Raw genomic sequence first — 72,089 nt, 5'->3', positions numbered from 1 at the left:
ATTTCATATAAAGTGTTAGCGAGTTCTCCTCACAGCTCAGCCACACAAAACAATCAATTTCCAGCCCCAGAACTAAGGACACCATTGCAGCTTCAGGCCCAAAAAAGTGCAAACAACAGGGAATTGAGGGGAGCAATCTGGGAGGATGGGACTGCATCCCCTGGAGCTGGAATTGGACAATTAACCCCAATATGGGCATGGACCAAAGCTTATAAAATGTGAAAACTCAGAGTCCATTTTGGTTCATCATGAGTGTAGCGCAAGGTGCTGGGTGTTTGGGTACTGCCCAAGGTGCATCCTTTAAATACTTTTTAATAAACTTTATTCTTTAGCTCTGTCCAGCTTTGGTTCTAGGGCAGCCTCTCAAGCAGAACTATTTGTGGGGATATAATTGCATTATTTAATTAGTGAGATTGTGAGGATAGGAGAAATGAAAATTCCTGAGTTCGGTTCAGCTTCTAAAGCCATGTATTGTGGAATTGTCTTTTGCAGGAAAACCATCAAGCAAAGCCCAGGAGTGTGACTAGCTCAGTGTGATTCTGTTTTCCACATGACTTCTGCTCTGTTGGGCCCTCAGTTCCTGCCAGGCCCAGCTCTGTGATCAGTGTTCCAGAGGGCTGGAAAGGGGAGGCAGTGTCCAAATAGAACATGAGATTCCTGCCAGCTCTCTGCTGCTGCTGAGCTACACCACCTGCCAGGAAAGTGCCCTGGGTTCTTTTCCCTCACCCCAAACCCACTGAATGCTGTGTCAGCAAAAGCACATGGCTTCCTGTGTAGCCCTGTGCCTGAGCCAGGCTGTGGTTCCCAGAGAAATCATTATTTATTATTCTATATATTAATTAGTAATTATTATATTATATTATATTATATTATATTATATTATATTATATTATATTATATTATATTATATTATATTATATTATATTATATTACGTTGCATTTTTTTAATATGATAATTAATATGATATGATATGATAATATGATAGAGAATAATTGCATTGCATTATTCTCTATCATATTATATTATTCTCTATTATATTATTCTCTATTATATCATATTATTCTCTATTGTTCTATATTATATTATTCTATATTCTGTTTTATAATTTTTTTAAATTTTATTTTATTTATTTATTTATTCCCAGAGTAATAATTCTTCTGCCTATTCCTGTCTCAGTCCTCGGCTGACATTGGTGAGAGCCCATTTCTGCTGCCCATCTCTGCTGTTTGCTGCTGTCCCCTGGCACATCAGAACCAAGGTTAGGAGGTTTTTTATTATTGTTATTTTCTGCTATGAATGCAAGTTTTCCATTTATCAGGGAAGTGAACCTTGGCATAATTCCTTTTAAAATTAGTTTTAAACCTTAATCTCTTAGGGGTGGTTTTTAATACTAAGCAGAGGGCATTATAGCAGGACTTTTTTTGCTTTCTTACAAATAATTTGATTACTATTTACAGCAGTTGAGAACTTTTTTTTTTTTAATGAAGTGAATGACATTTATTAACTACCCCATGACCAGTTCAAAATAAATCGGCAAATCTGAACAAAATAAAAGTAATTAATCTACAGAGATGCTTATTTTCTGTGAATCATCTAATGCCACCTATCTCAGATTGGTGTTTCAGGAATCATTAGTGAGGATTTTTCACTTTGTGACATGGCACAGTGAGGGCAGATAAGTCCAATTAGTCCTTTTCCCAGTGGACAAGGTATTTTAATTAGTTTTTAAGATATAGAAAGAGGGTGTCTGGTAAAGTATCATGGGAAAGAACTCTTGAGTTTCCCCCTCTCCTGCCATACTGCACAAAACATATATAGTGAGCTTTCAGAAAACAATGGAGAAAACCATGTAAGAGCCTGATTAAATTTTATTCTGAATCATGAAAAAGGTCTCTATTTTTTCTAATAGAAAAAAATCTATATTAAAAGAAAAGCATAAACTTCATCTTTAAAAACAATTTCCTTTTTAGCAAAAGAATGTAGTTAGGAGATTTTTAAGGGTTTTTTTATGGATCCTTTTTATGATGCTTGACTTCATTTTGTATGAAAATTAATGTTTGTTGGATATTAATATTTATAGGGTGTAGCAGTGTTTACTGTTTAACTATTAAAAAATAACTTTAATAATTGTTTTTTGTTTACTGTAATTCCTTTTCTCTGAAGACAGGATAGTCTCCAAGAAGTTTGTGTTCTGAATGTAATGCCACAGTGCAAGGGGTTTGACTGAAATTTGGGTTCTTTTCAGTTTTATATACTCCATCTATTAGCTGCTTGTACTTGCTTTCACCTAATAATCTTCTATTTCCCCTCAGCTTGTGACAGTGGTTTAGAAAACCATTCAGGTAACAAGGATCAACGATTAAGTGATTTGGTTCAAAGAGATCTTTGAAGTGATTGCTTTGGCAAGGTCATTTTTAACCAAAAATTTCACTCTCTCCCATCCCTCATTATTTTGTCTTGTTTTGCTGTTGATCAGCAGTTGATGAAAAAAGTGTTAGATATATAATATATATTGATATAAAATATCAATATATATAAGTATGTAATTAGTATATATTACATAGAAATATAATTATAATATATTATGTTATGTTATATTATTCTGTTTTCCATGTTTGCAGATGCTCACAACTTTTGTTGGACTTAAATAAGCTTTATTGGTCTTCAACACAAGATTATATTGTATGACATGGTTTTATTATCTTTTTCTGTGCCTGTTTATATATTAGTTTGAGTATTAATCCATCAGGGCTAGCTAGGGGCTGTCAATAATCTGTCAGACTCTGAATTAATGCTTTGAGTTGCACTTGTGTTTTTATCTCCTGCAATGGGGATCTGAGCCCAAAAAATGTGGCAATAGCCAGCAGACAGAAAATCTGAGACAAGAGGAAGTAAAGGAGGCAAGAAAATCCAAAATTGAGAGGGATGTGATTAAACCCAGGTATAGAGACTTCTCACCTCAGATTTCTAAGTGTTAGTTCAGGAAGAGATTTTGAAAGACCACTGCCTCACTTTTAGGAACAAAATACTTTTTTTTTTCTCTCCATTAAAAAGGTGCCCAGCACAGCCCTGTAAGTATTGCTAAGTATCCATTTCTCCCATAGTCAATATGTAAAGTCCCAGATTACCTGAGGTCTGGATATGACTAAATTCTGAGACCCTTGTTGAAGCAAGAAGTTCTCCTGACATTTAGAAATTTGATTGCTTGGAAAGAAAAAAGAGGAGAACAACCAAAAATGCTCAGTTTTGTTCTTACAGATGGTTGCTTATTCACAAAAAAGAGTGAAAAATTATTTACCAGCGACTTATGCCAACAGCAATGTGTGGAGTAAAAGTCACCCCAGGAGCACAGACAGTGCTGAGCATTGCTCCAAGGAAGGGCTTTGGTTCTTCCCCCACTTCAGCTGCAGGTGAGCAGTGTCCTGGTGCATCCTTGCTCTCCTCCGCTTGGTGGGCATTGTGTGCCCATCAGTTATTCCAGGGTTTAGACACTTTGTCCTGTGCTTGGATACTGTGCACTCTCTGGTACTGTATTTGTGTGGACTCTTGTGGTAGGAAGGAATGATGAATCTGACTCTGTGTTTTCACAAGGCTAATTTATTATTTTATGATACCATATTATATTAAAGAATACTAAGCTACACTAAAGAATACAGAAAGGATGCAGGCAGAAGGCTAAAAAAAGATAATTGTGAAAACTCATGACTCTCTCCAGATTCTCAACACAGCCTGGCACTGATTGGCCAATGAATGAAAACAACTTACACCAGAAACCAATAAAACAATCACCCGTTGGATAAACAATCTCCAAACACATTCCAAATGAGCAAAACACAGGAGAAGCAAATGAGATAATATTTGTTTTCATTTTTCTTTAAGGCTTCTCAGCTTCCCAGGAGAAAAATCCTGAGCAAAAGGATTTTTCCCGAGAATATGAATGTGACACTCTGGCTGGCTGAAAGAGTTGTCTTTTTAACTTTCTTTTTCTCTTTTTTTTTCCTTTTTCTTTTCCTTTCCCCATCCTACAATACTTTTGCATTAACCCAAAAGTAGTATTTAGGAAATAAAATCAGAAAAGTAGTCTTAAAATCAATAGATTAAAGTCAGTTTCTACTGATACAGTACCAATGTTGTGTGGTGACAGACTAGTGATTTTTCACCTACGTGTTTCCTAGTTTGTTCGCAAAATCCAAAGCCATGAAATGTCTAGACTTTTCTTTGCAAATATATAAATACATTTTTTACAGGCAATTTATGCTGCTGTCTGAAGCTCTGCTGCTTGAACAGGCAGGCTGCTTTTGAGTGGGAAAGTGAAGCATGTAGACAACACTTACCACACTGTGAATGCTAATGAATGATACAGGGAAATTAAGGTTAAAGTGAGAAATGCGTGGAGACCTCGTAGCAACCCTCCAGTGTCTGAAGGGATTCTGCAGGGAGCACAGGGAGGGATGCTTTTACACAAGCTGTAGGGACAGGGGAAGCAGTGAGGGGTGAAAATTAAAAGGGGAAATTTAGGTTAGAGATATTGGGAAGAAATTCTTTACCTTAAGGAATTCTTTACTGTAAGAAATTCTGAGAGGGGTGAGCCATGGCAGCAGCTTTTCCCATCCCTGGAGGAGTTCAGGGCCATGCTGGACAAAGCCTTGAGCAGCCAGGTCTGTCAGGAGGTGTCTCTGTCCACCTCTGGGACTAAGTGGTGGCTGAAGAACCTTCCTCAGATCCTGCCTCCCTGATTCTGTGACTTAGGCCAGGAAGATTTTACAGGAACTCGTGGTAAAACCGGGTGAAATTTTACCTGCAAGTGAAACACTTCTGAACACTTAATGTGGTTCTGGAATGAGCCCTACTGAAAAGCTGCACTGAGTCAGGGTTGACATCTCAGAGTGAACACCCTGAATGGCCTTCACCAAGACCTGGTGGACAAGCCTGGCCTAACCTTCATGGGGCCATGAATGGCTGCTGAGATTGTCATCTCTCTGCTCATCAAGAGTGGCTGCTATGGAGCTCAAGTCTGGCCTAACCTTCATGAGGTTGTGAATGGCTGCTGAGATTGTCATCTCTCTGTTCATCAAGAGTGGCTGCTACGGGCTCAAGCCTGGCCTAACCATCCTGGTGTCACAAATGGCTGCTGAGATCATCACCTCTCTGCTCATCTGCTGCTATGGAGCTCAAGCCTGGCCTAACCACTGCTCATCAAGAATGGCTGCAATGGAGCTCAAGCCCAGCCTAACCATCCTGGTGTCACAAATTGCTGCTGAGATTGTCACCTTTCTGCTCATCTAGGAGTGGCTGTAATGGGAAGCGCTTAGGTGAGCAGTAGTTATACCAGATATGCAATTTCCAAGTGTAGAGATTTTGTCAACAGATAAAAGGTAATGATTTAGAAGGGCAAAAGTGGTATGGATAAGCACAGATGGTTTGGTAGTTTGTTGTTGTTAGACATCTGCACTGAAAATACAGGAAAACACTACAGGAATGTAATGTAGTTTTACGAATGTTTTGTAGTTTGTTGTTGTTAGACAAATGCTCTGAGAATATAGGAAAAAAACTGCCAGAATTTAAGAAATCACCCTCAGTCCTTGTGGTGACTTAAGAATTGTGGTGGATTTAACTTGGGTGTAGTTAATTACCTTTCTAGGAGCCTGGATGGTGCTGGAGCTCAGATTAGTGACCAAAGCAGTGTTGGTGGCACAGCAGGGTTTGTTTATTGCTGGGCAATAAGAGCCGGCAGCAATATCTCCAATTTTCACCCAGGGACTGTCTGGTTGTAAGCATGTGGTGAGGGATTTCCTTCATGTCACTCATGATGGGTTGAGTTTTTTACTCCTTTTTCACTTATTTAAGGGTCAACAGAGCCAAAAGTTTTTCTTTGTTTTGCTCTTCCAATTTCTTTCCCTCTTCTAGTTGAGGGAAGTGAGTGGATGTGGATCTAACTGCTGGCTTGAACTAACCATGAAGCTTGCCATTTTACTCTAATTTCCATCTTACCAAGAGCAGAAGTAAAAGTAGACCATTTAGAATAAGTTTTCTTGAGACTATTGAAAGTTAGGACAGAAATAATTTTTCTATACCTGTCCTTTGTATCAAAATCAGGTTTATTTCAAGGTAAAAAGGGAATAATTAATTCTTAAGAGACATTTACATTCTTTATAAAACTTTACTGAAGCTTTATGATTTGGGTCTATTTAACACAAATCAAATCTCTAGAAAAGTGAATGCTGGCAGCTCCAACCAGAAAAAAAAATCATGATGCAGTCACTATGTCATTCTACCATCGTATTTTGGCTTCAAGACATTTTCTATGGTTTGTTCATTTTCAGATCTTGAAATTCCTCCCACACCTCAGAAACATTTTTAGGTGATGCTGCATGCCCAGGCTTCATTTCCAGCTTAAGAGAAATGTGCAAGCAAATGCTGAAGTTTTGGCAACAGACATGGAGAGACTTACTATGGTAGAAACTTCAGTCTGATGTCAATTTCTTGGAAATGGGGTAAATTCAAGATGTTTAAATCACATCCTTTTTCTAGTGAGAGGGAAAGAGGCTATAATTGTTGCTGTAAAGCCTAGTAGTATGATTCAGGACTAGAAAATGCAGCTCCAGCTCTATGTGATAATCTTATCACCAGCTCAGTCAGCTCCATCAGAAGGAATGAGAAGGAAGTCTGGGAGTCTCACTTTGGACTTGTTTTTGTGAGAAGGCTAGGAAAGGGGGAAGAGGAAACTTGCTGCAAAGAAAAACAACCTAAGGTTGAGATTTCTGCAGTGGTTTTACAGAACTAAGTGAGCCTGGAAAAAGATTGCAGCCCACAAGGTACCTATTAGCTTTAAAGTACCCTTTTAAAATATTCTTTTATTAAATTTCCTATATTTACGAGCAGCGAAATCAGTAGAGCAATATCTGAAGCAATATAAGATTCGGAGGACTGCATCCTTCTCTTGGTTCATTCACTGCTGTGAGCTGCAGACTGATTCACACAGTCTCAGGATCTGACTCTGCCACTTCATTAAGGTCACTTGTTCCCCTGATACTCTGCACAGAAACAAAAGTAAAGGGGAAAAAATACTCTTCCCAAGTTCCTAGGGCATTATAAAACACCAACATGGACCACACAGCATCTGGGATAGTACTTTGACTCCTGTAGCTGCTTTGCTGCCCAGACCTATTATACCTGTACTGAAAGTTGGAGCTGTTACATCTGTACTGAAAACTGGAGGCAGAAATATGCTAGAAAACAGCCAGGGAAGAGAGAAGATGGAGCAATTGTTTCAGGATTCTTCTCAACGAGCAGAATCTTTCTTACATGGCAATCAGTTAAACCTTGGAGCCACACAGTAAAGTCAAGAGAAAAGATCAGAGAGTTGTGAGCTGTTTCCCCCCTTCTCTTCTTGCTGCAGAGCAGCAGAATATTGAGTCTTTAATGCCAGGTCTGGATCTGAAAGCTGCAAAGGTCTGAGTGTGGGGGGCAAGCATTTTGGTTTGGATAAATCCCACTTTCCCCTCTCTCATGTGTGAAGATAAGATTACAATGAAGATTCCCTGAAGTTAGAGGTCACTGTAGGCATCTCCCAAGAGGAACAGGAAAAGAAAATATCATTTTATACCATACTTAAGTTGCTATTAATTCCACTTAGTCAGAAGGTTCAACAGACAGCAGATGCATATTACCTGAGCAGAGGACTTTAACAATCAGAAAGTTCAGAGTTTAGCTGCTGGTTTAAGCTCAGTGCACTATATTATATTATTCTGAAGGTACTTCTCAAACGATAGGAATCTGAAACTTATAGAAATCTATTTCAAGGCAGCACAAATTTGAAGCAATTAAGCATTTAACAATGAAACCTGGGACACTGTTCTCCAGTAAACAGTGAATCATTTACAGTCAAATTGCAATGAAATTTGGTCATGTATTGGCCTAGTTGATATTACAAATCAATACAAGTATATAATTTTTTAATGAGAAATTTAGAAATTGAACAAAGTCCAAAGAAAAATAAGGAAATTGTCAAGTACAACAGAGGCTATTCAGAAAACTTTACTAGAATATGAACATTTCTCTTCTGCTTTTATTTGGCAGAAGGGAGAACTCTGCACTTCCTTCCTAAATGCTCTTGACATTCAGGTTTATTTTTAAATTTACTCTATAGATTCTTCCAAAGGAACTAATATCAGGATTGTTTCTTTCTCTGGAAGAAGTGTAGGATTATATGTCCTACCACAAAAGACCAATTTTGGTGCAATCCATTTTGGGGATATTGTTTTAGCGATGATCAAGTGGCTTGAACCCCTTGGGTTTCACCAACCCACCAGAAATCTGATATTTCTTCCTCCTCCACTCTTCAATATTCCTGCTGCCACTTCTCTTGAGCCTCAAAACATCCCTTCATGTACATTTCCTAGATTTCAGTATAACAAGATTTTTCACAGAGGTAAAAAATGGTCTTGTTCACTTCCTGAAATTGTGCAAAAAATAGCAATGTTGAACTGTTTTCGTAGGTGCTAAATTGATGAATTTGTAGACCTAGTGTGTAATGCAAGTGTACAAAATACAAAAGTATTCACCAAAATAAAAACTAATCACTATTACCTGGCCAGAGAGGCTACAGGGTGCTTTAACTTTCTACCACGAATATCAAATGAGTTGTCAAAAGTTCTCATGCCAGAGAAGTTGAAATAAACTTTTCAAGCAAGTGCCCAAGAGCACTTGTGCCCAAGAGCACAAACCCCGTGGGCTGCAGAGAGAAAAACAAGCAGAGTGGGAGTGCCTGGGCTAAAGCTGGAATGGGACAATGAACTGCAAGGTGCAAATGGAGCAGAACTGATCCCAGGGAGAGAGCCCGGGAGCGCTCCTGCATTTTGGGGCCATTTTGGTTCATTTGGGTGCAGCCCTGGCTGGGTCTCTTTGCTGAGACCTCCTCACCATGACCCAGGGAGACTCCTTGACCTTTCCCTGGAGTTCAGCTCAGATCTGAAGGAAAGCAGAGTTAAGTAAACCAAGCTGTGATTGCCCAGATCAGAGCCCACAGCCAGTAAAAGCACAATCAGATAATTCAGGAGTGCTGGTAGTGGGGGGTTTGCCACCACAACAGGGTAAGGGTGAAGGAGAGAGGCAAAAGTTGTGACTTCTAGTAAAAGAAAAATACTGTTGAGTTAAAAGTGCAGTGGCAACATAATGAGAAAATTATGTGCGTAGATTCTAGATACTTTAAAACAAATGCACAAAATTCAGTTCTAGAGGGCATATAATTAATTGATGCTTTAAAATTACCTTCACAGTTTGTATAGTACATTAGTCTTTCTTTTGATGTTTGGACATCATTATATACAAGACCATGAAAGTATTATATCAACTTTCATAGTAAAAGGCTCTCTGGAAATTTTGTGTTTACAAACTAAAGGTATTAAAAGTTAAAACAATGTTAGTTTCTATTACAAATTAACCCTAAATTTGCTGCAACTGATAATTTCACAGCAACATTTTCTGGTTGCTTTTAATTTTATCACTGTAGTTTTAGGGAGAAAACTACATCTGTTTTGTCCAAAAACCACTTTCTAGATTATAATTGGCTGTTTTGCTTTTCTTCAGTAGGGTTTTTGCTTTTGATCTTAGCTGGACTACGAATTAGTTGTCTTTGCATACAAAACTGCCTCCTTGTCACTCTCTACCAGAAATTGAAGAACATGCATATTTTTTGGAGCGCCTCCTCTAATCTCACATAAAATCATGGCAAGTCTTTGTGATTGAATGGGCTTCTCCACTGTCATGCACAGAAAAAAAAAGTCCATGAAGTGCCAAGACAGCCACTTGTCAGGCTGAATTGCTTTGTTTCACTCTTGACCCCATCCTTTTCTCCTGTTTAATTCCTTTGTTTCTTTTCAAAATTTTAAATAATTTATTTTTAAAAAGGGAAGGAGCTCTCTGTCTTGCTGTGTACACTACCTAGCAAAATGCTCTCTTCCTTTTCTAGCCTAGTACAGTGACAGGAAGAACAGGAAATCATTGGTTAATAAGATTTTAAAAAATCCATACTATTAGTCATTGAATTCTTTGTAGGTTTGGTTAATGAAATCCATGTCAAAGCAACCCCTAGTTTATTGTGTTAAAGGACAGTTTTGGTTTTTTTCCTTCATAAGACACTTGTACATTCATAGAAGCAGCTGTGTGGAAAACATATTCTTTAAAATGATTGAACGTGAGCTCTGCAGGAGAAGAAAATAAAATCAAGAAACACAAAATCACTTTTTCTACTGCTTAAGGTCTTTAGAAATATTGTGCACAGAGATTATTAAAGTGATGTGGATAGCAGGTAGAGCCTTGGGGTCATTCTAATAGATCAAGGACAGCTTTCACATTAGAGGGTTTAAAACATGAAGCTGGTTAATGTTTGCTTTCAGACACCAGGGATGCTAATGTGGGAGCTCAAGGAGGATGGATATTCTTCTCTTTGGTTACAATCTAATGGGTTTATTTGTTTCAATGCCCCAACAGGACAGCACACAGTCATGGTGTGGCCACTGGAACAGAACCCACATGTGGCTGTTAGTCTCAGAATAAGAATTATGATCCAATAATTTTAAATCCTAGGGGGTTTTCTAAAGATTTGATTTAGATTCAGTCATTAGATTACTCTTGTGGGTTGTAGTAATCCTCTAGCTCTGTTCAGTTTGGGGCTGGTACTCAACATGCTGTGGAGGTTCTTGAAGATGAGTTAAAGCTGCAGGAGAGTTCAGCATCAAATCATTTTGCTGCAGGATCAGGGTGTTCCCTTTGGAATTGTTTGGAACACAGTAAGAAATTTGTGCATGTTCTGCAGTCAGTCCTGCTCAAAAAGCTTCAGAGAGAGTAACAGTGTTCTGTGCTGCTGCTGGGCTGGCAGTTCATTGCTTTATTTCTATCATCATAGTAAGAAATGCTATTTATTCTCTTACTGAGAGCACCTCTAAGAAACCATCTGTCTTCTAGAGGTGGATAGATGCTGAGGATTTCAGGCAGTTCACAGTCCTGTGCATCTGCAGAGGGAGAGAACCCTGTCTCCACACAGGCAGGCAGAGAGCTGACCCACAGAGACTCCAACCTGAGCACCTGCTTTGTTTTGCCAAAATAAAAGGGGTGCAGAGGTGTGTGAGGACAGACCTTCAGACTTCCTTTCGCCTTGTCACTTTGTTTATGTGATAATGAAAAGCTTTGTGAAGTTGTTTGGGTTTTGGAAAGCTGTGAGCCAGAGAAATTATTTGTTCTCCAGTCCTGTTGCTCCAGTGTGTGGAGAGTTCATGTTTGCTCATTGAAGTCTTTGGAGAAGAACAACAGAATAGACTGGAGAGGCTAAAAAGAGTGGAAGAATGGGGCATACCAGAACTACATTCTTTCTGTTTTATAATGAGCAGCAAATGAATCTGCCTGTGTGCAGTGGTGATGTGTGTTTTGAGGGGAAAAAAAACCAAACACATGAAACCAGGCTTTTCTTCCCCATGGAAGAACACAAACCTGTGAAAAGTAAAGACTGGAAGCTGTTCAAGGAAGTTCATGTAGTCAAAATATCTCTAAATTTTATCTCTGAGATAAAATGAGAGGAGAGGAGAGGAGAGGAGAGGAGAGGAGAGGAGAGGAGAGGAGAGGAGAAGGAGAGGAGAGGAGAGAGAGAGGAGAGGAGAGGAGAGGAGAGGAGAGGAGAGGAGAGGAGAGGAGAGGAGAGGAGAGGAGAGGAGAGGAGAGGAGAGGAGAGGAGCTACATGGCAGTGAGAGGATCAGCCTCAGCAATTCAGTTGAGCAGGCACTGGGGGAATTTAGGTAGAACAGGCTGGTGTGTTAACACACAGCATCCAGAAGCTGGGCTCCTGTCATGAGATCTCAGCACAGCTGACACATGAAATGGTTAATACATTCAGTCAAATTTACTTGGGAAATTGTGGAAACTTGTCAAATTCTGGCTCCTCTTCACAAGTTAAATTGTAAATAAATACATGCTGAATGAGTTAAGATGCAGCACTAAAGTTATGATATTTTAATAGTAGGTTTTTTTAGTCAAAACTTATGGAGTCTTAAAAAATAAAACTCATAACTGAATTATGTTATGGCTAAAACATAATTGTATTTACTGATCCTTCGATTTTTTAAAACTCTGATAGAATCTTGTTTTTTAGAAACACACTGGAGAAAAGGGAAAGAACAAATTAGACTAAACAAAAGTTGAGAAAAGAGAATATATTTAACATTGTGTAGTGGTTAAAATAACAGGAAAAATAATAAGAATGTTCTGAATTGGAAACTAGCTTTGAGTCTCATTAAAACCTTAACTGCTTTAGGCTTTCCCTTCTCTCACCTGCCACCCACTGATGACCTATGAGTCACCAACTATTCCAGCTTCATCAGAAACCTTTATTAAATTATTTTAAACCTTAAAGCCCCATGTGATAAGAAAAAAACAACACACCATCTTTTATACTTATGAATTATAAGATTATATGTAAATAACAAAAATCTCATTTTCCATTTATGCATCTATATGTATATACAGAGTAACTACTACAATGTGCATAATTGCATCATTTTAAAGCTCATTGGTGCAGTAAATGATGAAAACTGATGAAATTTTTTGCCCATTGCGGTTCACTGTTCATAAATCAACCCTTTCAGAAAATAACTAGAGGACTTTGAGATTTACTCAGAGTATCAGCCTCTGGGCAGCAAACCATGCTCATCAGGAAATGTGATTCTTTTATTTTATGCTGGTTAGTACAACTCAAAAGGGATATTGATTTATATATTTTTTTTATTCAATATCAATGAATAATAGGGAAGGCTCTGTTTCATCATTGTTTTTCTCTGCTAACAAGAGCTTGGCTGCATTTACTGCCCAGATTTAAATTTCAGTCTCAGCAATCACATGTGCAGGTGGGTACCTGCTGTTGGTCTCAGGGAGGCACAGAAGATGAAGGATTGCAGAGCCACTGGAACTGCAGGTCTGTCCTTGCCTGGGTGCAGCTCTGACACCTGAGGGTGTCACACAGGAGCTGTGGCTCCCAAGCACTGCTCTGCCCAAAGGAGCTGCTGGGCTCCATTGTATTTGTGGGGTTCCCAGACAGAGGAAGGATCCATGTTCTCAGAAGGCTAATTTATTATTTTATGATATTCTATTATATTAAAGAATGCTATACTAAACTATACTAAAGAATACAGAAAGGATAGTTAAAAAATGCTAAAGAGATAATAATGAAAATTCCTGACTCTTTTCAGAGTCCTGAGACAGCTTGGCCATGATTGGCCAAAGAGTCAAAACAATTCTCATGAAACCAATGAAGCAATCAACTGTGGGTAAACAATCTCCAACACATTCCACATGTGAGCACAACACAGGAGAAGCAAATGAGAAAATTATTGTTTTCCTTTTTCTATGAGGCTTCTCAGGTTCCCAGGAGAAGATCCTGACCCAAGGGGTGTTTCAGAAAATGTGAATGCCACAGGCTCCTGCTGCCTGCCCTGAGGAGCAGCCTTTGGGATTTCCTACCCCCAGGAGAGGGTGTGCAGGGGTGGGTTCTGCAGTGGGAAGGGATCCCTGGCAATTCCAGCTCAGCTGAGGTAACTCCACACCCTCTCCACGTGCACTTTCCACATGTACTTCTCACTACAGGATTCTTCTGCAGGGTCATTGACATGCCTCCTCGTTTGTCAGTTCAGGTGTTATTTATTTTGCCTCCAGAGTACTGTTCAGCCAACCCTTGTTTGCTGCCTTCCTCTAGAGAACGGGCTAGCATGAGTGCAAATCAAAATTATTCCCCTAAATTCACAGGACAAAGAACAGGGCCAACAAAGGACCCGATGGGTCAAACCCAATATTTAAAATATCAGTAGCAAAGTGGCTGGTGCTCTGCAGTGTGCACAAACAGAGTGAGGTGAGGATGAGAAATCCATAGGGGTTCAGGCTTCAACCCCTGAAGTTAAACAAGTTTAACTTGAAGCATCTGAATAAACTTTCACGTGCTTTAAGTTGCTTTTAAGCACATGACTGAATAACTCTCATGTCTTAACCAGGACATGAATCCTGTCTGAACATCCTCATCAATAAGTAAGAGGATCTTTTAGATGTGGTCATTTTTTATTATGATTCTAGAACTTTGAAAAAATAGATCTATGTCACTGATAGAGCTCAAATGGTGCAAAGAGCATTGAGGAATCAGTGTCAGTACCAAAACAGAACCTTTTAGCTGTGTGAACTAGACACACTGATATACTGGTATAAGTCCTTCCTCTTGCTTGGTCTGAATTCTGTCATGGCATCCACTTTTAAATTTTTTTTATCTTTTTTTTTTTCCTTTCTTTTTTTTTCCTTCCTTTTTTTTTTTTTAATATATATATACACAATTAAGTGGAAACAAAAGTTATTTAGTTTTGCCTTTAAGATAAGCTTTACTTGTGCTAAATCTCTCCTCTGGTCAACTGCAAGGCTGATTTCAGTTTATTGATTAAGAGGGAATCAAGTCCACCAACTGTGACATTTTTTCTCTTTTGTTCTTCTTTTCGAATGAATATTTTCCTCTCTTCACAAAATTATGTACTTCCTTATTTCTTAGTTCTTTTTGTAACATCTTCCCTTTATACTTCCTGGTATTATTTCCTGTTAATGTATACAAACATTTTGCAATTTCTCTCTTTTTTTTTCCCCTCACCATTTGACTGGTCTTCTCCTTGCTTTGTGGAGAAATTTAAATGTATCTCCTCCAGATCTAGAAATCCTCAAAGATTTCATGTTCATTTCTGGGTTTGTTAGAGAGTCTCTGCTCCAAACCTATTTTGCATCATGTCTGCTTGTTATGCTAAAAGATAAAAATCTCAAAATGTGTCTGTCATCATAACATTCCCCAATCTTAGAGCTAGCTGGTTAGAAAAAAACTTGATTTAAAAAAAAAATAATAATCATAGAAGTGCCTGATCTTTAAAGGTGCAGACGTCTAAAAAAGAAGACACAGATTGCTGGTAGGTGAGAGGCTGGACCTGAGATGGCCATGGGCACTGGATCCTTTCACTGGATCAGGTTGCTCAGAACTCCATCCAGCCTGGTCTTGGACATTTCCAGGATCCACAGCTTCTCTGGGCAGCCTGTGCCAGTCCCTCAGCACCCTCACAGTAGGAATTCCTCCCTGAAATCCAAACCTGTTCAGTCTGCAGCCATTCTCCCCTATCCTGCCGCTCCTCCCCTTTATGAGAAGCCCCTCTCCACCTCTCTTGTAGGTTCTCTTCAGATCCTGCAGGGCCACAGGGAGGTCCCCTTCTCCTCTCCAGGCTGAACAACCCCAATTCTCAGAAATGTGCCCTGGGCTGCAGCCAGAGCAGGGTGAGCAGAGGATGAGGAGGGGATCCTGCCCCTCTGCTCTGCTCTGCTCTGGGGATCCCAGCTGGGGCTCTGCATCCAGCCCTGGGCTCCCAGCAATAAAAGGGCACAGAGCTGCTGGACTGAGTGCAGGGGAGGCCATGAGGGGCTCAGAGGGCTGGAGCACTGAGAACTGGGGTTGTTCAGCCTGGAGAGGAGAAGGGGACCTCCCTGTGGCCCTGCAGGACCCAAAGGGAACCTGCAAGAGAGGTGGAGAGGGGCTTCTTATAAAGGGGAGGAGTGGCAGGATAGGGGAGAATGGCTGCAAACTGAACAGGTTTGGATTGGACATCAGGGAGAATTTCTCACTGTGAGGGTGCTGAGGGACTGGCACAGGCTGCCCAGAGAAGCTGTGGCTGCCCCTGGATCCGTGGCAGTGCCCAAGACCAGGCTGGATGGAGTTCTGAGCAACCTGATCCAGTGAAAGGATCCAGTGCCCATGGCAGGGGCTTGGAACCAGATAGGTTTTAATGTCCTTTTCTGCTCCAACTATTCTATGAGTCTATACATAGCTATATCAGAAATCCATCTTTTAAGGAAATTATTAAATATCTGCTTGAACAGCCTGTGTGAAAACAAAAGAGATTTCACTGTGGATCTAGAATTAGAAATAATTAGAACACAGGGAATAATGGCTGCATCCTCCTGCTGAACCATGGACCTCTCTCTCCTTGAGGTAGATCACCAAAATACATTACATTTTAAAATTAATTATTTGCAAAGGTTACCAAAATAATTTGTGGGACATTTTATGCAGATCAAAGAACTTTTGGTACTTTTTTAAACTTGTAATAATGCAGATCATCTCAACTGTTGACCTTCAAAAGACCATATCTGACATCACTGGGCTCTACTGAAATGACTGCCTGCTCATTATGTTTGTGGCACACTGATTTTTTTAATCCTCACACCTCTAAGCAGATTACATTGTCGTCTAGTAGATGCTGCCCTTTCATTTTTATAAGCACCTTGTAAAACACTGAGTATTACTAGGGTAGAAACATCTTTTCCAGGTTTTCTGGCAGCCCAGTATAACTTCTTCTTATGAAACAATATAGGATATGAAGAAAGAAAAATTCCACAGGATTTCTGGAGTAAAAACTGCAGAGGAAGGAAAGGGTGCTGTTCCCATAAAACCATGGTGATGCATGAATTACTGCTCTGGTTTCAGATAGATTAGTTAGTTTTCTCCCCAGTAGCTGGTGCAGAGCTGTGTTTTGGGTTCATTACGGGAATAACTGATGGCACGTTGATTCCACACCGATGTTTGGTTGTTGCTCAGCAGGGCTCACCCTAAATCCAGCACTTTTCAGTGTCCCAAGCCCTGCCAGGGGCAGGTGCACAAGGGGCTGGGAGGGAGCAGGGCTGGGACAGGTGACCCAAGGTGGCCAAAGGGATTTCCATCCATGGAAGGTCACATCCAGTGTGGAAAGAGGGGAGTTGGTCAGGAGTCCCAGCTGCCTGCCTGGGGATGGGCTGGCATGGCTGCTGAGCAATGCTGTCCCTGTGCAGCCTTTGTTCCTCTTGGTTTTATTCTCCCTCTTGTGTCATTGTTTCCTTTTCCATTGCAATCATTGGTATTATTAAACTAAGCTTTGTTTCAGTTGTTAAACTGTCCTTATCTCAGCCCACAGGTTTTAGGTTTTTCCCCAGGTCTCCTCCCCATGCCAGTGTGGGGTGGGCAGGGGCCAGAGGTGAGGGTGGAGATCAAGAAACTGCATGGTTCTTAGTTGCCACCTGAAACCATGGCAATGATCACAAATGAGAATTGTATTTTCCTGCCTTTCTCTGCTCCTGGAGGTAAGTGACCTGCCACTCCTCTTTTTCACTGTGACCTTCTTTCTGTTTGTTCATTTGCTTGTGTTTAACAGAGTCTCTTTTTTGTCTCTGTGGCTGAAAAAGCTTATGGTCTTTAATTTTGTCTCTGCTATTCTTGTGGTCTTGTGCTCCCCAATATCAGAGTAATCCCTATGTTTCTTAGTTCAAAATCCAGCTCAGTTGCCTAAGAGTGACCCTTTGGCTTCTACTGTACTCTGTAACAAATTTAAATCTTATTCTGCAAAGCTCTTTCAGAGAGGCTGACCTTATTCCAATTAAAATAACTCAGGTCTTAATAAACAGAATTGGAGGTGGGAGGAAGTTCTGGATTAATTTTGGCATACTATAACGTGGTTTGTAAATAACACATTATCCATGTTGGAATTATCTCCACCACTACTTAGGTATAAAAATAACAAAGCAAATGGGTCTAGAGTGGTAAATCTGCCTTGTGCTGTCAAAGTAGCTGTACTTGTCTGTCTTCCAAGCAAAAAAAAAAAAAAACCACAAAAAAAAACCAAAAGAAAAAACCTTGAAAAGCAACACGTCTTTTAAAATAACAAGGAGAAAACAGTACAGTAGTTAAATCCATGGCATCCATCTGAACGACAAGTGATACAATATTTCCTTAACTGTAGTAAAACTAAGCTAGAGACAACCCACAGACATGGGCAGTTGGTGAGTGGGTAGCAGTACAGTCATGCCTGAGGAGTAATTGCATTGTAATTGGTATTTTTTGCTTTTGCTCTCACTCTAGGCAGCTTCCAGCAAGTGGGTTCTCTTCTGCCCCCACACACTCCTCTTATCTGCATGGACTGGGGGAGTGCAGACAACTGAGAGAATTTCTAAAAGGCTCCAAAGAAAATCAAACTTTTCCCTCATTATGTTTAGCTATAAGACATATCTGTTTTGTTGTGGTGGAGCTGAGCTGTCTCAGTGTGAAGCCTTCAGGAACTTTCCAAAAACATACAGGGGGGCCACACCAGTTGTCTCCTCGTTCAGATTACTTTCATCCCACAGTAATTGCCTCCTTCCCTCTCAGCAGCTTTGTGCCAAAGGACAGTGAAAATAGAGGGAATGGATAGAAATAGAAATAGAAGATGGGTGCAAATGGAAGTAGAGGAATAAGGAAATAGATGGCCTTGCACTGTGAGCTAGCAAACACGTCCTTCCCATATGTATATTGGGTATTTGGTTCCAAAACAGATTCCATTTTTTCTGAGCCATCCTACTCAGCAGCCTCGAGGGTCATGTTCACAATCCCACTGTCTGCTCCACAGTTGGTGAGAGGAATCCTGTGGAACACATTTGACCTTTATGTGGAAAAGCTTGTCACAGTGACTGGGGAACACTGTAAAATATATAGGTTTGGCTCTCTTCTGAAGCCATCAGCTCCCCAGAAAAGTAATTTCATCACCCACAGATTTCTCTGTTCTACTCTCATGTCAGTGGATCTGACTGGCAGATATTTTGCAGGGGAAGATTCTGGGGGAAGCTGTGTGTTCTTTTGGCTTTATTGTTAAACTGGCTATTGTTCTGGCTGCTCTCCAGGACTGAGAACAGAGCTTAGACCAAATGTTAGTTACCCTGAACTTGTGGAAATCACTATTCTAAACTTGATTTGGTTCAGTTCTGCGCCCCTCTCCAAAGGTAAGACTTGAGTTCATGTGCAAGACCAGCTAACTTGGAACACAAGTCTGATTTGGCTCTTTGTGTCTGTAGCACAGCCAGCTGTGCTTCCTTCTAGGTGCAGAGCTTGAGTTTACCAACACTGAGTAATTCACCTGTGCCTTGTGTTAGGAGAGGCACTCTGCCTCCCCCTTGGCAGGAAATGGGGCTGGCAGCCAGGGCTGGCTCTTAGGCACTGCTCCTGCACAGGATCACAGTTTGCAAGGCACACCTTAATTAACTAAAGCACTGCAGAAAAGTCAATGCTATAAACTGGCACTGGTCAGGGCCAATGTCAGCTTCTCACTGAATGGAACAATGCAGAGAAATATACAGAGCCTGACGCACAGAAGTGTGGCCAGCCTTACTTTGAAACAGAGAAATATACTTAGGGACAGTGAAATATACTTAGGGACACCTAGAAATTTAGGGAAATATACTTAGGGACACCTAGAAATTAAGGGGAAAATACATGCTATTTATATATTTATATTTATGGTTTATGTTTATGTTTGTGATTGTTGTATTTCTATTTATATATTTATATTAATATATTTATACTTACATTTATATAGTGAAATATACTTAGGGACAGTGAAATATACTTAGGGGCACCTAGAAATTTAGGGGAAAATGCATGCTATTTATATCTATAGCTATATTTATAATTTTTGTATTTTTTATTTATATATTTTATTTTCATATATTTATACTTATATAAGTTGTGTATAACTTATGTAAGTTTATATGTATGTATTTCTATTATATAGTTTATATTTCTATATTTATATGTTTATACTTATATTTATACACTTTATATATTTATATATCTATACTTATATTTAAATATTTATGCCTTTATTTATATATTTATATATTTGTGTATTCATACTTATATTCATATATTTTATATTTGTATATGTATATTTATATAGTTATGTTTGTGGATTGTATATTTATATGTTTGTGGATTTATGTTTATATTATCTGCATGTATATGTCTCAAATTAAGCTGGCCACACAAACCTAAAACTGCAGCAAAAGTGATATAAGGTTGCATCTGGAATCTTTCTCTAAACCAGTATGAAAATGATTGAAGAAATAGAAAGAAGACAAATCTATGGGAAAAAAATGTAAGTAGACTGAAGACCTTATCAAATGTGTTGTATTCCATAAATGTCAGAAACTTTTTCTAGGAAAGGCCTTGGTAAAAAAAATGTCCACAATCGTTGTGATACAATACTTGAACACAACTTTTCCTAGCAACTGAGATGTTCCTGCTCTAGATAGTGGTTAAAAATTCAGTGTCTACATATTTTTGAAGAAGATAAAAGCCCAAATATATTCTTCCCTTCCAACTTGTCAAAAGATAAATGCAGAGCTGCTAGAAAACTTAGGACACAAAGACACAAAATAAATCAGGTTTTCTAAATGGCTTTATTTGACCTCAGATAATGTTTGCTGCTGGGAATATCCTGTGACAAAGAGTTGACTATAGAAGAAATTAAGATATATTCTGAAAACTGATGTATTCAAAAGCTAATATTCTTTATATATTTATATTTAAAACTAAGATATTTAAAAGTCATCCTTTCTTTAATTAAGAAATAGAAGTAGAAGACTATTTCAAATAGAGAAGTAAAAATATTCACAGTGTGAATAAAAAACATTATATCCATTCCAGTCTGGCCATGATTAGATTATTGGTTTTCTGTTTGATGATTTCAATTATATTCCACTGAAGTTTTCAGTGCTGCCAGACCTTGATCTTCTTGGTTTCAGAAATACAGGGAGGCCAGTGTCTCCTTTAGAAACGTACTCCTACAAATTTTATCCGTTCAAGTTTGTCCTGTTAGTAGAGCTCAGTGATAGCAGGAGAGTTCATAGCCATGTCCAGTTTGTAAATATTTTTCATAAAAGTCACTGCTGCTACCAACAAAAATCCTCCATGTGTGCTATTATGATTCTCTATTCTTAATTCTATCCAAATCTGAAATACTTACCAAGAATCAAATTTGGTTACATAAACTGAACTTAATAGTTTTGTTGAAGCTCTGTGTTTATTTTTTCATCATTTCAAGTTCATAGCAATTATTTGCAAATTTTTTAACACATTGATTATGGTTTCAAAGAACTACTCTTACCATAATACTCCCTGGTATACAGCCAAAATGTTAAATGGCAAAGCTTTAAATGCTAAAAAAAAAAAAAAATTAAAAATAATTGCTATCTCCTGTTACCACATGTGTCAACAAAAAAGTGTGTGTATGCTCTGTGTGCCAGTTCATCCTTTGATGTGCAAACACTGAGGTTCTGCTGTGCTGCAAGGTGCCTTCAAAGCTGCAACAGACACAACCAGGGCTCGAGGTAAATAGCTCAGATCCTTCAGGCTGGGAATTGAAGAATAAGGAAGAATTTGGGCTCATTGTGCAGGTGTGTATATATATATATATATGTTTCTAATATATGAATAAATAAGTGTAATATCTGTATCTAAATATTTATAATATATAAATATATATGTAAATATATAAAATTTTTATTATATCATATATATTATATAATATTTTATATGTATAATATATAATGCATCTTTTATATGTATGTATATAATATAAAGATAAGGTTTTGAATTTATCACTTTTCAAGATATATATTTGAGTTATTTCACAATAGAAAGATCAGCCTGATTGCTCCTGACAGTTTAACAATTGAGTGAGTGATGCCTTTTGTTTCCAACAGTAGTTCAGATATCCGTGAGCTTTCTGTGGATTAACTTCAGCAAAATTTTTCTTAAGCAGTTATAAATTGTTATTCTACACGCTTATATGTTGACTAATTCTTTAGTTAATTTGACAATTTCTGTTCTTCAAACAACTACCATTATCTAGTCACTAGCTGTCCCCAGAGAAGAAGGGGATTCCTTCTATAGTAGTTACAGCAATCTGAAGGAAATGTTCACAGAGCTACAGATTTTCTGTTTTGTGGAAGGAAATGAGAGATGCCATAATTAAATATTTTCCAAGCACTAGTGATAAGAAAAGCAGCTGGCTGGGGTGAAGAAATGTGGTATGTTTTGCATAAATATTCTGGTTTTCATTGTAATAATTTTCTGCTTAGTGGCTGAGGATCTAACTCCTGCAAGGCTGCAGGTACATAGTGATAGCGTGCTCTGAAATATGGATTTGTCATTTCTGTTTTTAGGTTGTTGCTCAAAAAGGTAGGAAATGAGCAATTACAGTAAAGAGTCTGAACAGTCTGAGTCCACACAGGTTACTAGCACAGTAAAAAATGTCATGTACTAATCACTAAAATGGACCACTGAGACAGGAGCAAGAAACAGCAGCTGGGAATGGTTTTGGAAAGTATTTCGTTTACAGGCAACAGTTGCATAGGGAGAAGAAAATACAGAATTCTATTTGAATAACTTATAAAATGGTTCATGGTGATAGGGTATGGTGGCTAAGGCTCAGATTTAAGCAAGATTTCTTGAAAAAAAATCCATTAACTTTGCATGTCAAAGCTCTAAAAAATAGTTGTCATTAAGGTCACTAAATAAACCATTGATCTGCTACTTCTCAAATCAGCAAAACCTCATCAAATTTTAAAAATAATAAGCAAATAATTCCTGATAAATTTTCAGGTATTTCTAGCAAAAAATGACAACAATAAAGGAGCAGTAAAGATGAAAAAGGACAACTGCAAGTATATGAAGACATTCAGAGACAAAAATCTAGACTAACATACATGTCTCAACTTCCACTGTGAGCTGAGACCATCAAGTGTTTATAGAGATGGTCCTATCCAGTGTTCAATATTTCAAATACTGAAATTTGGCCATGTTGCAGTGGTTACCTGCTGCACTGGACATGTCAGTTTTTCTGCAGAATACATTCCTCTCCTTCACTGGGAAGTGCTGTCAGGAGAAAATCAGGTTTATAGGAGGCTGAGGGCCCACCACAGGGACATCCTGGGAGTGAGCAGCAGCTGCCTTTTGATGGGGTGCTCCACAGCAAGGTGATTCTGTTCCGTGGGAAACCCCAAATTCCCACACTTCAGAACCTGATCTTGTTCAGTGAAGCATTAGTTCTTGTGCTGTTCTTTTTTTCTGCCCTCCCTTCTCTAGGGCTGGGAAACCTTCCTGGGGAAAAGGGAGAAGGGAAACCTTCCTGGGGAAAAGGAAGAAGGGAGATGGGAAACAAAGAGCATCTCACAGTCCAGGTAATGATTTCAATGATTACAATGATTTCAATAGTTGCAGAAGGGGGTGCACAGGCAGCTAGGGAGTTAAAATACACTGCAGCAGCTACCCTGTTCCATCCACTGCCCCCTGCTTCATCCACAGATCCCTGTTTCATCCACACCCATCTGCTTTTGAGAAAGAGATCCATGAGGGAGCTTTGGCTGCTTTCCAAGCTGGTTCTGCTATTTCAAGGGCAGTGGCATGCCTCTACTCTAACAGAAATGGAAGTTGTTTGTCCCACCTAAGGTTCTGTATAGCCAAGCTCTGCAAAGGGCCTCACTGAGGGGGTTCCCAAAACCCCACAGCAGGGTAAGCAGGTTTCCCCAGTTTGTTCACTCTGGGCATCCCTGGGTTCCAGACTGGGGAAGTGAAGCACATCTGCTGTGATATGGTAATGACCAGGTGGTAACAGGGGTATGGGAAGGCATTGCTTCAGCTGCCTGCAGAATTATTTACCAGTGCTCTCATCAGGAGGGGGGGTGTTGTTATAGGACACGAAACAACACGATTGCACACACTGCTGCTCTCCAGGTGAAGAGAAAGGGGAAATTTATTTTCTGACTTTAACATTTATAGTTTTCTAAAAGTGATGGTGGATTGGAAGGTGAAAGTGCCACCTTTCCAGTGACACTGGACAAACCAACAGTCCATCAAATTTTTCTCCTTCTATAAAGGAATGCAAAACAATAGGTTACTTACAGAAAGTGAGAAAGTTTGTTACAAGAATGTAAACATCAGAAGGCTTATAAAATCTTTAAAACTCGAAGCGACAGGGGGGAGCAGCAGCTCTGAGGCTGGATATGTGGGATAACCTCATGCCTGTCTTTGGGCAGGAAATGCAGTAATTTACAGAGGAATACCACAACCTCCAGCTCCCCAGAACTGACACCACCCTGTCACATCTCATCATCATTCAAGTGTGAAACAGCTGCCCATCTCCCTCCAGCTCAGGTTCTCAGCCAGAAGAATTGCTGAAATCCATCTTTTAGCCTTACAAGACTTTTTAAAACATGCATGAGGCTTGAGCATGGAATGTTACTCAATGATTTTTGTAGGCACCTTTGCAGCCAATTTCTGCTCTGATGAGACATATCAAACATCTTCTTTTAGAAAGCAGCTCAGTCTTTGTACAGTCTTAACAGTGGACTTTATTGCAGCTCTTATTTGTTGGTATGCATGTTTTACCATACAGCCATCACTGATCTGATTTCTTTTAGCTGTATTTTGTTATTAAAAGCAAAGCAAATAAATGTTAACAAACAAATGTTTTACATTTGTGTATATAAAACAGTTCAGCAGGAAGGTAAATTGCTCATCTTAGTTGCTTGAAAGCAGTGAAAAGAAGAAAAAAATTAATTTTGTCCAAAGTAGATGGTAAAAATTGAGGTTAGAATTTCTCAGTGGAGTTAGTAAGAGTTATTACTTAATAAAATGAGTTTCTTGAGTAGAACAGTGGGTGCTGATGATCCAGAGCTCATGGTATAGGCTTTTGACGGTGGTGAATATGTTCTAGATGAGCTCTGTGATGGTTTTATGGGCAGAACACCACTAGAAGCTGTGTGCATCTTCTGGTTTAGTTCTACTCTGCACACCCTAACATTGGTGAACCACATTGGTTACATGGGCACAGTAGAAATTATTCACTTCACAGACTTCAAAGCTCTCAGGCTGCATCTGCATCAGGGTTTCAGTTTGATGTGTGATTCTGGGTGCCAAGGAATCAGTTATTCCCTTGGAATTGTTCTGGGACAAGTTTCTTGAAATCCCCTGGGTGTAATCCTTCGTGTTGAAATTCAGAAGGTAGAGGAGAAGTCCCAGCTTTGAAAGAGTTGCCACCAGGAGAGAGAACATCTTTTGTTTTACTTTGCAGGTACTGTTTTTGTGGAACAGAAATATTCCCCATCAACTGTGTATTTGTTTGGTTTTGTTTCCTTGTTTGTTGCCTCAATAAAACTCACACCTGTTTGTTTTGGCACCAGGAACATTCAGTTATCTGGCCTGTGTAAACATTTCCCACCTGCCTTGCTTATCTCTCCTCCAGTGACAAATACTCACTCCTCTTGTTGTGGGTAATTAGCAGACCAGTTAATCCAGGAGAGGCAAATTCTTTAGGACATCGGCAAACATTTCTTTTTTTGACGCATGCTTTCGTATTAGAAATCATGAGAGGGGATTGTTTTTTTTATTTTTGAAGGTACACTGGGATACAGAAGATGCCTTTCTGGATGATGTGCTGTTCTGATGAGCAGCATTAATAATTGACAGTGTGCTGAGGCAGAAGGCAGTGCACACTCTGAGGGAGGTGATGATATCACGGTAACCATGAGAGCAAAGCCCCAGTGGTCTGGGATGACGGCAGATGTGAGCATTGCTCTACACGAGCTGTTCCTCTGCTGGCCACTTGGCATTTGATGGAAACCCCTTTGTTAAAGTCATATGTAAAACATCCACTCCTGGATGTTTGCTGGGTGTGGGGGTTCCAGTTGTGGGTTTCTCTGGGTCAGGATTGAAGGCACTTGAGACAGTAGTTCATATTCAGACTCAAGTGTTGTCACAGACATCTTTTCATTAAAATCCTTTCGTTAGGATTTTTTCTGCTGAAGCTGAGAAGTTTCAGCAACAAAATGTAAACTATGGTTATGTGCTGCTGTGGAATGCAACAGGTGGATCCGTTATTGGTCTCCTGTGGATGTTTGGATTTACTGACCACTCACGGCAGAGCTGCTCTCACTTTCTGCTGGGACACAGACCTTTGTTATTCATTCCTTTTCTATTCTTAGCTTGGCTAGCCTTCTGAGAACTTTTCCTTATATTTCTTTTTAGTATAGTCATAATGTAATATATATATCATAAAATAATAAATCAGCCTTCTGAACATGAGGTCAACATTCTCGTCTCTCTCTTCACCCTGAAAACCCTTGTGACCACTGATACAAAGTGTTTATTATTTCATATCAGTAAAACAGTCTCACTACTGTCAGTTCAGCAGCTTTTCATTAGAAGGCACAAAATGGCCAACAATCTCTCGGTACAAGGTCTTTTAAGACTAAACTATCCAATTAAGGACTGACACCTGGATTATTTTCCCTTTTAACCCAGTAACTGATCCCAAAGAGCCCCCAGTGTAGACTTTTCTGCCCAATTACCAAATGCCACCCAAACCCATAAAGAAGGAGGAAGAAGCATGAAGGAGAAACCCAGGATGACACCCTGTGCCCTCCATCTTGCTTCCATCCACAACATACTAGAAATCCCAAAACCTCAATTTCTCACCAAGTGATGCACCTACACTGATCTCTATAATCTATTTCACACTTTTGTGGATTCCAGTCTATCTTCAAGTCTGGGAAACTTTCTCCATGAATGAGGGTCCAAGTCAGTGCTGCCCTGGGGGTCAGGGCACCCCAGAGCAGTCAGAGAAATATTCCCAGTGCCCTGGGTTTCCCCAATGGGGACAGGGTGGGTCAGCTCAGTGGCACAAATAGGGGGAGCAGGAGCAGCTCCTGACAAGCATCACCCAGAAATGGAAATGGAGCAGAATTTCTGTCCTTGTGTCACAGGGGAATGGCTGTGCTGCAAGGGAGGAACCTGCAGATGGATGAGCCTGTTTTCCAGAAGCAATAGGTGATATTTTCATCCTGTATGCCCAGGGTGTAGCCTGCTTTATGAGATAGCTCCTGTGAATTGCTGTAGTTGTGATTTCCTTTGGTAATCTGAGTCCTGTCCCAAATAAAGTGCAAAGATGTATCTCCTGTGTGGTTACTGGCATGCATCTCCTTGGGTTTGTGTCACTATAAAAAAGTAAGATCTTACAGAGTGCTGCCTGTATCCTCTCACACTCACAAACTAGTGTACAGTAACTCCTGAGAAAAACATTGTTTCCTCAGATTTTTTTTTTTTACTTGATAATTAATACACTTATCAAAATACAAAGTTATTATCTTCACTCTAATCATTTAGCAATGCGGTTTCCATGGTGACAACCTCCTCAAAGGGCAGCATTTTGACTCAGGTGCCAGCTTTTCAGGATGGTGCAAATGGGCAGGATTGGAGCTGAGACTGGCACAGGACAGAGGACCTCCAACCCAATTTTGCTGAGGTGTCAGCGCCTCAGTTTCCTGCTGCCTTTCCCTTTCCATGAGGGAAGGATGCACGCACACAGGGCATCACACAGAGCTGCTGCTTGTCTCACCATGTTCCACTGAGGCCTTTTTGTGCATTCCCAGCTTTCACTGATGTTCTGCTCAGCTGCAGGAGCTGGTAAAGAAACTGATTTTTGGCTTTGGAGAGTCAGCCTGGTGTGTGAATTCCATCATTGGAAAAGATGCCCCCACAGCAGCAGTGTGACAAGGGACCAGCCACCACAGGGTTCTCCTGGCTGTGCCGATCAATATGTGTGCCTGGGAAAGAAACATGTAGCATGATACTGCAGGGAACTTGACATAAAAGGTGTTGCTGGGCTCTGCTCTGTGTGCAGCCCTGCTATATAAAGCTCTTTTGGGTAATCCCTGTTTGGCAGTAGTATTGCTTCAGGCTAAGCAGGAGCAGGGTTGTCATGTCTTGTTTGTCTTACCCTTTGCATAAAGGATGACAAAAATCCTGAAAAGTTTTAGACATAAGATTTGTGCTCTTATCCCCAGCCTTCAAATCATGGACTGGGCTCTAAAGTGCTGCCATTCATTGAATAATTTTGTTTGTTTATTTCTTCTTCTGTCTGAATACACTGCTTAGGCAGTTTAAAAATTCTTTTTCTTAGTTGTAGCTTAGTTTTATGGAAATGCATTCACATAACTTTGGAATGCATAAATCTGGAAACTCAGATAAGTATGTACTTACATGTTTAGAGAAAAAGGAATGTTGGTTGGAAAAAAGAAAAGCTCTTCAACACTGGGGTTTTAGTTATCACTGCAATGTAAGGTACTGAATAATGATAAATCTAGGTAGTTCTTTAAGACATGATCAGCTTAGTATATGAGAAAGTATTTAACAAAAAATTATTTTAAATGGATAAGAAAACATAAATCTAACAGAAATTTGCCTCATTTCTTTTTGTCCCCCTTCCCCTGATACTCAGATGTTTTGTGTGAAGACAAAATATTTGAGTCACCTGGGGGAGACAGGAAGAAAGGTTCAGTGACAGGACATTTTGAACTCCATCTTTATGAATGACAGACCCTTTTCAGGTAAATACAAACTCTTCTGGTGTCTGTCCAGAGAACCTGTGGAGCTTATTGATCTTCTTCACTTGTGCTTTCTCCTCAGACATTCATTGCCACAGGGTAGGTTAAAAGACAAGTTTCTACAGAGTTTCAGAATCAGCTTCAAAGTTGAATAATTTGCATTGTATTTTCTCCCTGTTTTTTCCCCCAGGGTCGAAGAGCTATTATGTGTGGAATTTACCTACCAAAATTAACATGTTTTGTTTCTATTAGCATTCAGATTTAGCTCAGAAGAAAGTATTCATCCATTTCAACTTTCTGGTTTGTGCCAACCCAGCTTATTACAGGCTAGAAAGGCCAGAGTCAAATATAAAAATTGGCATTAGTTTTCCCATTAAAAAAAGCAGGAAACATACAATATTGGCACAAACCCTGTATTTCCTCTTTTAGAACACAAGGTGTAAGTAAACACCGCGTTTTTAGTCCAATCAATGAGATCTCTTCCAAGAAAACTAAATAAAATTGTTCTTTCTGTTTGCTTTGTGTAGAACCCGTTTGTTGAGAACTGAGCCCTCGTAAAATCACAATCAACAATCATTTGGTCATTTATGATAACATTATTACATCTGTTTCTCTCAGCAGGAGTGCCAGGTCAGGCTGCTCTTGCCATGGTGTCAGCAGTTCATTCCTGTCCTGTGCAGTTATTTTCCAAGGCTCATTTCCAGGCCAAATTGATGGAGCTGACATGATTTCACAAGCAGCAGCTGGAGGGTAACGTGGTGGGCAACAAGGGGAGAGGAGAAAGCTGGAAAAGATGGTGCTGAACTGGGAGGAGTGTCCATGGAAGCAGGATCCCAAAACTGCCCTTGCCAGGACGGGCTTGCCTCTTCCCAGCCCAGCCTGAACAGCGTCCAGAGAGAAAGGTTTGGCTTGGAGTCCAGCCCGGGGCTTCTGCCACACACAGGCTCTGCCTTGTTTGTTCGACAGGCAGTGCTCACTTCTGGTTTCTTATCTCACCTGCTGTTCCAAGAGCTCCTGAGATTTCCTTTTCAGATTTAGATACTTGCACTGCCTTGTTTTGCTTTATATGAAACATTTTAGACTGTGCTTTCATCTTTTCCAAGAGCTCTTAAGATTTCCTTTTCAGATTTATATACTTGCACTACCTTGTTTTGCTTTATATGAAACATTTTAGACTGTGCTTTAATCCTCTCACCTGGTTTTCCAAGAGCTCTTAAGATTTCCTTTTCAGATTTAGATACTTGCACTGCTTTCTTTTGGTCTATATGAAACATTTTAGACTGTGCTTTAATCCATTTCTGTGTATTGGGGTTTTTTGGTCTGATGTTTCAGGCACAACAAGAACGTTGTTTTAAGTTTCCCAAAAATTTATTTTGGTTTCAAGAACACCACCTAAATACTTTTCTTTTAGTTTCAGTACTACATGGTAACCAGTTATGTATTTTTCTACCTACAATTACTATTACTAAGCAGCCTGTATTTTTCCAGGCTGATTAATAATAGTAATTGTAATGATATACTTTTATATATGGATACTGTGGGTATTCAAAAGGATTTTACCCTCCAAAACCATATATGAGCACATTTTATTTCTCTGTTTTACTTTGAAGTTTAAATTAAAATAATAGAAGCACAGAACATCCTGAGTTGGAAGGCATCCCCAAGGATCACTGATGTCCAGCTCTTGGCCCTGCACAGGACTACTCCAAGAATCACACCAGCTACATGAAAGCAGTGTGCAAAATTATTCCACTAACATTTGGGAATTATTTATGGGTAGCAGATTTACATACTTAATATTAAAGAATTAAATTTTAAATGGGAATTATGAATTGAGGCTATGAATCTCTTTTTTTCTATCTAGCAGGCAATATAGCAGAATTCTTAATGTGAGATATTTTCACAAATGGCACTGTAGTAGCTGAAGATGGAGTAGAAATTTGACTGATGTTGATGGACATCTCTGCATTGGTACAGAGCAGGAATGCACACCAGCTAATTATGGCACAGGATAAATCTCCCTCACTTCTCAGAGCAGTCAGTGGAGAGAGAGCAACTTTTCCAAGGGGCAGTTTAGAGCTTAGCACAGCTGTTCTTGTTTGTGCCCTGAAGGGTCACATGGTGGAGTCCTCTCAGCCTCTAATTATCTATATAAGCTAAGGTTTGTGTAAGATCCCATGTTACAGCAGTTCACCCTGCCATATGTTAATTAGGTAAGTATTACAACAGAAAATGACAATATTCATTTTAACTTTACATAGAGTAGAAAGTTGTAATGTTGGTAGGTTTTATAAAAATGTCTGTTACAAAATTATACAGAAGCACAATATTATTTTCAATAAACATGCACAAAGAAACAAAAAGATGAGCAGCTGAACATTTAAACTTCCTTTTAGGCAGATTTCTTAAAGACAAATAAGGGATCAGGGAAGGAAGAATGTGTGCCCTTACTCAGTAGTGAATAGTTAATTACTTGCTACCCCTGATTAATAAAGCTGTGCCTCTTGGTTCAGGCACACACACATCTCATTTTTTTTAAAAGTAGTATGGAAGATTTATTGCATCTTGCCTTTGAGTTGTAAGGGAAAAGGTTAAAAAAATGCAGTAAGTTTGAGTCAAGGCATTTCATGTTGTAAAATACATGAAGTTTCATGAAAGTATCACAAGTTCCAGCACTATCAGGGAAAAGAGTTCTTATGGGTTTCTTCTTAAATCCCTGCAAATGTTAGTTGCCTTATAGCACTGTGTATTCTTGTTAGGACTTTTTTTTTCACAAGGATTATGTATTTCACTTCTTTGGCTCATCTTACTGCATCCTGAGGCGCTCCCAGCTTTGTTCTCAGTGCAGTTATCAGTTCCACATGTCATCAAAGGAATGCCCAGGCTTTGGGTGCCTGTTTAATACGCTCCTTTTAGTTTCGCTTTCTCAATTTACTCAACAGCTGCACAGAAAAAAAAAACCTGAAAGCAACCCAGATGTGTTTAAAACATGCAGTCCTAGGAATAATGTGCCTGTTAAAACATTCATATCTAAACTGTTAGTTTAAGTAAGGCAAGTATAATCCCGTGGCACACACCTGAACATTGTAAAAATTACAACTTCCTCGCTGTCCACCATCTAAAAATCGTGCCAAAAGATGTATACTGGAGTGGAGCTATCTGCTAAAAAATAAGCAAAGTAAGCTGCAGCACTGTGGTATTGTCTAACATGTCATCAACATTCAGGAGGCCTGAGGCTGCCCTGGGATGTCCAAGCGTTTCAGGAGCAGTGCTGGTTTAATCAGGCTGCACCAGGCTCCACCTCCAGCTGCTAATTCCTCTCATTCCCTTTCAGTGTGCTGGGACAGCTAGCTGTGCAGCTGGGGACTTCAACCAGCTCAATCCTGTTATTTTCTCTGCTGGACACCTGTCAGTGAGAACAGTTCCCCACTTTGGTTCACAGTGTGGATGAGTAAACATTTATGCCAGGAGGTCAAGGTGCTTTAACTGGTCAAAGGCTGTTGGAAGTTTTAGAGACAGCAGAGAAACCTTTTACACCTTCCCATGCCAGTGAGGTTCAAGTAATTCATACTTTTCCTACATGTACATCAAGAACTCTTTAATTTGTACATATATCAAAGATTGTGAAGGAGTGGACTAAAAAAAACAGTCGGTCATGCTTTAGGAGTGGTATTCTCCATGCCTCTATGGAACTGCCAGAGCATTTTTTTTTCAAATATTCTGCCACTTTATCAGAGTCTTGTCGTTGTTTAGGGGTAAACTTCCAAACCACTGGAGCAGAACAATCCTTCAGAAGATGACCCATTTTCTCCCACATTCCATGCCACTCATGTCTGTCCACTCTTGGGGCACATCTCCCTAGAAATCTCTTTCATGACTCCAAACGTGGTGTGGGCCCCACTGAGGTGACCTGGAAAACTTAGTAACAAGAATATGCTCTCCTTAATATCCAAAGGGAATTCAAGTCTCAAAAGCTGTTGTAACAGGAGGAAAAGGAGGTAAAAGGCTGGGGAAAATCACTGTCCTCTGGATCCACATGCTGGATATGATTCTTAGTGGACACCCAAAGGTCGTGCCTGAGTGTCACAGACATTTTCTGAAAAATCCTTTTGCCGGGGTTTTTTTCCTGAGAAGCTGAGAGGCCTCAGAAACGAAATGTAAACAATGATTATCTGCTGCTGTAGAATGCAACAGGTGCATCTTTGATTGGTCTCATGTGAATTGTTTCTACTTGATGACCATTCACAGGTCCAGCTGTGTCAGACTCTGGTCAGTCACAAGATTTTATTATGCATTCTTTGCTAGCCTTCTGATGTCTCCTTTCTCTTTCTTTAGCATGGCATTTTTAATATAATATATAACATAATATAATAAATCGGCCTTCTGAAACATGGAGTCAAGATTCTCATCTCTTCCCTCATCCTGGGGACCCAAAAACACCACCACACCTGAGGTAAGGGCAGGAGAGCAGCACTGCACCCACATCCCAAAACACCTTCATTGCCCCTGATGTCACCATGCCACACACTGATATGCCAGAGCACAGCAATCCTGACCCCTGTCCCTGCCTGGACAAGGAGCACGAGGTGGGCACAGAGTGCAGGGATGGAAAGATGCACAAGGGTCGGGGCCACGGCCACACCAACAGACCCAGCAACACAGGGAGCAGGGGCACCAACCCAACACAGCAAATCAAACCTGCTTCCAGCCTGCTCTGGGCAGGTCTGCTGGCGTCTCAACCCTGCATGACCCACACTGGGCACCAGACAGGGCTGTTGTGGTGTAGGAATGGCACTCCTGAATTTGGTGTTCCCACTGGAACCACCCCAAAACATGCACTGCTTATTCCATTCCCTGCCTCACTCCACTGCCTGCATGGCACTGAGAGGAGAAGTGGAAGCAGAAGGCAAAGACCATGGGTTGAGGTAAGAACAATTTACAGGAACTGGCAATGGGATAAGAAAATAAAAAGTAACCGACAAATTAACAGCCAAAGTACCCAAGGGAGGCGAGGGATCCCCACGGGAATTCTCACCATGGTCCCGCAGGGTGCTCGACAGTACCCGAGTGCCCCCACACTTCTCCATGCCCACAAAAATCACATCAGGTGGTGGAAAATACCCTGTGGGTTCTGGCCACTGCAAAAATTAACCCTGTCCTGGCCAGAACCTATGCCAGGACACAGGCATAGCAAACAACAGATCAACCTTTCTGAAGAGCTGAGTTAACTTTTCCAGTGTTAACTTCAGCCCACAAATTATTTTATCTACCATGCACATACATCAAGAGGCTTTTTCATTATATAGTGCATCATTTTTTTCTATAAATATGTTGCAGATGTCCTTTCTCACAAAAGAAGGGGACAAGGTGAAGAAGTCTATTATCTTTGTTCTCTGAGTGACGTTCAAGGCAAATAAAGGGCAAGAATCCAAGGCCATTCTTTCTCTTGTTTATCCAGTTCTGTGCATAAGAAGGGGATTTTAAGAGCCATACTTGATGTTCACTGTTAACATTATAAAGGAGATTTTTTTTCTTTTATTCATAAGTATTTCTGTGACATGCCAGAGATTCTTTTTTCTATCAGTTGAGTGATTTATGCTGGCCCACTTACAGATTGTATTAGAGTAGGAGTATCATGGTGCTTTTTCACCATCTCTGTTTTATACATCCTTCCTACCTGCATACTCTGGTAGGTTTCTTTCTTCTTTTAAGCCAGAAAGCCAATTTTAGAGGCTTTTGTTTCCAGGCAATTGTTCCTGACCCCATGCTGCAGTTTTGGTTGTGCCAACGCTCCTGCACATGGAGTTGCCTGGGTGAGGAAAAAAACTTTCAGGCTTTTTCAGTTTGTTATTTAACCTGAAAACTTTAACTGAGTGCATCTACAGCACATTTCCATAAATGCTTTGAATTGCCACAACTCAGGTGACACTAAACTTTGTCAGAAGGGCATGAAACATTGGTAAGGGGGAAGAGTGATATATGAAAAGCTGGAGGGTATCTTGTGAGATAGTTTATGATTTATAGGATATTTTTAATAAAGCATTTTTGAGGTTACTAAAATTTAAAACCATGTTACAAAAATCAGGAAAAAATTTTTAGTTATGGCTCCTCTTTTTCAGCACCGCACCTTTTGGACATATTCTTAGTAATTTTATTCTTGGTATTTCTGTCATGTGCAGAAGTGGAACACCTGCCCAGGTTCACTTCTTCCCTTCAGCCATTTTTAAAAATCTTTTAATAATGTTTGTTATGTGGGAAAGTTCATTTTTCTGCTCTTAATGGCCTGGGTCATCATTTCTATTGCACTGTTTGATGTTTCTACAGAGTGTGAATTTGGTAGCAGTAATACTAGTAAATAACAAAACCCCAGCAGATAAGAAATACAAAACAGGGGATTTAACAGTCCCATCACCAAAACACTTTTTTCATATGAATAACATGTGCCTGAAACAGCTCTCTTAAATGAAATTAAATTAAATTAACTAATATTCAAATCCTCCAAGTCTTCCATACTTGTGGGATTTGGTCCTTTGCTCTTGTTCAGTTTGGGGCTGGGCATTAAGAAACCCCTTTTTTTTAGTTCTTGTGGACCTGCTGCTTGTGGAATTGTCTGGGCACTAGAGCTCCACAGCTTAGAGCTGTCAGATAACAGCATTGTCCATGTCCCTCTGCTCAGGGGAGGAAGGGGATGAACCTTCTAGCATCAGTCACCTCCCCTACACCAACCCCTCCTCCTCTCCAGGAAAGCATTACATTTTTTCTGATTCATTTGTCTTTCTATGGGATTGCTGCTCTTACAACCTTGAAGGCAACAGCTCTTCACGCTTTGCCACCAGGACAAGCTGGTTTTAATTTTTATTATTGAAGCCACAAAAGAGCTTGCTTTAATATTTTCAGTAGTGTTTTCCCAAAATTTATTTTCACATCAATACATTCTCTTGAAACCCTCAATAATTCCACTGCCTATTCTCCAATACTTAAAATACTAGTTACTTCTTTAGCTTCCAGCTCTACCTTTAGGAAAATTAGCAGATTTTCCTCTCATTAATTCACTTTCCATTATTTAATCTCAACCATTTTTATTTTCAGTTACATGTCTTATTAATATGTGATAGCTTAGCTAGTCATCACTGACCATTTTTATTTCAGAGTTTGACATTTTCTCTTTAATGTCTCTTACTTTTAATTTAACATACAATATTTTTTTCTTTGTAAATCATCAGTTTCCCAGTAACCTATTTTGCTATTTTTCATCTTTTCCTATATGATGAAATCCAACTAATTTTATGTTTTATCTGTTCATTCCTCAATTATGAGAATAACAGCCCTTCACCAAGAAAAATAGATATGCTGACCTCTTACTCTTAATTGTATCAGAGGACATGCAGAAATGTCTCACACCACATGGCATGTCACCATACACACTTCAAGCTAATATTATACATAATTATTATTATATATAACTATTATAATATATATTAGTATAGTACTATATATAGTATTATTTATAGTATATAGTACTATATATAGTATTATACTATATATAGTATATGCTTATATGCTATATATAGTATTAGATATAGTAATATTATATATGTAAGTTATTATTATAACTATAATATATGTAGAGATAACTATATTATACATAACTATATATAATTATAATATACAACTAATATAATAAATAAAATATATATATATTATATATTAAGTATTATATATTAAGTATATATATATGTTATATTATATATACTAATATGTAATATATATATATTTTATATATATTATACTTAATACATAATATATATATATTATGTATTAAGTATAATAAATAAAATATATATATATTATATATTAAGTATTATATATAGTTACATATACTATATAACTATATTATATATAAAACTATATATAACTATATCATATATAGATAACTATATTATACCTATATATAACTATATATAGCTATATATTATATATAGCTAATATTATGTATATCTAATATATATATAAAGCTATAATTATATGTAACTCCGTTTTGTGTAGAAACATAATATAATGATTAATTACAAATAATTTATAATTATTTATAAATAATTATAAATAATTAATTTTAAATAATATAATAATGATTATTAATTATAAATAATTTATTAAAATAATAACAATAATAATAATAGGAGGAGGAGGAGGAGTGGTAGTAGCAGTGGTAGTAGTAGTAGTCTCTCACTGGAGACTATAAAGTCTGGAGAAATCACCACCAGCTTTCAGATGATAGAAAGGTTGGTTCAATTCTCATTAATAACTGTGTTCCCATGTTGCCACTGCAATCTGCCCAGCTTGCAAGGGGAACATTTCCTTGTCAGTTCTCCTGTTTTAATCCCTGTTCTGCCAAGGGCTCTGCTGCTGGCAGTGACCAGTGGGTGCTGTGAACAGGGATGGTGGCACAGCTGCGGTGCCAGATGGCACTGATGTGCTCCAGGGTTATGCTCCCTTGAACTGACCAAAAAATCTCCAAAAACTCCCAGCCACAGCCCCACCACAACTTCCCAGCTTTGTGCTCCTGCCTTTTCCTCACTTCTTCACTCCACGTGCCACTCTCTGGGTGCACACAGTGGCTGCTCAGACTTTTGAAATGGGCATGACACAAATGCTTTTTCTCAATTTCAGTAACTGTTTCTTCCCTGCTTGGTTCTATGGCATTGGTCACTGCCTTATGTAGCTTGTATCTGTCTGCACAAATGAGCAGGCAAGATGTTTTGCTTCAGCTACGAGAACATTTTGAGAAGCTGATCCTTTAGTCCGACACTTATTAATTTAGAAACAGGTCTTTTTCAATATAATGTTTTAATTATGGTCTCACTTGTGGCAGTTTTATTATTGTGAAATTGACAAATCTCTGAGATATCCAATATTCTTATGAGGAAGCATGACTTCACACATGTTAAATACTACACATTTAATTTTACTGATAAAGTCTGAAATTCATGTCATCTCACATCCTTACATATTCTTTCACTTAAAAAATATTCTCCTTCTACGTCTTCCCTTTCCACACTGCTAGAAATGGCAAAATCAGGCTTCTGAGATTTGCTTTTTCTCTTCTTTTTCAAGTGAAATGCAAAGGTTTAAAACTCACTGGGAAAACATGAAGCCCTATATTATTTACATGAGTAAGAATTCTACAGATGGAGCCTGGCATAAGGGTGATTCACTGGTGTGGGTTAAGGAGAAATTTCTCCAAACCTTTTTACACAATGAGGAATATCTCATCTAGTGTTTTTCTGAGATTTGGAAAGAAAAACATCCCTTTTTTCCCTTCTCTATTGTATTTTAATTGTGAATTCCATGTGTTTTCTTTATGTGTGGACTTAGTGCACAGACTTTTCATTGAGAAGTGAGGTACATTGGTAAAATCTAATTTTGTATTCTTTGTTTCAAAGACAGGAGTACTACAGGGACAGGGCAGTAATTCCCCCACCTTAAATTTGAAAGTGCTCATGGCTAACTTTGAACAGACACACAGATGTGTGTTTTGCAACACTCCCCGGTGTGCCTACAGGAAACGTGTAGAAAACATGGGCATTACCATGGTGTGCTCTGCTGGCTCTGGCTGGGCTGCAGTTCATTCCCTCCCCAGGGGCTGAGCTGGGGCTGCTTTGGGTTCCTGCTGGGCACAGCAGGGAGGAGACACAGCTGGGGCAGCGACCCAGGGGGCTGAAGGGATTCCCCAGAGCAAAGGACACCGTGCTCCAGACAGAAAGGGGCATGTTGGGAAGGATGAAAGTTTGACAAGAAAGTCTCACAAATATGGATGCTTAGCAGAAAGATTTTTAAATGTAGAGTCTGATGAAGGAATAGAGATGGAAGCAAGTTTTGATATAGAAGAAAAGAATTGCTGAGCCAGTCTTACTGGATAACCAAGGAGGCAAAGGGGGTGTTAGTTAGAAGGGGTTTTTATGGCTTAGAGCAAAGGATGAACCCACCCCAAACAAGAAGATGTTTTTACCAAGCAGAAAAATAGCACAGGCAAACAAGTCAGCAAAGCTGGAAGTAGAAAAAAGGTCTCAGAATTTTCCGCTGCAAGAAAACTGAAAAACAACTTCTAGCTTAAACTGTAATGTACTTTTAGTGATTGGAGAATAGTAACATGAATATGGTAATTACAGTAGTTATGATAGGTTATAGATAAAGTTAAGGTATAGATTGGTCCTACTGTATGAAGATGCTGAGCAAAGAAAAGGATATAATGCATTGTAACCTGAAGAAAAGTGTGTAATGCATTGTAACCTAAAGTATATAATGCAATGTAACCAAAAGAGAAGTCTATAATGCATCATAACCTAAAGAAAAGTATATAATGCATTGTAACCAAAACCAAAGGGTCTCCAGGCCTGCCTGCAGCTGGAGCTGACAGCTGTGGGCACAGCCTCTGTCACTCACAACCCTGGACTACTGTAACCTCTTGGGTGGAATAAACTGCATTTTGGAGAGCCCCTGGAGTCCCACATCTCTCATTCAGGCTCTTACAGGGGCAGAGCAGGATCGGGGTGGTGGCACCGGTGTTCCCACCAATGGTGACCATTAATTATCACCTGAGTTGGGCCCTGCTCTCCCGGAGATGGCTGAGCCCATGGGAAGGCTTTCCTTGCTCTGCCCTGCTTGTCTGCACAGCTTCGGACTCACCTGCTCAACTCTCCCCATGGCACCACCGAGTTTGTGTCTCCTGTCCCTTCTCATTGTGAAAAATGTGTTTTATGATTGCCTTTTTGCAAATATTAAAATGAATATTATAAGTGTTATGTTAGAAAGTTATGCTGCGTTAATTTTCTTAAGTGGTGTGTTAAATATGGTTTTAGGTTATAACATAATGTTAAAATAGAAACTATGCTATGTAAGATACTTTTTTAAAGGAAGGACTCGCACTGAGATAGCAGCCACGGGACACCTCTCAGTCTTTCAGAGAAAACAAATTTATTGTTCCATTATTAGAAATGAACTTCTTCCTGCCTTGCTCAGCCATGAAGAGCTGTCAGGATTCAGAGGAAGAAGCTGACCCTGCCCAGAGAGAATCCTGCGTTTGAATGGACTTTACGCATCATGTATGAGGTTTATGAATATGCAACAGGCTATTGTTTTTAAGGGTTAATCCTCTGTTAACGTGGGTCCTTTTTCGGGCTTATGCTGCCCAGAAGAAGCTACCCAGACGTCCATAACTCTTTGTTTTTATTGTCTCATATTGTCCTAATTAAAATTGTCCAAAATTTTTATTACTCTAATTATATTGCTATTTTTATAACCATTTTATTACTATTAAACATTTAAATTTTAAAAACAAATGATTGGCGATTTTCACACCCTTCTGTCCCGGCCGCTCTGCTGAGGGCGAGGAGCGGCTGAGCCCCGGCCGCGCCCCCATCCCTGCCCTGCCCCGGGGGAAGGCGAGGGACGCTGCCCACAGAGAGCCCCCACCCCTGCACCCCGGGCATCTCCTCCTCACGGCGAGCGCACAGTTCGTGTTTTATTTCATTTCACACACCGCACGCCCGGAGGGGCAGCCTGAGGGGCACGGCTGCAGGCCGCCACCTCGGGCCGGCACCGGCGCTGGAGCAGAACCAAAGGCGCCGGGGACAGGAAACCCCAGCCCGAAGCGCTTTGGATCGGAGGCGGCCGGAGCAGCGCCGCGAGGATAACCCGGGAGGCTGGAGCCGGACACGCGGAGCCACAGGCGGCCCCTTCCCCGGCAGCCCCGAGGGCGCCGCCCTTCCCTCACGGCCACCCTCATTCCCTCCGCGCTCCCCTTCCCGCCAGGCCTCCTCGCGGACCCCGCGCACGGCGCTCTGCTGACGTCACGGCGCACAGCCAATGAGAAGGCGAGGAGCGCGGCCCGCCCGTGTTTGAATTGCGCGGCCGGTGGATGGCGGTTGGTGCGGGACAGGGACCGAGAGACGGAGCCCAGGACGGAGCGGGCACGGCCCGGGGCTGACAGAGACAGACCGGGGACGGCCGAGGGCACGGCCCGGGGGTGACAGAGAGAGAGAGACCGGGGACGGCCGAGGGCACGGCCCGGGGGTGACACCGGGCACGGGCCCGCACGCAGGGTGAGTGCCGGGGGTGAGCCCGGGGAGGGAAGGGCCCGGCCCGCAGGGTGAGCGAGTGCCGGGCACGGTGAACGGGCGCACGGGGGATTCTCTGGCCGCAGGGCCCAGCTTGGTGGCGTGCCCCCAGGAAGAACCCCCTGCGGTGGGCGAGGAGGGGCCGGGACAGCCGGGCGGGTCGGGGAGGGGCTCGGCCGAGGGAGGCGAGCCGGCCCTGGAGCGGCAGCGGCGGCGCTGGCAGCCCGGCCCGTGTCCCTGCCAGGGGTGAGCCGGCAGCGCGCTGCCAACAGCAGCAATGGGCTGTTTAAAGGGAATTCCGCTTTGGGGCCGGTTACTGCATCCCCTGCGGGGCACGGTAACGCAAATCCCGCTGTAACTCTCTTTAAATGTACGCGCGACGTGCCTGACTCAGTCCGGGGAGGGCGACACGGGCAGCTCCTCTTTGTGCTGAAGTACAAAAAGACTGCTCGCCTTGGTCCGGCGAGCTCCTCGGTGCGGTGTCTCCTCTGAAAGCTTGGTCTGTATGAAGGAAAGCCTGCAGGCCAGTTAGTAGTTTCCATTCTGAAATAAACTCGAGGATTCCCTGGGGCAGTGCTGGTTGGTTCCTTTCTGCAGCTGCGCTGAGTTCAGGCACCTTTCGGGGCCATTGCGGAGTTCCCAAAGTCTCCTTGGGGCGGCCCTTGGGCCCAGCACAGGGGCCTGAGCAAACGTGGGAGCTGCTGGGAGGAGTGAAAGGCTCCTATTGCAAATAAAACCTCTCTTGTCTGCTGCAGAAAGGATTCGGCTGCTGGACCTGAAAGAGCGCTGGGAGCGGAGCTGGGGGGCAGCAGGGATGACTCCTGCCAAGGAAGAAGATGTGTGCAGCCATGTCAAAGTGGTGGTGCGAGTGCGCCCAGAGAGCCAGAAGGAAAAGCAGGGCAGCTTCAGCAGGGTGGTCCGTGTCATCGACCAGCACGTGCTGGTCTTTGATCCTAAGGAGGAGGAAGTCAGCTTCTTCAACAGGAGGAGAGTGACCCACAGGGATATTAACAAAAGGCAAAGGAAGGATCTTAAGTTCATGTTTGATGCCATTTTTGATGACAACTCATCCCAGTTGGAGGTTTTTGAGCATACTACCAAAAATCTAATTGATGGCTTCCTAAATGGATATAACTGTACAGGTAACTTTGTTCTTTATCCTCTTTAGTTAAAAAAAAGTTAAGTGAATTTCTCAAAGTTTCTGCTGTTCTGTCCAGTGGCTGCAGAGCCATTAAAAAAGCCTGAGATAGAAATAAAACATTGTGGTTTAATTTGTAGCTATGAAAGGCTGACTTTTTAGCCTGTGGAAGTTAGGATAGCTCTACTCTATTTTAAGAAGAAGTTTGTGTAAAGGTTATAATAGACTTGGGAAATTGATCTGAAATATATGGGAATCATCTAGAGTTATTTGAGCAGAAGCAGTTGTGTCACAAAGTGTGTGACGTAGCTGCTTTATTAACTCTTAAAGATCTTGGGGTTTTTTAATTGGCTGCTGGAATGTGGTGAGGAAATTAAATACTTATCAGCAGTAAGTTGATGGCTTAGGGTTATGAGAGTCAGTAAATAATATTTTCATGAGATGTACCACTGAATGAATTTTGAACTGAAAATTCAAAAATGTTATTTGGAAACATCTTGCTCTAATTATATATCTGAAAGGTAAAGCCTAAGTAAGAAACTTTATCCATTTATGAAACAGTTGTGCAGAATGACAGAGGTCTGTAAATGTTCATTTGACTTTGGTCTTCCTGATTAGCTTACAAATAAATTATATGGTTTTGCTTTGCTGTCTTTTGGGGAAAATTCAGTGCTTGCATATGGTGCAACAGGAGCTGGAAAGACTCATACAATGTTGGGTTCTCCTGAAGACCCTGGAGTCATGTATTTAACCATGATGACACTTTATAAACGCATGGATCAAATCAAAGATGATAAAACATGTGATGTTGCTGTCTCTTATTTAGAGGTGAGTTCCTGCATTTGCTACGTTGCTTTTAATAAGTCATATTTTATAAATAAAAAGAAGCTGGTTTTGCTTTCCTCTGGTCCCTTCTGGGGCTTGCCAAAATGTGTCCTTACACGAGTGAAACTGTGTTGTGCTCTGCAAACTTGGTGTTCCTGGGCTGATTTACAGAAGGCTGCCCAAAAAGAACCTCCACTTCTGATATATTTACTGATTGTTCATGATTTGTGTCTTGCTGACCAATTACGTGCCTCTCAGCATCTGTTGATGTGTACAAGGAAATTTCTTTTCAGGGTAATGTTTTAGGACTCACAGTAACATCCTATAACACTGGAAAAGCACAACAAAATGATGTTGTGATTTTACAGGGCAATGTTTTGGCACCACTGCTGAATGGTGCTAGTAAAATGGGTATCTTTTCAGCTTCCTCAAAGTCTTCATGGACTCTAGGTGGTACTTGGGAGGGGAGAGTGTGCATTGCCATATGTTTTCACAGACCAAGAAACAAGAGATATAAAAATTTTAACAAAAGTAGCTTTGAACTAAGAAGTGTTGCAGAAGTATGGATCGTGATGTACACTGGAGAAAAAAGAAATGCTTTGCATTCATGCTCGCTGCAAAACTGGTTTTTGTAAAAAAAAGTTTTTTTCAATAAAGAATGAAGATTATTTACTAAAACTAATTACTTCTAAAATCTAAAAAGAAATAATATTAATTGTATACTTAAAGCTTGGTATATGAAAAATGTAAAAAAAATTATAGCATGAATTCACTACTTTGTCTTAAAGAAGTATTAAAAAAGACTGCTGATTTTTGCTTATTTAATTCTGTCAGCTATGGGAGGATATCTTAACAAAATCTTCTCAATTCCCTCTCAAAGGTTTACAATGAACAGATTCGTGATCTGCTGGTCAACTCTGGACCTCTGGCTGTTCGTGAGGATGGCCAGCAAGGGGTGATAGTTCAAGGTCTGACACTGCATCAGGTATGTGAATATCTCTAGAAACTTAAAATGTGCTTGAGATATTTGAGAAACATTCCCATTGTTCTGAAAGCTGTATGGAATTTGGTCGTTTCCTAGTGGCTTTTTTTTCTGGCCATAAGCACCAGTAACTTGAAAATCTAATTAATTAGTTAAAAGCACATTGTTGAAAAAACCTGCTAGTCTCATTGAATGCAAATACAGAAGCATTCAGTCCTTGTTATAAAAGGGTACAGTTGGCTTGATGCTCATGCAGCAGATTTTGGAAGATTTCTTTTTGGGCTAAAATATCTTGGCATTGCCTTCATTACCACCTTGGAGTGCCCTACACAGCTGTGAAATCTAAAGGTTGTTTTTGTTTGTAAATAACTATATTTGAAGAAGTCCGTGGTAAATTACTTTTCCAGGCCAGCTCAGCAATTCTTTGGTAAGGTCAGTGATAGAACTTAGTTTTCCAATCTGAATATCAATTCCTGTGGACCTATTTTCTTGCAGCTTCCTTGTGTATTTACATGCTGTGACAGGAAGCAATATTCTTAGTTTGTATTCTAACCTCTGAACATCCTTCTTCCCAAACCTTGAGTTTTGTGAGGAAAAAACTTTTCTTGTACTAATGCATTCAATAGCGATATACTAATTTAAGTCCAGACATTGTTAAAAGAGGCTGATTCTAACTATGGAGAATCTTTTGTATTTGTTTAAATTCTAAACTAAAAATATTTGCTGATTTATGTTGCTGGAATTAAGTGCTTGCTTCTCATACCTTACTGCTTTTCAGCTGAGAATATTTATTTGAAGTGCCTTTTTTTGAAGGTGAATGTTAAAGCAAATGTATTTTAGAATCAGTGTGTTACTATAGTTGTTGGAAATGAAAAGAATCCTGCATTTGTCATGTGCTCTACTCCTAAAGCCTAAATCAGCAGAGGAAATCCTTCAGATGTTGGATTATGGGAACAAAAACAGGACCCAGCATCCCACAGATGTGAATGCCTCCTCTTCCCGCTCCCATGCTGTCTTTCAGGTGAGGTGGTACAGCCAGAAACAGTGGCCATAACTGCAGCTGCAGGTTTTGTTTAAAGATGGACAGAAGGGAAGCTTTTAAACTGTGCTGAACCTCAGTTTGGGGAAGAGGGGGTTGAAGGTTTTCCGTTTACTCTTCTTTTTACTCCTTAGTCCTTGGAAGGATGTAATTGTTAGTGTTTATGTTGGAAGAAATGAATTCAGTGAAAAGATCTCTAATTCCAATTGTTTGAGCTTATATGTATAAAATATGTACTTATACCTTCTTAACTTATATTCCTTTGAAGAAATAACTTATGTAAAATGGTAATTTAAAGCTTTAATAGACTTCCATATTGTGATTTTATAAACTGAAAGGTATTGGTGGGGTATTTGTAAAGCTGTCTGGTATCATGATGTTGCTTAGCATTGCTTTGGGAAAAATAATTTACAGAATGCAGTTATGTCTGACTGTAAACTAAGAATCTCAAGTAGTGCTTTCTTATTTTACTTGGTTAATGTTAATTTCTACAATAAAGTGATTTCCTAATACCCTGCTATGGATCAAGTTTTAGAAAACTGAAATGATGCTTCTTAGTTTTCAGAAATGAGTTTTGAATGAGTTGTGCAAGTATGCAAAAACTTAAGACTTCTCCCAAGATTTTTGGGGTTGGCTACACTGCCTTATTCTCCTGTCTTCTCTTTTTAAATGCAACCTGTGATATTTAGAAACTAGTCCTGTTATCAAAAATGTCTTTTTTTTGTCCTGTTTGCTGTTACATACTGCAAAGCAGTACCTTCAATGACTTATTTGTTTCACTCTGGATTGAAAAATATTAAAACACATTTGATTCTGGTCCTTGCATTAGAGCACTTAAGTGTTGGGAAGTTTTTAACAGTACCTACAGACTTAGTCAATGTTAAATAACTATAACAAAGTTTTAAAAAACATCTTCTAAGTATGGAACAGAGCAAAAGCCATTACCACTCTAAAAGCTTCTGTTTTCCTATATACCTTAAACTTATGTTAGCAATTGCCCTTCCTGTTTTGAATTTCCCCCAGGGCCTGCCCTTGTTGTGTGCTGTACAGGGTTGCACAAAGAGTTCTTTTGAAGTGGTTTGGCTTGAGAGCTGCCCTGTCATGGCTGTGTGCTGCCTTCAGGAAGGCTCCAGGTGCAGAGCTGCACACAGACCAGAGGGAACTGCTGCTTTCTGCTTGTTTACCTGCTGCTGGGATCTCTTGTCTCCCTCACCTCTTGGGAAAAACCTCTGCATTTTATTATCTGGCAGGCTTTTTCTCAGTGCATTTCTACAAGTGGCAAGCAATTGAATAAATCACTTCAGTTCCTCATATATTTCCACAAATCTGTGACATTCTGCATAATGAAATTGTGTCTTTGTTTGCAGAGATGTAAGTGGTGAGAAATCCCCAGTGCTGTCATGATTGCTCTTTATTTTTAAAGTTTCTATTATTTTAAGAGTTGCTTTTTTGTAGAGATAGGTTATTTTTGGCTTTTCTTGTTAACTTTGTGGAATCAGGATATTTTCTGAAACTGACTCGGAAGTTGGTAAGTCTTGGCCCAGGACATTCTGAGCTGATTTTAAAGATGCAAGTTTTGCTTTACTGTACCATATGTCTTAAGTTTGAAATATCTATCTGGGTCAGGCAATTACTGCATCTGAGAGAAAAATCAGAATTGCTACACTGTTCTATTGAGAGTGTTCTGCTTTGGGGCATTTCCTGTATCTTTTGAATTTTTACAAAAGCTTGAGTCATACAACAGAGTTTGGCTGTCACTCTACCTTTCCCTCCTTCATTAATGATAGTTATTGTGTTGTTCTGGTAGCCTGTTCCCAGCCTGAGGTTCTTGGTTTTTTTTGTCTATTATACTGGAAACAGTGCAACTGAACTTAGTTATACTGTTTGATATAGAAACATATCTGTTTGAAATAGATTTAAGTTTCATGGCAAGTCATAGGAATTTTATTTTATTCTTTCACAATACTTGTCAATCTGTTTTCTGTTAGAAACTTGTGATGAAGCCTTATTGTGAAGGCTTCATTTCTCATGCACAGAGCTTAAAGCCACAGCAGTGGTGAGTCTTTACTAGTCAGTCACCTTGTGCTGATGGCAGCTCCTTTCTAATTCACTGTCCAGAAGGGCATTCATGCAAGTGTCACTAACCATTATTAATTATATTAACAAATGGCAGGGCACTCAGCACAAGAGAAGGGGAAATAAATACTGTATAAAGTAGAAAGCCATCTAAGGATAACTTTGTTTCTTCTTACTGACTGTATATTCATGCTTTGCTTGCCTCCTTATAAACCTGAAGAAAGAATACCTTCACCAGCAGAAGCTTTTAGTTTGTTGTCCATCTTGGTACTGTGAAATTTCAGGAAAAATGGGATGAAGCAAGTGGCTTCAGGAGGCATCATATTTGAAAAGATCCTGGAGTATATTTTCACAGCAGTAAATGGATATTGTTTCCTATTCATGGAAGATACAATTAAATCTAAATCACTGAAGAGTCAGCCTTTTCCTGGTTTATCCCTCTGCATTTCTTTATGGTGTACTCCTAAATGTGCATTTGAAAAAGGAACACTTCTTTCAATTGAAAGTTCAGGAGTGTAGTATGCATTTTTGGTGCAGAAGAAGAGCTGTGAAATTCATTTTTCCTGTAAAAAACCTCACTTATCTTTGCTGCTTTGTGATCCTGGGCCAGTTGGTCACTTAATCCTCTGCAGCAGGAAGGGAGAGAGAATCAGGAGCAAGAAAAGGAGGTACCTTGTGATTCAGTTAAGTGAAGGCAAAGTGGCAGGATATCCAATACTAATGTCTTAAAACAGTTGTTATGCTATGAAATCAATTTACTACTTAGATTAGTTAGTAGTTACTTTTTAATTGTTTTCTTCTTTTTTTTTTTATTGTAGATTTACCTACGGCAGCAAGATAAAACAGCCAGTATTAATCAGAATATTCGTATTGCCAAAATGTCTCTGATTGACCTGGCAGGGTCTGAGCGAGCCAAAGCCACCAGTGCCAAGGGGGCTCGCTTTGTGGAGGGGACAAACATTAACAGGTCCCTGCTTGCTCTTGGAAATGTCATTAATGCACTGGCAGATCCTAAGGTAGGTGCTGCTTTCCCATGCAGTTCAGAAACCATTTTAAAAAGTGCTCAGCTGATGGAATAATGTGGTTTACATTGTTGGTGCTACTCACATCATCATTCTCATGTAAGATTGTCTTAAGGGTTTCTACCATCATATCTGTGATAGCTGAAAGACAGTCCCAGTGAGAGAAAATTCTCAAAAATTATGTGCAGCTGCCTAAGGATAGTATCAAAGATGAATGGTACCTGCTTTTCTTATGTTCAAAATCAAGCATATGTAGAGAAGATTGCATGAGTACATGAATAACCTTACAATTAACCTTTAATCTTAGGGGGGAGCAGCTTTTGTAGGATAAAACAGTATCTCTTCCAAGTTGTACTTTTGGGATCTCACATACATCCATACACACGCACATCCCTGCTCAGAGCAATGAGTCAATCTCCTGATCTGGCTCACCAGCTCAAGGCAAGGAATGGGTACAGTTGTGTAGCAGAATGATAAAGCCTCCTGAATTTTTGCATAAGTGAAGTCCACTGTCTACCATAACACTCTTTTTGTCCTTCTGCTCAACTAGCAAATTCCTCCTTCAAATATGCCAGGAGAAAATCAGGTTTAATTTCCCTTCCTGATGCTGCATGTCCTTGTCACCATCTTGTTGGAGGGGAGGGTGGAGTTTAAAATCTGTGCCACAGACACATGGAAAAATCACATTGATTTACTTGATAAGGGATTGGGTTCCTGGTGCCCGGCTTGGTATAATGAGATGAAAATTCTGTAGCTTCACAAAGCAGAGTATGTGTTGCCTGGAAAGGTGTGAAATCTCCATCCTTGGAGGTAATCAAAACCCTACTGGGCATAGTCTTTGCCATCTTACTCTAGCTGACTCTGCTTTGAGCAGAAGGATTGAACTAGAGGGATTTTAGAGGTCCTTCCCAATCTGGATGATTTTGTAAACTCAATGTAATTTAATGTAGTTTACTTTTTCTGTTAGCTGCTCCATCACAGAAATAGGAGTTACATATCCAGGCATCAGGAAATAACCCAGATAATACATGTGTTGCAAAGGTGTTGAACAGTTCCAAGAGGCTTAAACTTTTTAAGATGTACAGATACTTCAAAGGAAAATTACTTGTGTCAAAGAAAATTTTCATGGCTGTTTCTCATGGTTTGTGTTACTGTTGAAATTCTAAGCAGACTTTTATTTGAAGTACAGTTAAATAAACCTTACCAATATCTCTCACTCTTCTTAGAGCAAGAAGCACATTCCTTATCGAAACAGCAAGCTGACTCGTTTGCTGAAGGATTCTCTTGGAGGAAATTGCAGAACAATCATGATAGCTGCTATTAGCCCATCCTCTTTGTTTTATGATGATACCTACAACACTCTGAAGTATGCAAACCGAGCAAAGGATATCAAGTCTTCTGTGAGTATATTGCTTTTACTGTTCTCTTGTCAAAGTACAATAATCTACTATTACAAGAAAAATTATTTCTTTTGGAATATTGTATTTTCCTTCACTTCTGACTCAAAAATTTGTTCTATCTTCTTTCTCTATGGTCAACTCTTCCTTACCTGACTGGCAGGTGTAGCAGATACAAAGTAGATCTGACCCAAAAGCCCCATAGCTTTGTTAGTGATATGATACTGCCACTTTGAAACAGTTTGTGTTGTGAGCATGAGATTTAGAAATAATTCTCAGCCAGTAGAATTCACATTATTTTTTACTGTTTTGCTCTTACTTTCTCAGAGAGCTGTAATGTACGTTAAAGAAATTTCTGGCCAGTTTTACAAGAGCCAGTCCAGGATTGTACAGGTAGAATTCAGCTGGAGTCAAGAAGCTCAGTGAGATTGTCTTGATAAATGAAAAGCTGGGATGTCCTTTTCTGCTCTCTATTGTTTAATTTTATTTTTCATTATCTTTTTTGCTGCAGCTCCTAATTCTTTTTCTGTAATACAAGGTTCACTGTAGTTTCCATTTGTTGTGTACTTAAAGGTAGCTTTTATAATAAAATGCACAAGACAGACATTTGAATAGTAAAACTAATCTGAAAAAATGCAAAATGTGCTTGCATATGTAAATTTAATTATTCTTGGTTTGTTGAGGGAAATGTCCTGGCCACGGGTGTGCAACAGATGACAGCAAAAGCTGACAGTCATTTTCTCATTGTGCAAGTCAGAATTGTATTAAACTCTTTCCTCACAACATAGTGTATGTGTAACTATGTGCTACATATACACACTGTGCTTATTATGCATGAAAACATTGAGGAGCTGCCTTTAAATTCTGATTTGTTTCTTTCCAGTTGAAGAGCAACGTTGTGAGTTTGGACAGTCACATAAGCCAGTATGCTAAAATTTGCAATGAACAAAAGAAAGAGGTATGTAAAAAATCTGTTGTTAACAGGTTGAAAGGTTAACTGTTAACTTTGAATATAAAAAAAGAGTTAATGGGATTAAGTCTATAAGGGTCTAATGTATTTTGAAGTAAGAAAATTTTGTCTTCTAAGAGGAATATCACCTGCTGCCATTTGTAAAGCTGTTCAATATCAGCACAGAATGACAATTTTGGGAAATAAACCCAAAACCATATTTCAATTAAAGGGTGCTTCTTTTGGTTTAGATCCTAATGTTGAAGGAGAAGCTGAGAGAATATGAAGAAAAGCAAGCAAGCATTCCTGAAAATCATAATACTGCAGAACTTTCAAACAACCAGCGAATAGAAATAGAAAGGTAAATGACTCATATTTGCTTCCAAGCTGGAGTTTGTCTAAATTGTAAAAGCATTTGTAAAACAAACCTACTCTTTCCAGTATTGGTTTTCCCAATTTAACATTGCTTTACTTAGATCTAGGTATGGCTTTGCCCAACGTGTTGTTTCTGTTCAGAACAACTTGGTGGTGGTTTTAAAACGAAAGGGGAGGACGTAGGAAATGCCATGTGACAGGAAGGAGCATCTGAGTGCTGGCTCCCAGCACAGCTCCTGAACAGGTTGTGTTTGTGGGTAGGCAGAATGTCGTTTGCATAAGTGACAGCAGCTCTGCCACTCTTGGCAGGCACTATCTCAAGTGGGATCTTTGCTGCAAGGCTTGAGAGAGACAAAACCTGGAAGTTTTTCTACAAAGGGATGGCTTTATGTTTGTAGATTCCTTATTTTCTATTGCTTTAATATTTCTTGGCCTCTTTTTCTTCTTGGTAATGTTCCTGTCTATCTTTTCTCTTGCGACAGTCCCATGAGAGAACACAAAGAGTAACAAACTAAAATGTGAAGTAGCAATTTGTTGCAGAAATCGTTGTATTCCATGAAGAGGGTAGGTTTTGGAGAGAAAGACTTTCTGGATGGTCTCTGCATATTTCATCTTTCTGACAATTGCTCACCTAAGTTGATTGAGCTAACTTTTTTTTCTTATTTGGCCCTTTGAATATGCTGTTTTTTAACCTGGAAAGCTTTCTGAGGTATAGTAAGAACCCATTTGAAGCAAGATATTCTCTGCATTTTATTTTAGTGGCATTGCAGACATTTCAATAAACTCTTTCATTCAGGTTATTTAAATTAAATTTTCAAAAGAAGTGTGGGCTTCTAAGTCATGTTGATATTTCTGACAGTTTTCCTGCATATTTTTGCACTGTATGTCTTTAAGATTGATTTAATTTCCTGTGATTTGCCCTTTATTTCATTCTTTGTGTGTGGGAAGAGTCAGTCAAGGGCAAGGTCTCTAAAATATCTTTTCAAAAGGCTGGATGTATTCTATGCCAAGGTTTGCTGGTCAGAGAATATTTGTTAGGGAAAATCCAAAGGGCCACATGTAAACCTGTCCCAGTCCCTCTGGATGCCAGGAATTATGTGCCTGTCTCATTCTCTTCCTTCTCATGAGTATCCTGCCAGGTTCACCATACTGTTGTGGTGTGGGTAATGAATTGATTTCTCCCATTCATTTACAGCTTTTGAAGGCACTGTGCTGCCTTCTCCCTTTTAGTGGGGACAGAGAAGAGAGCCTTGTCCATGATCTGGTGTTTAGATCCACCCACCCATGGTTTTTGCATCACCAAAGAAGCATCATTTGCTTCGTCAAATCTAAAAGTCATGTATTCTTCTGCTAAAACTTGGAGATGGGTTGTGTGCCAACCCTTCAAGTCTTGAGCCTCTTAGGGTAGACAGTGGGCACTGGCTCCATAACTACAACCAGCAGGTCCTTGAGCTCTTGGACACCAGGTAGTGTAGGGGGGCTCATACCCTCAGTGTGCCTACAGGGCGACTTTGTCATTTCTACAGTGCACACCAGAGGGTAAAGGTAACTCCATAAGAACAGGAATGTGCTCATTGAAAGGCTGAATCCACAAAGGCTTCTGTACTTGATGCTGTATTGGGAACACTGGTGAATAGAAGTACACAAAAGGTTGGTTTTCCAGCAGAGGCCCCTCATAAGGAGGGTAAAAAGAAGCAGAATCTCCATCCTCACCTGAATTATGCCCAACTTTCTACTGTGATGGAAACTGGGAGGATTCACTTTGGTTCCTTATTGCTGTGTTTGCCAAGCAGCTGGGAAGAAGCATATTTCTGTGGAGGACAAAAATTCTGCAGGCAGTACAATCAGTAGTAAAGCTGTAGAGATAGGAGCAGTGTAGGGTTAAGCTCTGATACTCTGCAGCTGGCTGTTTCATTATTATAGAATCTTTTAGGTGAGAAAAGACCTCAAAGATCATATACTCCAACCATTAACCTGCTATTGTTCCTTAAAGAAATGGCTCTTATGAATTCTGTGAGTGTTTTAGTACACTTTTTTTACCTAGATATGATAGCATCCTCTAGACACTCAGTGAAAAGCTCTTGTATTGCTAAATCTGTGGAGAAGAATTATTTTCTTAATTCTGTTTCTTTTTAAAAGGTGAGTGATAAAACACTCAGAATAGAATAAAAGACTTAGTTATTCAAACTTTAGACTGTGAAATAGAATTGCTACTTCTGAAACACTGGCAAGAAGTCAATTGCATGACAAGAATGTCTCTTCAGCTTGTTCTGGAGTTGAACATGGGGTTTTTTACCATTTTTACAGTTCTAATTTTATGAGGTTTTTTAATACTACAAATTGCATAACCTCAAATATTGCATGTCTTTAGAACACTTGCATGTTCAACTTTGATTTTTGTGTAAAGTTCTAACAAGATAGGATACAATGAAATACTTTGTGTATGTGGTTGGTTATTATTGATATGTACAGTATCTTTTTGGCCATTCTCTACTGTACATTTTCAGTATTCAGGTGTGAAGAGGTGCCACCAGTGAAAGTTACATGGCAGTATGGCAATGCTTCCAGGAGTTGTTCTTGTTACTCTGGCTTGTGTGGCAGACTAGGGGTACTGTCCGATTTCCGGCTGTTTGGATGGCCTGGAAAGGCCCGGGGTGGCCTTGGGGCAGCCCGCGTTCCAAAGGACGAGAAGAGGCTTCAGTTCTTTTCTCGGTCTCGGTGTTTATTAATTGTTTATCTAAAAGATTTTCTCTCGGCCCGACAGAGGTCTGCTCAGCAGCCAGCCATGAGCACACTCCCCTGCCCTCCGGGCAGTCACCTATCTTTATACCCAAAGTTACGTGTACAATATTTATCATTTTTCCCCAATACCTTTCACCCTTATTGACCAGTGCACTTTTAGTAATGACCAATCCCAAAGTGCCACCATCACCACAGAAGATGGAGGAGAAGAAGAAGAAAGAAGAAGAAGGACAGGACACGCCCCAATTCCTCCATCTTACTTCTCTAAACCCCCCTGTACAGAAATCCTAAACCCTGTGTTTCACTCTCTAATTAACTAATCCCTTCACCATTCACCCCGGTGAAATCCTCCTATCCTCATACAGGTGTCGTCTCCTGTGTAGGATCAAAGTCCAGCCACCAGACACTTCTGGCAACATTCCAGGACTCCCGAGCCCCCCAAGGGTGGTCTCGGTGACTCGGCACCTCAGTCCTGGGGTGCTGAGATCCCACAGGGTACCAGAGAAGTGGTTACTCAATAACTCCTCGAGTACCATCTACCACAGTTTGGGTTTTCCCCTCGTGTTAAAACATGGTGAATGTTCTGATTTTTGTCCTCCATAAGTGATGGAAATTGTACAGCTCCTTGAGGGAAAGTGAGCATCCAAAGACCTTTGTGGTTCTCCTTTTCTTTGAGGATAGCTTGCGGGGTTTTGAGCACCTTGTGTGTCTATGGCAACAGTAGTCTTACCTGTTTAATAAATAGATGTAACATAGGTAGTTAGCAACTTCTGAAGTTAGAGAAAGGCATCCGAAGCTCCTTCACATACTCCTTTTAAATCCCAGTGTTGTCTTCATAATTATAACAACATTTATTTTTAGTGACTCCTTGCAAATTTCCCATCCCATTTTCAGTTCAAGTACGTAAAATTCTTACTGATGTACTGACATTTTATTTAGTGTCTATCTATATTAGGCTTTACTCATTTCCTTTTCATTTCTTTGTTTTATTAATTTAGATTTAAAAATTCCCTTACCAAAGAGATGGTCATAAAAAGTCTTCAGTAAATAATTAGTTATTATCCTTTGGTTTTAGGTACAAAGAAATACTTAAAAATGTTTTTGCAAATCGTGAAGAAATCAGAAAAGAGTACCTCAAGGTGGAAAAGAAACTGAAAGAAAATACACTGAAGAAATATTACCAGAATCAATGTCATGAACAAATTCAACTGATATGCTCTGAAGAAAGAGTAGAAAAGGTGAGTTTTCTGTAATGTAGTGCAGGGTATCATCTCTTCATTTTGTTAGAATTGTGTTAATTTTTCTTAAGTAACTGTGTAATTAATTAATCGATAAATGTTTCATTCAAATGGGAAACACAGATTATCACTCCTCTGTGACTGTTGATGTAATGATCTAATTTTTGAGGTTAAGAGCAGAGTATGGTTGGCCTTTTCTAAATGGAAAAGGGAACCCTCTGCCTGGTTAGGATACTGCCTTGCTTATATCCAGCTTGCTCTTGCTGGGTTTGTGCCTTCTAGTTGGAATATTTCAGAAACAGTGCAAACAACAGAAGAGTTTGATATTTGAACATACAGGATTTTCCTTTTTACTCAGTGCTTTATCCTTTAGTAGGCTTTTTGTAGCACATACTCGACTTAGGAATTATTTGGTTATGTTATATCAAAGTAAGGAAAAAAATCTTTATATCTAAAGAGAATTTGGTGAACACTATTTGAAAGTTTCCACCTTAAATGCTGATGGTTTGGGGGGTGGGATTTTTTTTCAGGCCACTTGCAAGCGGGATCTGAGGCTTGCAGCACTGAACAGCCACTATGTCCGCATGCAGAGGAAGAAGGAAGAGCAGAGCAATCTCTTTGAGGAGAACACCAAGTGGCTGCACCGTGTGGAGAATGAAATGCGTCTCCTGGGTCCAGATGGGAGCATCCCAAAAGTAAAACACCTTTCACTTTGTCATGGTTGGGGATGGGGAGAATTGGACAAAGGGTAAAACCTCTGAGTTAGGAACAGCTTAATAATTGAAATAAAATTAAGTATATGGAAAGAGTATACAGGAAGAGGCAAACGTGTTTGGGCATGCATAGATAAGCATCCATGTGGGCCTGTTGGACTTTAAATGCTGATTGCAGCACACACACACTATTGGTCAAAGGAATCTACAAATTCATATTTATGCATGTAAATAACAATCAAATAATTAATACTTTTCTACTGTAAAACATTAATAATATAGCTCCACTCCATCTTTACTGATCTAATATTATTTTTAGTTAAATTTTTAGTTTCTTTCCATCAGTTTGATGTACAGCTGTTTGATTGTCATTTTTATTACTAATTTCCTAAAGGAACTTTGTCAAGATCTGCAGTATTGCCATTTAAATCTAGAAGTTCAGGCTCTTAAAGCCCAGATTGAACACATGTTGGCTCTGGTGTCTCTTCAAGATCAGTATAACAAGCAAACAGAAAAGTAAGTATGGTTTCATGGCAGGTGGGATAAGACTTACATTCTGACTTGTAACTTGACAATACCTATTTAGAGAATTTAGTTTTAATTGAAACAGAAGCAAGGTTCTTCTCAAACTTTTTGTTTTCTGGGTTAAAATTGTGTTTTCTCAAGGGAACTTGTCTTGCCTCTTGCTGTTTCACAGAGTACTAAATACTGCACTTCCAGTGCTTCGCAAGCAGCACCTGATGCTGAAAGAAGCTGGGCTGACAAATGACTTAAGTGAGACTGAATATGCAGACGTTGAGCAGCTGATTCAGAGACAAAAATCAGTAGCTTGGGCTGACCAGACTGAAGAAAAGGATCAAAATCAGAACCATGAAGTAGAAATGTCAGCTATCTTTTCATTCCCACAGCTTGTGAGCAGACCAAACACCCCATGCAGTAAGTACATCATTAACTTTTTCTTTGTTGGAAGTACTTATAAATATCTCCTGCAACAGTCAGATATCATCCATATACACAGATTGCACTTCTGCAGACACTGAAGCTAAATGTAAAATTGATTCTCAGAACCACTTTCTATAAATTTTGCACCATTCTTAATTGGATATGGGAAAGTAATTTACTTTTTCAATGACTAGACACACACTGCAACAGATGAATTCATCCTCTTCTTGTTATAATGTACCCCATGTATCAATGTTCATAGATCCTGTGAGTGCTATTAAAAATTGCATTTCAATCTTTCATGTGACATTGATGGGAAAGGAATCAGTGTTAGTTGGTTATAATTCTGTTAAAGTGACTTGAAACATTAAGCAGGTATAGTTTTCTGTAGTTTCTAATAGCCTTGGGGGAGATGAGATTTACTATTAATTACAGGTTCACTTGGAAGCAATTTACTACAATATTTCAGGAGTTTCTGTTTCAAAGAATCAATGGATTCACCATATCTGCCATGGAACTGACTTGTGCTATATCCTGATGGCCCCAATTTTTCCCCATAATTCTATATTGCTGGCTTTTCTTCTTTAGCTGTGAAGGGAGTTGCCCTGGAGCATAGTCTGGGTAAAAAGGGATGAAGAATCCTTATAGATAGTACTGTTCTGATGGATTACATGCCAAATTTCATCCTGATAGTGCAACTGCTGTGGGGCCCATGCTTGTGTTTTGTGCTGTGGACAGGGAGCACTCAACCCCCTGAGGCTTTCTCATTACTGCCAGTAATCCATAACTGACAGACATCCCTAGGTAACTAGGCAAAAAGAGATAAATACTGCTGCAAAAATACTTCAGCTTCTCAAAAGCTGGTAGTCCCAAAAAGAGCATTGACTCCTGGTGAAGAGTGAAATGAGTTCCCTCCTTTTGAGAGCTTTCTTCTTCTCTGCAGCTTGAGAATTATTTTATCAAAACCACGTATTGCCCCTCTCCTCATAGGGAGCGTCTGTGATTTTTGGCACGTGTTTCTGTTGCTGTTGATGGTACCAAATAGTTGATACACAGTGTTTCACTGTCTGCAGTGTCAAATTCAGACTGTGTTGGAGTTGTTTGGTTTGCTTTGTTTGTGTTTTGGTTGTTTCAGGGGTTTTACTCCTGAGTGGCACTGGTTTGATTTTAGTTTGGGTTGGTTTTTCTTTTTAATGTGTGCTTGCTTTTTTTGCCACAGAGAGGAGGAAAAGAAAGTTAGCAGATTTGCATGCTTACACTTCTTGTTCTGCCTGTGTCAGGGATTCATTCAGCAAGGGTGAAAGCTGGTATTCAGTTTAAATCATAGGCTTATGGTTGTAGATACTGGGGTTTTGGGGTACAGGTACTCTTTTTTCTGACAGAATATGTAGGGACACTAATCCAGAAGCTCTGTAATATCCTTTCTAAGGAAATATTGATTGTAATGATTCTGTCTTGTCATATGTAGGTTGCCATTCTTGTGAATTTTAGTTTCTGATGCTAGTGAGCTGTGTTAGAGTTCTTGATTAATCTACTTCTTTTGTACCTTTCTTGAAGTTTTGTAAAGGAAGAGGCCTCATCTGTTCTTAGTGAAATCAATACTAAAATTACACTTGTTTAAATTCCACTCTTATTTAAATTCCACTATTAAAACATTAACATTTTACTATGTTTAAGTCATTTGACACTATTTAAGGGGTTTTCTTGAAAACCTTCTGTGTAGGTTTTCCAATTATTCTATTATCCTAAAGTTCTTGAACTTCATGTTCAAGTAGGTAAATGATTTTCAATTTTCAGCTAAGACAGACTTTTCAGTTGTAAATTGTGTCTTTGCCTGATGATTATCACAAAAATCTTTTGTAGTATTTTTATTTGCTTTTTGCTCTTTGGAAGAGGAAATAGGATGCATTACTGTTACTCCTTTCCCCCTCTCATAAGATGCAACATGGTAGAAACAACTCTTCTCCAAATTTTGCAGCCTTTAGGGAAAGGTTACCTAAAATACTAATGGTGTTGATACAATCACTTCAATACAAGTGGGGAGGGAAAAAGTAACCCACTTGCTAATGCTTGAGGGTCTTTTTCCTATTCAGCACAGACACAACCAAATTGCTCCTCTTCAATTGTTTGTTTGTTTGATGGCAATGCAATGATTTCTTGCTGTGAAATGTAAGTCTGGAGCATTTAGATTGAGTTACTAGGTCTGCTAGTAACAAATCTCAGGTGTTGCTTTGAACCTATGTTAACACATTTGAAAGACAATTTTTTTAAAAAATTGTAGCATTGTGTTTTACACATTATAGCACTAATGTATAAAACACAAAGCATTATGAGAAAAATGGTAATTTCTCTTCAGTGTAGGCTTACAGAATAAATAATTGTATCACTTGTGATACTCAGAAGTATCTAGGGATGTGTGCAGTATCCACCCCCTTATCCAATTTGGAAATTTCAATCATGAACAAACTACAGGTCCCTCTTTAGTTACTGTGTGTTTAAACTGGGAGGGATGCAAGAAACCATCAGTATTTAGACAATGTGAATTCTTTGTGTTGCAGTAATTATTGCAGAAACTTTATTAATGACACAAACTTTTGCCTGTGGTTCTTTGAGAGAAACATGACACTGTTCAAATGCAAGCTAATTGTTATTGGATGTTTTCATAAAAATTATATGTTCATAAAAAAATTATGTTTACACAAAAATTATGGTCTTTTAAGTCAAATAACTTTTCTGATTACAAGCACTTTCACTCTCCAAAAGGTCAAAGCAGCTACATAATTTCTGCAGAATAGGTAAAACTATGCAAGCAGGACCTTAGTTTTGTGTGTTTCTTCGGAATTGATTACATTTGTTTAACTGATCCTGAAGAACAAAGTCAAACCTAGTAATTGTCATGGGAAAAGAATCTGAAAATTGCAAAGAGAAGAATGGCAAAGGTGAAAGGGTGGTGGGATTTATTTTAGTTCTGTTAAAAGTCTTCTTTAGAGATAAGTTCTTGGAATATAATTCTAAATATTTTTTACTTTATTATATTAATTGATTTTGATATTATCTTCTTGTAAGACCCTTCTTCCAATCAGGAGTTTCAAAATAGCAAAGAATTTCAGCTGATTTGCAGTAATGCTCAAGTCTTGGTTTGTAATGAGGATGACTTCCTTGGAAAGGGTCTCTCATATATTAAATAGTATTAAAGTCATAGTATGGGAGGAAAAGATAGAGATGTTTTCTGTCCATTCATTCAAATTATCAAGGTGGTCAATTCTTGTGAATCAGCTCTTGATTTCTAGTGAAAGCTAATTAAAGTTCATGTGCTTTGCCAAAGCACATGGAAGGCTTCACTGCAGGAGTTGACCTCCTTCCATCTTCTTTTTCCTTTAGCCTTTGAAATCTTTAAACACCTTTTGTAAAATTCTGACCTTAATTAGAAGTTAGATTTGTTGCTTTTTACAGAAAATGCTGGCTTTCCAATAACCTCTCTTTTTTTTGCCACATGTATTAAAAATTTAAGTGAAGCGTGTGTATGCTTATTGTAACTATAAGCATGCAGTGTCATGCACAATTTAACTGTTTGTCTCAAAGAAAGCACAGGCTGTGGAAACAAGTCCATTTAAGAATGTATTTGGGAACCCTTTCTTAAGTGTTCATTCATGGGGAGCCATAGAGTATTCAGAGTTCAGCCTGATGGGTGGAGAGCTCTGACTGGTATTTGCAAGTGTTTCTTTGAATGGGGAAGTTCTTGGCATTGTTTCAAGCATCCCATTTCCAAAAGCCTTACTGTACATTACCACTGAGAGGATGCAATTGATTTATAGGAAAAATAAAAGGAATCCATTGCCTCCCCTTGTCACAAACATTCTGATCTGAAAAGTCAATTTTTTTATTTTGTATGGCAGGAAAAATTGAGGTAAAGTTGCACATAGTAAAAGATTTTATTAAAAGTAGGAAAAGCATGTGCCTTGAACAGGAAAGATTTCTCTAAGCAGCTCTTCCATACTGTCTTAGGTGACTTCTGAGTGTTTTTTCTCATGCTGTGTAAAGCAGTACACCTGATCACTGGGACTTGCAAGAATGCAGCTTGGATTTGAGCCTTTTTCAGTTCACAGCTGTTGTTTGTGAACCTGTTGTGAAACTTGCCATCACAGTGATGATGCCTTTGGGTCACAGGAATATGAAATAATTGAAATGCATTGACTAGACCTCATTTGCAGTTTGGAATTCCATGAGTCAGTTGTTAAAGGAATGAAAATGTATGATTAGAATTGTAATTTGATCAATCAGTGGTAGCCCAGAAATGTTTATTGAAATGAATACATTAATATTTAATTTCACTTTAGCAGAACAACCTGCTGGACTTAATTTAGCACAGTTTCCAGAAATAATCCCCTTCTGCATGTATTAGCATGAGTTGCAGAAAAAGACAAGTCTTGGCCATTATTTTGTCCCTAATGTCAATTAGAACTAACTCAATTCATCAGAGCTGTTTTGCCATGAGCTCTGCTCACTTTTCCTGTGACTCATGTTTCACACATAGTGCATTCTGCTTCTGATATTAGTGCCCAGGGCTGTAAATATCTGCTATTGCTGTTTCTTGTCAGATAAATCAGTACTTCTGAGTAGTCTTTTGGGACAAATGATACAGCAGACTCAGGACCAACACCCCCTCATGTCACTGGATGGGGGCGGTTGATCAGTGGCTGATGGCTGTTGTGTTTAATTTCTGAGTGAATCTCTTAAATAGAATCTTCAGGAATTTTGACAATTATCTTTTATAAACATCAGCCTGAAATTAAGGATCAGCCAATATGTGATCTCTTCTTTAAAATAGATTTGGAATAATGTTTGTTTTTAAAGAGATACATTGTAGCTGTGAAAGTACTAGTTAAGGAAATAAAACTTCCACATTTTTCTTTTAAGCTACTTCATCAAGTTAACTGTGGCTGTTCTGTAAAGCATATAAGTGATTAATATTTGTACATGAAATAAAAATACTTTGATGGTATTGATGCAAAAGATTGAAGTAGCTATAAAACATGAAGCAAATATAGTTTATAAACATAATATCCCTGCCTTGTTATGGAACATGTTTGAAATTAATTTTTTTATAGTTGGAGCATGTTGTTTATCTTTCAGTAGGAAAATAATGACAATATTTAATGATTACCATTAGCCATCCATTCAGGAACTTCAAGGAAATATAAATAGCCCTACTTGGTTCTCCACTGCATCATCCTCAGTACCAGGTATTTAAGAATGTATGGAAGTAGTAGAGTTTCTGTAGCAACTTCTGTTGTCCGAGTCCCTTTTGCATAAACTACTCCATAGTAGCTGTTAAAAGCACTTGCCAAAAAGTTATCAATTAGCTTCAGTATCTTGCTTCCTCAGTAAGGTGGAAATAGCAACAGTGGCAATTCTTTATTTTGTGGGTCTCAATGTTTTTCTTGCTGTATGTTTATTTACCTGAGGTCATAACAAGCTTTATGCAGTAGAACAAGAAGTCAAAGTGGAATTAGGATTTTGGAGTTGTTTTTGTCACATCATATTTGGTTTATGTTGTTTAGTGAAGGTTAAATGCAATATTGCTGGTTTGTTTACCTGTTTATGGTGTCAGGAGCAATCTAATATCCTCACAAAAAGCTGTGGGAAGGAACACTTCTTAAATATCTTGTATTATTTCCAACACTTTTATGACAATAAAAGCTTGTTGTGTTTTAAATTCATTTAACAGTGAGTTTTATTCCAGAAATAAATAGATTTTAAAAATAGGTCTTTGTTTTTACTAATAGCTTATATTTGCCTTTTATAGAATTCCTGCAACTATCATTATTAGTTTACTTGTATTACCGTAAAAATGCTCTCCAGTATGATGGAATTCATCAAATTATTTATGTTGGCAGTACTTTTGTGTTCTTTACGTATTTAGTTAATGATTTAAATGCTGGTATTTACAGTTAATTTGAAAATGCTTCCAATATTTAGGCCTGTAGAAGCTTCTAAACCTTGGCACTCCCACCAAAATGTTTCTCCATCAGACTTCCTTCTAGTAACTTTAGGACATTAGCAAAACCTCAGTGTCTTACAGTAAGCAAACTTTGTGAAACTGAAACCTCCCTGTCGTAATGTAGCAATGGACTAATAGAATTCTAACCATTATTTTTCCTGAAACAGACATCCAGATGCATATAAATAGGAGTAAAAACTAATAAATGAATATTTTAAATGTGTCCTGAGTCATTTAATGGATAGTTGTTTCAAACACTAGATTATATCAACCTTATTTTTGTTTTTAAGAATATAAGATGTTAAGTCTTTAAAAAATATTTGGATTCAATTTTTGGTTGTGATGACTAGAATTTTTTTAAAAATGTTTCAGTCTATTACATTAAGGTATATATTTTACTTACTGAAACAAAATTAAAGAGCAAGAACATAATGAAGGATAGCATTGTTGATAGTGACAGAGAGTAGATGTTTGAAATTGTTCATAAATAAGTTTCTTGTTTGTTACTATATCCAACCAAGTCTTGGAGAAGTATGTCTTTATCACAGTGGGCCTTCTTTATTTTGGGTGGAGGTGAAGATTATTTGGGGAACACTCAGGCCCTGAATTAGTTTAATGTTTAGATTACAGTCAGCATTTCAGCAACCTGCTGCATTTCACCTGGTGAAAGCTGGCTGCGGATTAGATGTGGTATAAGATAACAATATATTTTGTATTTTAACAAAGAAAAGGTCCTTTACATACATTAAGTGAGCTGTTCATAAGAGCACACATAGACAAATTCACAATTCAGTTATTTCATGCCAGGTAGTCCTCTCAGGCCCAAGTTTTCCATGTATGTGTTTCTTCAAAGCTCCAAGCAATGTCATGGAATTGTTCATGTAGTTGTCCACACTGCTTTTCCCATGAGCAGTTTAAACATTGCTCATTCTGACACTGAGCCTCTGAGTGAGGAATTAATGTTTGCTTTGTTTTTTCAATGGTTTCATTATTGAATTAAGTTGTGACAACATAAAAAGACTTGTGGCCTGTATCTAATTTCCTTGGTACTTGTACATACTTTGATACTACCTGTTGTATCCTCTTGGCACAGGTCTAGGTCTCACTGTGGTTGTTAAATCCTTGGCTGTCCTTTACAGCTCTGGTTTCTGTCTTCTGACTGGGCATCATCTCACCTAGCTGAGTATCCCATCATATGGCATGTCTGGTTCCAAGGTGTGTACCAAAACCAGTGTTGGGCTCGACCTTCCTTGGCTTTTCTGCATGAGGACCTTGCTTGGGCCTTTTCCCAAGATATCTGATTTCTGTGCTTGGGGAATTGGCTTTTGTAAAGCCTCTTGGCAAGTTTGGATGCAGCTGGGCAATGAGGTCAACATTAAATGGGGCCTGAGAAAAAGCTACAACTATTTAAGCCTTGATTTCTGTAACAAATCAAACTTGTGGAGGTGAAATAGTACATTAAGAACATGCATACATGTTCTTAATCAATCTTTGTCGTGTTCAAAGAATGTTTTTGGAACAGTTAAAATGCCCTAAGTGTTAACACATGAGAGAGAACTGTAGAAGCATTCAGACTGAGGAGTTCAAACTAGCTTTCTTAGTCTGAGGCAAAAATAGAATGAAATTTAGAAGAAATAAATATTTATCAACACTGTTGTAGGAATACTGTAGCTAATTCCTGAATAACTTGCATCAATTTAAGAAGCAGGAGTTCTTTTACAGTTGAGTTGCTCATAGGCATGAAGTAGGCAATGCAGAAAAGAGGAGTATGAGTCTGGCTGCCAGCTGAAGGGGATCCAATCCATAGGCATTTTAAGGATACTAGGCTTCATTTCTTAAATTTACACTGGAAGTTAAATATAGAAGCACTTGGGTTTTGACAGCCCTCTCCTGTTCTTGATTTGTTTAAAAAAATTCCACAGCTTTTTGGTATTATAACTGTTTAAGTCACCATTTGAACAGTGAGCTGTGTCTTAAAATGATCCTCCTTCACTGAAAGCTTGAGAAAGAGAAAGGCCCTTTCTGTCTTGCTTTGGACATTGCTTTTATTACCACTTACTTGAAAATAAAACCATTATGACACTTCAAGAAAAGTAGTTGAAATCAGGATGAATGAGAATGGCCAATTGCACTGTATTGCTTGCTTTATTTTTGAGGGTGGGGGAAGTTGTTAGTCAAGAGCTTTGCTCCCCACAGTTGATTCAGCAGGGTGACAGAATCCTAGTAACTTTAACTTCTTTGTTTGCCTCCTTGCAAAATGCTGCTTCCTCATTTGCAGTGTCATAAAATTTTGTCCTTCTAGATGGTTCTGTGTCATTCCTTTTTCAACAGTTTCTCGTTATTCTGCATGGTACTTGGTGGGGAAAAAACTGCTGTGGTCAGGAGTCAGCACTAGGTTATTGTGATTGTACCACCTTAAAGTAGGAGTTTTGTCATGGTGGTACAATAATTTTCAATACTCTTACTCTTGCATTCCCTCTTGTCATGTGTCAGATCTTAGTTGTGATTATTTCTATAACCTCTGGGGTTAACTATGCCAACCTATGCACGTTTGTAATATTTTGAGTTTTATTGTAAATCAAAGGTGACTCCAACGAAGGGGAGAGAATGATGAGGAGGACTCTGTGGATATCAGAAGGCTAATTAATTACTTTATTATCCTATACTATATACATTTCATCTAAACTGAATGTGCCAGGCAGTCACTCTGCACTCATCTGCCGACACTGCCCAGAACAGAATCTCGTGACTGTGAGCTGACAGTCCCCCCCACACACACAGCTGGCCCTGACAGGCCAAGGAAACAAAACATCCTCACTTTGGGTATACAATCTCCATATTGCATTCTACTTTGGCACAACACAAGCAGAGCAAGTGATAAGAATTGTGTTTTCCCTTTCTCTGAGGTTCAGAGAATGTGAATCTCAGAAATCTTTGGGAAGAATTGTGCCTTGCTTTTCTCTGTGAAGAGAAATATGGCAACAGAGTGTCACAGCAAATGCCATCTTAGACAATGCTGCAATAGAAATAATTTCACTTCCATGATCAAGTTGATATGTATATGAAATCAACAGTATTTGTGATAATTTCTGCTAATGTCTCACTAGGGAAGGGGAGGGGAAAAGCCAGCTGTGAGCAGTATGTGCAGTTAGATGTGCTAACCATCATTACTCATGTTTTACAGGCAGCTCTCTTGGTACACCGTCACAGAAAATGAGTAACAGTACCCAACAGGTGTCAGCATGCACAGAACCACCACAGAAGAGAACGAGGAGGAAGCTGATGGACTCTCCAGTGGTGGCTCCAAGCCCTCCTGCCTCCAGCCAGTGCAGCTTGCAGCACTTGGAGGATTCTCTGGCCAAGGAGGTGTACCCTCTGGTGGATACTCCAGACTCCTGCAAAAAGCCAGGGCACAGCTTCTGTGCTCAGGCTGTGCTGCAGGGGCCTTTGCACCTGACAGGCCTGGGGACAGTCAGTGCCTGCAGTGCAGGTGTGGCTGCCAGGAAGGGCAGTATCATGGACACCACATGTGACGTGATCCCAGAGAGCCCCCAAACTCTCATGAACTCCACTATCATTCTCTATGAAGGTACAGATGAGACAGCTGAAATGTCTGCTTACTCATCTGTGAAGGAGTCGCAGCCATGCAGCAATAGCATTGTGCAAAGGTATTTTCCTTTTTTATGGGTGAGAAACATTACCAAGTCATTTAATCCTGCCTGTCTTTACAGCTGGGTTTTTCCATTTCTATCCATTTTATAAATACACCTAAAAATTTGAAAATCAAACCCTCAATTTTGATCAACATCAAATTCAATTCTGCCATTATTTTTAAAAGAGTAGTATGTTAGTGACAACAAATGAAGTTGAAAGCTTATCCTGTTTTAGAAGATACATACCAAAAAAAAAAATAACACACTTTCTAAATTGATTGTGATGCCTTAGGCAAGTTACTTTCTCTAAGCCTTATGTTTTCTGTTTGTAAAATGGATACTTAACCTCTCCACATTGTGAAATGCCATGCTTAAAGCTGCTGAGTTCTTGAAAAGAACTCAGTCTTCAAAGCTTCTTCAAATAACGTTAATGAAATTAATTTCCAGTTTCGGTTTTCAACTTACCATATATTTGTTTGCAGTTAAGAACAAATTTACGTGATTTTTACTGAGAATATGTTTTACAAAACTAGAATTCTTTTATTTCAGACTTGATCTTTCTTCCCTAAGAAGCAAAAATTCTGCTCCAGTATTTGAGAAGCCCTCATATATGGCAATGACTTCAGCTGCTCAGAGAAAAAGAAAGATACTAAGGTAAGATTAAATTAATCCTTAAAAAAATCCTATACAAAATGAATTTTCATTTCTTATGTTCTTGCTTTAGTTTCATTCTAATGTTTTAAATCTGAAAACCTCTAATACAAGTCATCTGAACCTGCATATGATGTGTTCTATGGCACATAATTCTGAAAAGAAAAATTTTGTCATTAATTAAAAATCTAAGTTTTTTGAGAATGTTCTACCTTTGCTGGAGCACATTAGAAACTACCAAAATAGAAAGCAGGGGAAAAAATATACATGACAATACTTAGGTGATCAACTTTGATTTTCTGATAATTCATTTTCAGTCTCATATTGCAACTTAATTTTTGCAGTGTGCTCTAGGAAGAACTTTTGTTTATGACCCTAAAAGAGATTTATTAGCAGGAACACCAGAAAAGCTGAAACTGAATAGACATTAAGTTGAAAATTGTAATTTTTTTGTGTATGTACTTCTTTGGTTTTGGGGTTTTTTTTACTGTATTTAAACCTGATGAGCTGTGAAACAACTGGTCTTTTTTTTCCTATTTCCAAAAGCAGAAATTGATACAACCATTTTTAAAATCATGTTACAAATGACCTGTTGCTAGACATGAGTGGAGCTACCACTGCACAGGTCTTATAAAGAATATCTCTAGACTGTTGGTACGAGGCATCTGTCTTGATCCCAAGACAGATTACCGGACATGGAAGAAGCTTTAGTGCTTTTTTTGTTTATTAGCACCTTTAAAATAGAGAATTATCCTCAAAGATCAGTCATCTGGTCTAGTTTCATGTAACTGTTGTAATTGTTATCAATTACTGTTCTAAACTGTCTTGATAGGAGGAGGAATAAACTCTTTTGCTCTAGAATGAGAAAGGAGGAGCTGTTCACTTTTTCAAATAGCTGATTATGAATTTAGCAAAATGAATCAGCTGTTCTCTGAAGGCAAGCTAGTTTTTTCTACTTTCTCTCTAAGGAAGGGTGAGAGAACTTTTGAAGCCTGATTTGTCTAGTCTTAAGGTAAAAGTTCTCAGACAGGCTTTTGAGGTACTTTTTTTTTGTAATAACTGTGCAATAATTTTAAAACATTTATATATATGCTTATTTCTTCCCAAAAGAGTAACTGTTTCTGTTCACCTTGTTCCTTCTGTGTCTCAAACTTATTTCCTAGTACGCTACAGAAGAATCCCACAACTTCTGTTCCTTTTATAGAGTGCCTCAGTAACTTGCCTGTAGAATTAATTTTTTTCTGGTTTTGTCTAGCAGTTGGTGATGAAGAGAAGGAATAAAAAAACATTTCTGAAGGAGAAAAGGAGTACGCTCTTACTTTTCAGAGTGCCTTTATTCCTTTCTCTTCTTTACTTTTTCCCTCTTTTCTCCCCCATGCTTTCCCTAATTGAAGTGGCTCAATCCAGTCATTCATCTCCTACTAATGCTAGAATAAAAATATAAATTTCAGTCATATGGTCTGCATTATGAGTATAATTTGAAACCGTTGTATTTTCAGGACAAGGGATTAGAGGCAAGTCAGTCATAAGAGACTATTTTACCAAATAATGGTATATTTTTATTGGCAAAAGTTCTCATGAAAGAGGCATGCATGAGTAGATTTTTAGGACTGGCACAAGGAAAGTCTTAGTCTTTGCTGCTTGCTATATATTTTCATTTAGGCAGAAAATTATTATTAAGAAAGTGTGAGTTAGGGGACTCTAAAGTGGAAATAATACAATATTTATTACAGGAATAGGAAAAGCCTAGGAACTTGGGACATAAATACCATTAGCTTGTTTACGAGGCTGTCTGGCAGAGTGCAACCGAGGAAGTTTGTGAGGCAATTGCAGAAGGGCTAGATCAGATAGGTTCATAATTTTCACTGTAGACCTTAAGTCCATCACATAAAGTGCTGTGGATAAAATATAGAGGTTTTGTTTTAATGAATTTGAAGCTGTAATAGTTTTCTTGCAGCTTAGTTAAAAAGTATTGTCTGCTATGAAGCCACCCCCTCCAACTGTGTTGGAGGCTGTAGAAAAGTTATTGTAGCAATAAAAAAATGTGATTTGTTCAATAAACACAGCTTGGTCATTTCAAGGGTTTTGTAACATGCCTTAAGATTATTTCTTAGTATAATTTGTATATGATGGCCATCAAACTGGCTTCTATGGTTTCAAACAAAACTGTGACATATCGTCCTGCCTTTGAATACAAGTGCCAACATTAGTTCTTATTTTCACAGCTGAAGCATTCTTGTAAATTTTTAAAAAGGAGAAAGGGCAAAGTATCCATAGATATACATAATAAATTAGTTTATTCCTTGCGTTCTGTTATGATTCTGTGAACACTGGATAATATTTAAAGTATTTCTACATTGCAAGCCAGAAGCCCTTTGAGCAGCGGCTGTACTGAAGGCAAACTCTTTGTGGCTCTTTTGCAGCTCCACCTCGAACGCGGTGCTGGGCAGCCTGCAGGCGCCGGTGGCTGCCAAGCGCCCTCGGCAGGACGTGCTGCTGAGCCACGCGGCCCTGAGAGTGCCCCAGGGGGCTGGTGAGTGTCAGGGCTGGCCTGGGGACACTGCCTTGGCTGCCTCAGCCCTTGGCTTTGGTGTTTTTCACATTCTGTGCTGCTTCAGCCTGTGGGTCTGAGCTCCATATTCAGGGATGGTGAGCTCTGTGCACAGAGCAGGGAGACAAAACAATTCCTGCTCCAGCTGGGCACCAAGGACAAATGATCCCAATCTCAGCCCCAGAGCACAAACCCCGTGGGCTGCAGAGAGAAAAACAAGCAGGGTGGGAGTGCCTGGGCTAAAGCTGGGATGGGACAATGAACTGCAAGGTGCAAATGGAGCAGAGCTGATCCCAGGGAGAGAGCGCGGGAGCGCTCCTGCATTTTGGGGCCATTTTGGTTCATCTTGGGTGCAGCCCTGGCTGAGCTCTGGTGCTGCCCAAGGTGGATCCATGGAGGAGATGCTTTGAATCAATCCCTGCTTTGTTCTGTAGCTCTGTCCAGCCCCTGCTCTAGGGCAGCCTGCACAAGGTGTCCGTTTCTGGGACAGGCATCACCTTGGTAACAGTGATTGTACAAGTTAATTAATTTTGCACTTGTCTCTCAATTAATTTTGTCACTTTAATAGCACATGTTGCTATAACAGTGTACTAAGCCATTGGTTTGAGTAGTAGGTTTTTGTTTAAAAAAAGAGTCAGAATGTCAGTTATACAGATAGTAACTAATCAGAATTCAATTCAATATTATTACAAGGTTGTTGGGAAACGCTTTTTCCCAGGAGTCAAGGTCTTCCATCAGAATAGTTTATTAACTTGTTGAGAAATTTTTATTACTAATTATGTCTTTGCCCATGTGTGGCTTATCAAGAAATACAATTGTCTAATAATTTCCATACCAGTTTTTAATTCTTTGCTTTATTTTACAACACCAAACTGATTTGTTTTAACAGATAAAATGTATTTTCAGAGGTGTATTGGTCTTAAAATTTGGGACTATTTTGGGCAAAAACAATAACAGAGGCAAAATTATTTTGCTTTTAACATACTGCTGATAATAATATTAGCAAGTTCTGTTGTGTGAGAGTTTGGTCAATTATATGGCTTCTCTCTGAGGTGCATAAATCTTTTCTGTGATAAAATCAGTTAGAATAATTTTTTCAGCCAATATTCACAAATGTCTTCACAATTCTATAAAAACCTCTGCCTTTTCTAGTGCATGGCATCAAGTCGCTTGGCACCTGAAGCAGATTTTAATATGCTAAATCTGTACAATTTTCCTTCATCTCGGCCTCCTTTTCCTCTCTGTCTTCAGAGATACACTTAATGGGCTATCCAGAGGAGATCCAATATTAGTTTTAAAATTTTAGTCTGCTTTTCTTATGAAATAGAAAAGCAATGTGAGAAAACATTTCCATTGTATAGCTTTTTCCAGTGCTATGGGCAATACACTGGTTTTACAGCACATACATGTATTTAAATAAAAACTGCTGAGGGAATGTGAGGGAAAAGGTCTGACTCTGTATTCATTGGAAATGTTGAGGTTGTGTTACAAGAAGCTTTCTGGAAACTGAATATCTGAGTCAAGCTCTAAGTGACTTATTAGGTAGATTGTGTCTGCTCCTATGTCTGCTCCAGCAGATCAGGTTAGGAAGGTTCCACTCTTCAATCCCAACTCTGGAATTAAGGAGCTATGGAGTGCAGAAGCACATTTTGAAATGAGAATAAAACTTTGATTATTCAGCGTTGAACTGAAAATGAAATAGATGTGATTTTTGAGAGCATGCATTACAAGAGCAGAATAAACCTTAACCAAACACCTAAGAGAGAGGGTTGTTTTCAGATTAAAAAGACAAAACTTTCTATAATAACATAGTGTTTATTTTTCAATGCTATTCTATAATAAGAAGGATTAATAACATTTTTGCATATTTCTACATATTTTGATAGACCATTGTGCTTTTTTAATAGCATCTCCTGTCAGTTGAGGGTCTAATCATGGAACTTTCTGGACAATTAAAACACTGCATTACTGAGCTAAGAGTGATTACATGTTTGCATATTAAAATGAGGCTTTCAGTAAAGGAAAGAAATGTGTAAAAACTCTTAGACCTATTATGAAAAGGAGGTCCATGTCAGCTACTGTCTACTTATGTTTATTAAAGGAGTTTCTCTCTGTTTCTAATAGCATTTCTTTCTTCACTAGGAGTTAAAATGAAGAGCAGGAAGCAAGAACAGATTCTGCCAAGGAACTTCATTAGAAGCCTTTCTCAAGGAAATGTCCCACTGGATGTTAAATCAAAAAATCTTTTACTTCGTGTTTCCAAGAAAAAAAATAGGATTTAGTTCAGAGTTCATCCCTATTTCAAGCGGGATTGATGGATAGCAAATGTGAATAGGATTAATTGTGATTTCCTCTTGTAAACAGTTTTGAGAGCTTCGAGGTGGAAATCTTACAAAAGTTATTTTGACCCCTAAATTATTTTCATTGGAGTGGCTTCCTTGTGTTAAAATAGATTTTCATTTGGAAGCAAGTTAGGCAGATGCTAATACTGGAACATGTTCATGCTTAGCATTACAATGCCTTAGATGCTCTTAGATTGTTAACATCTATGGGTGACCTGTGGAGTTCCAAGAGACAGAAAAATATTTCCAAAACTGGCATTTTTTCCTTTTTTTTTTTTGTCTTTCTGGCTTTTTGTCTGTTACTTGGTTGTAAATGTTCCTGTTCTGTTTTTTCAATTTAATTCAGCTGTAAATATGTCTTTTATTAATGACTGCAAATAAAATTTAATATTAAAAGCAATGTAATGTGAAATGTATTTCTAGCAAAAGATGTTCCTTTCTTTTATGAAAAATTTCTAAATATATTTTGACAAATATTGTTATAAGTACATACTGTTTATAATGACTTCTAGCAAATCATTAATGTTCAGAGACACAGCAATGTATAGCTGTGCTGTAACCTTGACAGCCTGCCCAGCCTTCAGAATGTCATTCTGCTCTGTTGGGCCTGTGCAGGTGAAGTGAATTTCTCCAGTCTGTGAGAGCCAGAGGAAGAAGTCCTGTAAGCAGTTTGTGGTGTCAGAACTGTCTGAAGCAAGGAGCTTCCCAGAGTTTGATCAGTTCACTACTGTGCTGCGGAATTCATGCTTGACACATTGAAGGAGCATTTTTCACAAGCCTCTGAAGAAGGAAATGGGAGCTGCCTGCAGAAATTTCCAGGACCACCTCTGGGAGGAGCAGACCGTGGTGCAGGAGCAGTCTTCATTGGGGAAGTTCAAAGAGGAGAAAATAATTTCTTAAGAAATAGGCATTGCTAGTTAAAAATACCTAAGAGAGAGAAGTTGAATCCTCCTAGTTGCATTCTAACAGGATTATGGTTGATATGTGGTGAGCCTGGGATCTTGTAGTGTAATGAGAACTGGGAAAAGGTTTCTGTGAAGCCTGAAAACTAGGATTTGGG

The 72,089-nt window shown here is 39.1% G+C and overlaps 1 protein-coding gene across 1 annotated transcript; it reads left to right on the top strand.

Annotated features, from left to right (window-relative positions):
• Positions 1 to 40,203: 40,203 nt before the first annotated feature.
• On the top strand, positions 40,204 to 71,402 carry KIF18A (kinesin family member 18A). Its single transcript, XM_064714318.1, has 17 exons — positions 40,204 to 40,378; positions 41,149 to 41,535; positions 42,202 to 42,359; positions 43,237 to 43,341; positions 44,249 to 44,359; positions 47,272 to 47,469; positions 48,702 to 48,875; positions 49,756 to 49,830; positions 50,073 to 50,182; positions 54,014 to 54,176; positions 54,707 to 54,871; positions 55,284 to 55,405; positions 55,587 to 55,825; positions 65,017 to 65,500; positions 66,035 to 66,139; positions 68,560 to 68,669; positions 70,830 to 71,402. Exons 2-17 carry the CDS (start codon positions 41,208 to 41,210, stop codon positions 70,967 to 70,969), a joined length of 2,787 nt encoding a protein of 928 aa, XP_064570388.1. The 5' UTR covers positions 40,204 to 40,378; positions 41,149 to 41,207; the 3' UTR covers positions 70,970 to 71,402.
• Positions 71,403 to 72,089: the final 687 nt, after the last annotated feature.

This window comes from Zonotrichia leucophrys, chromosome 5 (assembly GCF_028769735.1).
Source record: "Zonotrichia leucophrys gambelii isolate GWCS_2022_RI chromosome 5, RI_Zleu_2.0, whole genome shotgun sequence".
In the NCBI taxonomy this organism is placed as follows: Eukaryota; Metazoa; Chordata; class Aves; order Passeriformes; family Passerellidae; genus Zonotrichia; species Zonotrichia leucophrys.
Note: the sequence above shows the minus strand (reverse complement) of the source record. Positions and strands in the feature narration are given on the sequence as shown.

Excerpts from the sequence above, each read along its gene's own strand:
- KIF18A (XM_064714318.1), top strand. The coding sequence starts at position 41,208 with ATGACTCCTGCCAAGGAAGAAGATGTGTGCAGCCATGTCAAAGTGGTG. Across the intron at positions 41,536-42,201 it reads AAATGGATATAACTGTACAG|TGCTTGCATATGGTGCAACA; the intron begins GTAACTTTGTTC and ends GGGAAAATTCAG. Across the intron at positions 55,826-65,016 it reads CAGACCAAACACCCCATGCA|GCAGCTCTCTTGGTACACCG; the intron begins GTAAGTACATCA and ends CATGTTTTACAG.